The 54354-nt window shown below is 43.2% G+C and overlaps 1 protein-coding gene across 2 annotated transcripts; it reads right to left on the bottom strand.

Annotated features, from left to right (window-relative positions):
• Positions 1 to 9255: 9255 nt before the first annotated feature.
• On the bottom strand, positions 9256 to 53898 carry LPCAT4 (lysophosphatidylcholine acyltransferase 4). 2 transcript variants are annotated; one of them, XM_070727130.1, is made up of 14 exons: positions 53637 to 53898; positions 29709 to 29851; positions 29378 to 29593; positions 24960 to 25072; positions 24554 to 24614; positions 23776 to 23834; positions 22245 to 22279; positions 22093 to 22147; positions 20642 to 20724; positions 18094 to 18219; positions 16252 to 16390; positions 15604 to 15702; positions 12998 to 13157; positions 9256 to 9891 (listed from the first exon to the last, which is right to left on the bottom strand). In XM_070727130.1, exons 2-14 carry the CDS (start codon positions 29845 to 29847, stop codon positions 9734 to 9736), a joined length of 1443 nt encoding a protein of 480 aa, XP_070583231.1. In that variant the 5' UTR covers positions 29848 to 29851; positions 53637 to 53898; the 3' UTR covers positions 9256 to 9733. The 2 variants fall into 2 exon arrangements, with proteins under 2 accessions (XP_070583231.1, XP_070583230.1); XM_070727129.1 differs by having other exon boundaries at positions 29378 to 29598; positions 53637 to 53896.
• Positions 53899 to 54354: the final 456 nt, after the last annotated feature.

Below are 54354 nucleotides of genomic sequence, written 5' to 3'. Positions count from 1 at the left end.
CGATGTCGTAGTCCGGGGCTCTGTAGCAGAATAAGAAGCGAACTGTGATATTTAGGGATAAATCACAGACAATAGTTTCAGGTACCGATAAATCCTGTGCAACTTCAGTGATTTTTTGTAGAATATAGCTACTCTGCCTCCTCTGCGGGATTCACGGTCTGAGCGGAAAACATGGTAGTTTTTTGATGTGATAATGGAGTCTGTGTAGGAAGCATTTAGCCATGTTTCGCATATAAAAATTATATCGAAGTTGGAGGTGTCAAGTAGAAGGAGGAATTCAGACACCTTGCTGACTAAACTTCTAGCATTTAATAGTTTACATTTGAGATTGGTCTTGTGTTGGGGATTGGTTTTGGGGTGGTTAGAGGAAGTAAGGGGAACACTTTCCTATTCTTTGTTTGAGGTGGTAGGGATGTGCAGGTGTGCAGAAGTAAACTCTCGCTGGGACACACGTGCATGCAGGGGAGACATCCGAAGCTATGTGTGCAGCGTACTGGTAGCAGCGATAGGAGATTCACTTAATAGCCAGATTCGTTTAATTACCAAGTTTAGCAGATGATATCACTCTAATGGCAGAAAGTGGAGAGGAACTAAAGAGCATCTTGATGCGGATGAAGAAGGAAATGCAAGAGTTGGCTTGAAACTTAACATTAAGAAAATTAAACCATGGCATGGGACTCCTGCTTAATGCGGGGTTGGACTAGATGACCTACAAGATCCCCTCCAACTCTGTTTTTCTGTAAATTCTTCATTGAGCCCTCTATTTTTGGCAAATAGATGGGGAAGAAGTGGAGGGAGTGACAGATTTTACTTTCCTGGGCTCCAAGATCACCGCAGATGGGGACTGGAGTCAAGTAATTAAAAGACGCTTGCTCAGGGGAAGGAAACCTATGGCAAATCTAGACTGCATACTAAAAAGCAGAGACATCACCCTGCCAACAAAATTGTGTAGAGTCAAGGCTATGGTTTTCCCAGTTGCAATGCATAGCTGTGAAAGATGGACCATAAGGAAGGCTGAACGCCAAAGAATTGAGTTATGGTACTGGAGACGACTCCTGCAAGCCCCCTAGACTGCAAGGCGATCCAACCAGTCAGTCCTTGAGGAAATCAACCCCAACTGCTCTTTAGAAGGCCAGATCCTGAAGGTGAAATTCAAATACTTTGGCCACCTAATAAGAAGGAAGGACTCACTGGAGAAGACCCTAATCCTGGGAAAGATTGAGGGCAAAAGAAGGGGCTGCCAGAGAATGAGATTGCTGGATAGAGTCACATGAGCATAAATGAACTCCAGAGGATGGTGGAAAATAGGAAAGCCTTAAGGAACATTGTCCATGGAGTCACAATGGGTTGGACATGACTTTACAACTAACAGCAACAACAAAACATATCAACTGCAGCAATTCACTTAAAAACCGTGACAAGAGTTTTGGGGGCTAAATTCATTTTAGAAAAGTCTCACTTAACAGAAATTTTCAGTTCAATTGTGGTCATAAGTCAAGGACTATCACATTATTCTGGATTTATTAAACTAATAAAAGTTTGCAATCTCTTCTGACAGCCAATGTCTCACTTTTTGTTGTTGCTTGTTATTGTGAATGTAATTCTGTTCATAGCCAAGAATTTGATGCCTTTTGTTGACTATCCTCCAGCTGGCCTATTATGTCATTCTCTTTTCTGCTCTCTGGCAGGTGGAAGCTGTTATCCATCCACAATTTATGGTGGACTTACTATCTCCAGAGAAAACCCAAGATCCCTTGGACCTGGTAGAAGACTTAGCAGAGGAGTTAAACTTGACACCCAGTCAGGTAATACAAGGAAATGAAATTTGAAAGGGAAGGGGATTGCAATCCTGCAGTGAGGTGAGCGTGCAGAAGAGGATTGGAAGCCATGGTGTCATTTTATAGTTTAAGACATAGCATTTTTAGGCTAAAGCTGGTAAGGGTCTTTGTATGCATTTCTGAGTTTTAAGAATCATTTTAATTTAAAAAAGTAACGTGTTCATTTTTAAAGTGAAAATAATAACATGTCCATTTGTAATTAAGTACATTCAGAGATTGGATTGAAATTTTTTTGCAACTGGTTCTCTGCTTAGTTGCTAGGGTGGGCATGGCCATGGGGCGTGCCTTATGTGGGTGATTTTCACCCTCCCCAGGCTCCGGAAGCTTTCCTCAAGTCTCCCAGAGGGTGAAAATGGCCTCCCCTGGGCTCTAGAGGCCAGAAATGGCCCCATTTCCAGTAGGCCCATTTTCTACCCTCTCCAGGCTCTGTAGGCCTTTCTTGAGCCTCAAGGGGGGGGGGAGGAACGGCCTCCAGCAGGCCCATTTTTGGACTTCTGGTAGGCCCACTTTTCATCCTCCCAGAGCCTCCACACAGGCCCTACATCCAAACTGTGTATTCAAAATGTACTGCATGGAGACTCCTGGGCAGGATGGGGAGGGGAGGGATGGAGTGGGAGGGGTCAGCCAGTCCTTGCAACTACCAGTTCAGCAAACCAGATGTAAAATTAACATCTGGTTCAACAGAACCAGTCTTAAATGATCAAATCCCACCCCGGGTACAGCCTCTCCAGCTATCCATAACTACAAAATTAAAGGGGGTGGGGAATTAAATGGTAAGGAATTTGTGAAACCCAGCTGTAGCATGCCTGTCACCCAGATATTGACAGTAGACACTTGTGACTCTCCAAGTGTTAATTTGGAGGGAGGAGGTTGAATACTCAGATATTATTCCAGTAGGACCACTGCATGGGAATCACTTCTGTATCAGAGTTTGAGAGTACTTATAGATCAGTTCAGACTGGTACAGAAATTGTATCTTTTATTGAAAGTGCCTAGTCTTGTTGAAACTGATATCAATCAGAATAGAGCCAGAAGGTACCTTGTAGGTCTTCTACTCGAACCACCTGCTCAAGCAAGACACCCTGTGCAATTTCTTCTTTAAAACCTCCAGTGATGAAACACCCACAACTTCTGAAGGCAAGCTCTTCCACTGATTGTTTTGACCGTTAGGAAATTTATATACCAAGTTGTTTCTCTCCTTCATTAGTTTTGGTCTGTTGTTTCTTGTCTTGCCCTTTGGTACTTTGGAAAACAAGTTGATCCACTCTTTTTCGTGGCAGCCCCTCAAATACTGGAATAGTACTGCTATCGGGTCACCCCTGGTCCTTCTTTTCTCTAAGCTAGCATTACCAAGTTTCTGCAATACTGGGAGGAGACTAGACTGAATTGGGTTATGAAGCTGGCGGTACTTCACCTCTTCCCATTGTATTCACAGCTGCCAGCTGTGAGTCATTCCAAAATCTCGAACAAGCCACTGATGCATCCTTGGGAAGGAGCTGAGGACACCTCACCACTTCTCCTGCCTCAATCTAAGTCTTGATCAGAGAGCAATATTGCTGGGAACTCACCTACCTTCAGAAGGAACCCCCTGCTGGGGTGGCAATTTGGCTCTTCCTTCAGAACTTCCCAGAGGTGGGAGAAAAGGTGATGGACACACAGTACATGGCCTCTATGGAGGGGAGGCAGAAGCAAAGGCAGAAAGACAGCAGAAGACCAAAAGTAACACATAATCTTGGTTTCCTGTTCCCAGTTGAAGCCTCCATTCAGTTGGCAAGATCTTGAGGAAGCCAGAAGTACCTGCTGGAACTCTTTATGTAGATGGCTCTTATTGGTCACCATCTAAATGGTTATGTCCAACTGGTAACAGGAAGTGATAATTCAGTAACAAAGGGACGTTATGTATTTCCTGCCATACAGAAGATTCCACATGAAACGTCATCAAATTGGCCGGGCTTAGACCTCAGAAGACCGACCACTCCATTTATTGATAGACCTAAAGTGCAGTTGATATGATTGAAGGCCAATGTTTGTAATGATTTTCCCATAACCGCACTACACTGTGGAGCTTATGTTTTTATAGGCTCCAGTCCTTGTCTATAAAATTGAGAGGGACCTTGTAGTCCAACTCCTGCTCACGCAGGAAACCCTATACCATTTCTGACAAGTGGCTATCAGACTCTTCTTCAAAGCCTACAGTGATGAAACACCCACAGCTTCTGAAGGCAAGCTGCTGATTGTTATGTATTTTCAAGTAATTAAATCTCTTATTGATCAGTTTCCATCCATCATTCCTTGACTGGCCTTCAGGTGCTTTGAAAAATAGGTTGTCCTCTCTGTGGGAACTGTTCAAATATTGGAACACTGCTGTCATGTCACCCCTGGTCCTACTCTTCACTAGACTTGCCATATACAATTCTTGAAACAGTTCTTCATGTATTTTAGCCTCCAGACCCCAAATCATTCTTATTTATTTATTTGATTTCTATGCCGCCCTCTCCCTCTTGTTGCTCTTCTCTGCACTTTCCAGAGTCTCGACATCTTTTTTATAGTGTGGTGCAGGGGTGGTATTCACTTACCTTCCCTACCAGTCAGTGGTGGGCCACCCATCGGCTGGCACTCCCGGAATACGGCGCGAGCATGCAAGCAGTCCTGGTGCATTTGCCTGCTCGCTCCCAGCATGCGCACGCATTCCCAGTGTGCAGAAGCTAAATCTTGTGCGAGGATGCTCGCACGCAGATTTTTCCCATTTTCAGCTCTTTTTTTGCTTCCGTGCATGCTCTTGAAGGCCACGACTCGCTTGGGACCCTATCACAGCGTACGTATAGAACCAGCTGAATACCACCACAGGTGTGGTCGTGACCCAAACTAGATATTCTAGGTGTGGCCTTACGAAGGCTTTATAGAGTAGTACAGTGGTACCTCTACTTAAGAACTTAATTTGTTCCATGACCAGGTTCTTAAGTAGAAACGTTCTTAAGTAGAAGCAATTTTTCCCATAGGAATCAATGTAAAAGCAAATAATGCGTGCAAACCCATTAGGAAAGAAATAAAGCTCGGAATTTGGGTGGGAGGAGGAGGAGGAAGAAGAGGAGGACAGTCGCTGCCCAGAACGAAGGGAGCGTTTCTTTTCTTTGTGCGCTGGCTGAGGTTTATTCCCTGTCCAAGCACCCAAAGAAAGGAAAAAGCATTGTTCGCTCTGGACTGCCAAAGCCTTCTTAAGCACCACCAAAAGGCTCCTCTGGCAGCCCAGAAAAGCCTGAAATGGCTGGGATTAAAGGGGGAATGGCAGGAAACTGGATGGGCCTTCCTGCTGCTCTCAAATTTCCTGGGAAATTTTTCCAGGCTCTTAAGAAGAGGTAAAAAAATCTTGAACACCCGGTTCTTATCTAGAAAAGTTCTTAAGTAGAGGCATTCTTAAGTAGAGGTACCACTATACTAGTAATTCGTGCGATCTTGATTCACTCCCTCTGTCTCTGTCTCTCTTCAGTTAACTGAGAAGAGACTTCTGGCACTATCTGAAGAGGAAAGAGATCCTTCTGTCTATCCGACTTCCCATTCTGATTCCACTCCATCTCAATCTGAGGAAGAAGATGAGGTCAGTGGTAACGGCAAAGGAGAAGACATGTTGCAACAGGCTTTAAAAAGGTCTTCCGCAAACAAGGGCACCAGAGCCAGCCAATTCGAGTTGGCCAACTCCACCGTCAGTTCTCCACCAGCTTCCAGTAGTACACAACAAAAACTGGGAGATAGAGAGTTTCTCCCAAGGACTGTCAGAGCAAGCTTGTCTCCTCGTGAATATTGCAGTCATGACTCTCAGGAGGGGAATTTGCTACCCACCTTGAAGAATCCAGGAGAAAGAGACCGGCAGAAATCCCAGGAAAAAGATCTAATTATGAATAATAGTAATCAAACCCCGACTCAGACCCAATGGACCTTTCCAAGTGTGAAAGGAAATAGCACCCTTAGCAGTCATTTAGCATCACCAAGGGATAGCAGAGCGAGGCCAGAAATGGTAAGTCTCGTCTCTTCAAAGCAAGATATCAGCCAGGAACAAAAGAAGAGAGATCAAGTAGCATCCTCTAAGACTACAGAGAAAGGCAGCCATGGAGTCATAGAACCCGTGAAGAATGGAATTCAGATAATTTGGAATAATGTAAAACCAACCCAGGATGGTAACCAAAAAGGAGAAGTGAAAACTGTATGGGCCGCACAAGCATCTCCTTCAAACCAGGATGAACCTAATAAACAAGACAATATGATGTTAATAGGGAACCGCAAGTGGGAAAAGCATCTGAAGTTGAGTTTCAGTGGACATAGAGAATTGAATAAACAGGTGATAAAATTACCTCAAAGTCAGGAGGACGTGGGGTTTGAAAGTCCCATAAGTAAAGCAGAAGTCAACTATCAAGAAAGGAAAATGAGATCTTATCAGGACACTCTAAGAAAAGTCGGCGGTAAGGAAGTCATTCAGTTTGAACGTGATAAACAAGAGAGTTGCCAAGGAGGAGTACGCCAAGATCAATACCACATCCAAGGCCTTCAGAAATCTAATGTTAGTGCAGTTCAGTTTGAAAATGTAAACCTTTGTGGTCGAAGCATAGTAAGTCAAAGCAGACTAACACCAACTCTTTCAGGAATTGGTCACAAACTTATTAGCCAAGGGGCTAAGACTGTATCTCAGAGAAAGGCCCACACGAATGTAAAGCAAATGAAGACTGTGTCTATGAAAAGCAAAAGCCAAGCGAGGAGCCTAAGGTTTCCTGTTGATAACTTAGCCCTGCACAAACAGTCAAGTTGTGTTAGACAAGAGGGACAACTTTCAGCTGAACTAGCTGTGTTGGAAACTCATCAAGAGACTAGTTTAAAAGCAAGTGTTGAGCTGGGCAGAAAAAATATGCAGCCATTGTGTTTAGGTGGTTCTAGCGAGGGAGGGAAGCTTGAAGACCAGCTACCAGATGGCGATTCTGAACACCCACCATATGTCACGTTTTTCAGGCACAAGTCACCATCTTTGATTGTCCAGAGCAGTCTGGAGGAACTTCAGAAGTCTCAGGGACCATTCTCAGACCAGGATAAGGCCCCTTCACAGATGGAAAACAACCAATGCCTAAAACCTACTTTAGATCCTTCTGGATATATCCCTATGAGCGAGGCTGATGGAGAGAACAGTGGTCCCCATGGAGATCATACCTCTATACCCACTAGTGTGTTTCCACCACCCCTTAGCCTCAAAGGCAACAGCAGTCATGGAAACATTGAATTCAACCCTACAATTCTAAGAAGTGAATCCAAAGTCTGCTGGGAGCCAGTAACTCCAGAGAAAGAAATGAGCAACTGGAATCAGGTAGGAGGTGATGTAGTCAAGAGAGACACTGTGTTGAACGTGGTGCTTCCAGACCTCCCTGGAGGAACCGTGGAAGGTGTTCTCAAAGACGAAGAAGAGGAGGAGGAGGAGGAGGAAGAGGATGAAGAGCTGTCCACCTTTTCTTCATTACTCGCCTCCAAGCTCAACTTTTCTCCTCACAGTGACCAGTTGCTCCTCACCATGGAACAAGGGGACACACTGACCTTTTCACCCATGGATCTTGTAAAGCAAGTTAAGCCAAGGCATTGTTCCAAGGGTCAGTTATCCCAGAATGCCAGCCCCCTCGCAAACACAAACTTGGAAGTTGACTCATCTGTCCATCGTTATCACAAAAGAAAGAGCAATATCACGGGGACTCGAAGGAGCAAGCGTCTTCGCAACCAGTAACTGGTCCCCTTTTCCTAAACAGGTTACCATCAGCAATCCCAGAAAAGTCTTTTTAAAAAACAACAACCCAGCAACCCTGAACCATCATTCACCTGAGATTCCAGAATCCCATCATTGTTCAAAATAAGGCCGGTGAAAAGATTGTGTTGGCTTTTTGTATCTTTCTAAAAAGCGCTCCTTTTAAGAAGGACATCTCCCACCACCCATCCACTCCAGTTGTTCATGCTTCTCCGCAAATTAAAAACAATTTTAACTCCCCCCCCCCAATGTCTCTGCAGGAAGGAGTCAGAAGCCACCTGGTTTCTGCTAATAGTTTAACTTAGAGAGAGGGTTTTTTTTAAAAAAAAAAGGTTTTGTCCTTCCTACATCACCTCGTACCTCAACTTGGGTGAACTGTGAATGAAAGAAAATGAGAAAAATGATTCCTGACAAGTTGGGAGAATGCCCAGCTAGGCAATAATGCTGATTTTATAAACTATTACAAACATGGAGAGGTTAAAAAAGGGGAGAAGTAACACAATTGGCACAATTAAGATAAAGCCATGTTATGTTTTTATGGGACAGGGATTTTATAATTTGAGAATGAATGAAGATCTGCTTAGTATTTTTTTTTAGCACAGCTGCCTTCCCAAAAGTGTTTCTAAGTGCAGTAGCTGGGGATAAGAGGAGGAGTGGTTGGGGATGATGGGCATCGCAATTATACCCACATGGAGGACAGCTTGATGAATGAGAGCAGTTTTATAGTTTCCAGGAATGAAATGTTTGTATTGGGTTTGGGCAATTTTTTTAAAAGAAAAAAATAACAATCCTTGAATAATATGGGAACATTTCAAGAAAAAAGTGAATAACATATTTTCCAATAATCCCAAACTCTTGTCTCCTTCTTATCTATCATGGCTATATTTCAATCAAACAGATCAGGACAATAAAATCATTTTCTTACTTTTAGCACAATTAAAGCGACCAGGAAGCTGCGGGCAAAAAAAGGAAGTGTAAGGTTTCTCCCTTCCCAATAACTGAATTTTGAACAATGCCCCAGGATGTTATGCAGGTAGTCCTCGACTTACAATAGTTCATGTAGTGACCATTTGAAGTTATATGGCATGGGAAAAAATTAACGTTTTTCACAATCATGGTCTTTGCAGCATGCCCACGTGATCAAAATTCAGATGCTTAATTGACTTATATTTATGACGGTTGCAATGTACCAGGGCATGTGATTCCATTTTGCGATCTTCTGACAATCAATGTCAATGCAGAAGCCAGATTCACTTAACAATCATGTTGCTAACTTTAAAAAATGCAAAATTCACTAAGCAACAGTGTCACTTAACGTGTGCAACTAATTTAACAGCTACAGTGATTCACTTAGCAACTGTGGCAGGCAAAGTCATAAAATGGGACAAAATTCACTTAACAAATGTCTTGCTTAGCGACAGAAGTTTTTATCTCAATTGTGGTCATAGTTAAGGACTACCCGTAAATGCCATATTCTCACTGGTTAGATAGTAGGGATACCGTGCAATATTTAATTTGCTTTTGCAATCTTGAGTAAGATGAAAAATCCAGACTGCAAACAGTTGTCTCCGTATCAATGCCCTCCTTTAAAAAAAAAAAGAACGATCCAGGAACCATCTTTGTTTTAAAATGTAATACATATATATATATTTATATTTATATTTATTATAGAGATATAGATGTTTATCTTATATATAAAATAGCACTTTCTTATATTTTACAAAACAGAAAATGAAACCCCCAAAACGATGCTATCTCATTCTTCGGTTCATACTTCCTCTTGACGAAAACGAAACGAAACTCAACAGCGTAAAATAAAGGATAGGAATAAATCCTAGTCCCTTGCCCTCCCCCCCACCAGAACAAAACTCTAAAGTAAACCAAGAGAAGCCCCAATCCCCCCCAAAAAACTGCGGCTGTGATTTCCCCATTTTCGTTTGCCCTGAGATGGGGAGGGGGGAAGGGGGAAATCTCGGCCCCAGTCCGCCTAACCACCCCGACAGCAGGGAGCAAGCAAGGAACGAGCTCTGTTGTGGCCAAAGGTGTGTGGCATGGCTGTGTGTTTTGTGTGTGGGTTGTCCTCATGGTTGTTGGATACACATGGCTTAATACGCAGGGGAGGGCGTCAGTCATCCTTGCTTTTGGGAGAGATGGCAGAGACACCGTTAGCGTAAGTGGAGGCTTCGGCAGGCTTGGGGAGAGCGCAGGCTGGTGGGGGGCGCAGGTACGTGCTGAACAGACGGGCATAGTCGGGGTGATGGTGACAGAAGTCCTGGAATTGACCTGGTTACAGAAAAGAAGAAAACAAATTGGTGGTCATAATAAAAGGGATTCCAAAGACGGCATCACAGAAGATAAGTCTTTCTTGAAACAAACATGACTTCAGATCAGGGTTCCATAACTTTTGGATCACGGCCAGAACATGGAGATATGTGTGCACACACACACCACACTTGTACTGGCATCACTGTGAACACTGAATGGGTCCTAGTGTCAAAGCAAGTCCAACCTGGACACTACTGTCACCACAAGCATCACACTGGGTGCTTGCGGTTGCTTTTGTGCACGCAAATGCGTGCATAAAGGTACCTCATGCACCCCCTTCTACCCAGAAAAATGCTTTAGATGACCACAAGAATGTCCCAAAGGTGTTATTCCAAAAGGTAACTGGACATTCTTGGTAGATTTTTCCCCCTTTAAAAACATTTTGCTCTTCATCCAAAAAGCCTTTTGACCTCTGACTGACTGGTGAGAAATGAAAGGATTTATATTATTTGCAGTCATCTGGTCCTTAGCTCTCATTGAGGCCACTTGGGGCTCCATCTGTACCCACAGGATCACCTGAATCAGAGTGCAAATGGATATGGAAGATAGGAGATAAGTGGTGGTGTATACTGTTAAAAGAGGGCTGGAATAAAATGTTCCCGACTCTGCTCATCAGTCGTCGGAGATCCAGTTGCGAAGGGAATGTGAGACTCCACCCACCTACCCAAATGCCTCCATTTGGGTTCTTTTATCCTCTGCACATGCACACGTTTTGCACATGGGGAGGATGAAAAATGGCCCAACAGGCCTACCAAACTTCTGGTAGGTTCGCTGAGTCCACTTTTTGCCACCCACAAGTTCGGGAGGCTTTCCTGAAGCCTGAGGAGGGTGAAAATGCCTCTCCTCCTGTCCTTTGAAAGGCTGAAAAATCAGCTGGCCAGCACATACATGTGCACTGGTGCTGATTAGGGCAATGCTTTGTGTGCCTTCAGATATGGCTCCATGTGTACCATAATTTCACCATCACGGACCTATATGACTGAGAATCTCCAAAGTCTTATGAGCACCAGAATGCTCTGCAGTATCTATCATAAGCGGCTTACCACTGCACCATTTTTCTAAGATGTGTTTTTGACTTCCTAGCCTAGAAGGTATTCTGTGATTTTCTCTTCCAAGGACCAAGAAGGCCAAACCTTGGCTCCCCCCCCCCCCTCAAGATCAGCCCAGATCATGTATGGGTTGACCCATGCAAAGATGCCACACATCCAGCTCAGCCCCTGCTGACTTCCTAGGTAGGTTTTATAGCAATAATAGAGAAGTGGGTTTGCCATTTGCCTTTTTGTTTTTCCCAGCCTACCCTATGGCCCTGAGACATGGGAGTAGTCATCTGCCCAACAACTAGCCAGGTGTAACTTGGCCCTGCTATTTTTTCGAGATCAGCCAAATTCAATTAGTTGCTGCTGTTCCCTTAGGCCCAAAGCCAGCTGTGTTGACTTTGGGCCAGCCCTTCTCTCTCAGTCCTTTGAAGAAGGCAACAGCAAACCACTCCCAAAAATGTGAAGAAAACTGCAGGATTGTTCTGCAACCACCACCTTTTATAATATGGGACCCATATTTTAAAGTTCACCTATAGACGGTCATTTCTCTCCTTATTGGATACCTTCTTTATTGCTTCCATGATTAGAGGAACAGGCAGCCAGAGGCCGCCTTTTAAACTTTAGATCTCCTACAAGCACAAGTAGTGTGGCAACGATACTTCAGGGGTTTTTAGTGCTCTCTGAGCCTGGTTGTTTTCTTGCAGGCATTCCCTTAAACTATGTCACATCTAGTCTAGCACTGTTACCTAGTTTGGGTAAGGAAATGTTTGCCAAAAACAAGCTTAGGTAGTACCAAGGACCCCTCATTTCAACTCTGAGCTACAAAAGTTTCCTTTTATGATTCTTCAATACTTTGGGTGATTGTTGAGGGTATTGAAAGACAAAATGGACTTACTAGGCTTAATAGAGGCTAAACAAGTGCATTTCTGCCCACATTTATTTATTATTATTATTATTTATTGGATTTGTATGCCACCCCTCTCCGTAGACTCGGGGCGTCTAACAACAATAATATAAAACATCATGTAAATCCAATACTAAAACTAATACTAAAACAATTAAAAAACCCTTATTTGTGAAACCAAACATACATACAAACAAACAAACATACCATGCATAAATTGTAAAGGCCTAGGGGGAAAGAATATCACAGTTCCCCCATGCCTGACGGCAGAGGTGGGTTTTAAGGAGCTTACGAAAGGCGAGGAGGGTGGGAGCAATTCTAATCTCTGGGGAGAGTTGGTTCTAGAGGGCCGGGGCCGCCACAGAGAAGGCTCTTCCCCTGGGGCCCGCCAAACAACATTGTTTTGTTGACGGGACCCGGAGAAGGCCCACTCTATGGGACCTAACCGGTCACTGGGATTCGTGCGGCAGGAGGCGGTCCCGAAGATACCCTGGTCCGGTGCCATGAAGGGCTTTATTTCCTTCTACACTGCAACTCAGACAACTATAAATGGAAGAGTTGCTATTTAAACATGGGGACATAATCTTGGAGGTCTCCACGGCCTAGAAACTTTGGTGTGGGATGGGGCGGATTTCTATTACTGCCGCTACTGGTGCACTGCACGCACAGCTTTGGTTACTTTGTGTGCATGCGTGTGCATCCCAGCCTGTTTTGCTTTTGCATGCGCAGAAGCAAAACATTGCTGAAATTTCACATGCATGTGCATCCCCTCGTGAGATTTTGCTTCCTGTGTACATGTGCATGCAAACAAGCTAACTGAAGCTGCGCACACAGTGCAACAGCCGCTACCACTGCACCATCCTTTACCGTACCAGTAGCAAATTATGGGACACATGGCGTATAAGCCCCCCCAAATTTTCTTATCCAAATTGTGCTTCCATAACATATCAGTGGCCAGAAAATAAGAGTTTTCATCTTTCCCAACTCCCCATATCCTTTCCGTCCATCGGTTTCTTCCATGACTTGCTGTGTAGATTTTGAACAACCCTTGGAAGACCTTCGACTGTACACAGTTGGGTGTTTCCTTCCCATCCTGTCTTTTCTTGTCCATGCCCCAACTCACCAAGGTTAAGCCCATCCTGGCTGTGGCCTTCGGTGCAGAGTCGGCCATAGAGTTCAGTTCCGTCCACAACTGGAGTGCCCAGCAGGAGGCGCAAAATGGCACAGAATCCATCTTGGTGCAGACAAGAAGTTCCTGTCTTGGCCTCCACCTCTGAGAATAGCTGGTTGACAGGAAAGATGCCAATGAATGCATGACTATAAATCATATCAGCATTTCACTGTAATTCAATATAAAGATGAGTTGGACAAAGGAATGAAACTGAAACACGTTTCACAAAACCTATCCAGCTCTGATGTTCACAGCTCCACTTTCTTTAAATCTACAGTTCCTGTTGATCTTTTCTTTTGACATCCAGGTTGATGTCCACCATGTGTTCCACTCTTTAGTTTCTGTGTTTACCAATTTGCCTCCTTCCATACTTTTGACCTTCTCACTGACAAAATATTCTGGATGTCAGGCTTCACTCACCACCCAGAACTGGAATCACTCCAAGAAACTCACAAGAACCCAATAAAGATAGCCCTCAACTTACAACACAGTTCAACAACACTGAAAAGAAGCAACTTATGACCATATTTCACAAGTGCCTTGTAACATCCCAATGGCCACATGACTTAAAATTCAGATACTTGGCAACTGATTCATATTTACAATGGTTGTATTATCCTGGGATCACCTTTCACGACCTTCTGACAAGCAAGTTCAATGGGGAAGTCAAAAATTCATGTAACAACTGTGTTATTAGCTTAACAATTGCAGTGATTCACTTAACAACTATGGCCAGAAAGGTTGTAAAATGGGGCAAAATCCACTTAACAACTGTCTCGTTTAGGCATAGAAATTTTGGGCTCAATTGAGGTCCTAAATTGAGGCCTATCGCTAATTTCTGACAAATGATGTTTACAAAGCTAGCAAGCTGTGAGGAAAAATGTTTAGGGACTGCTGTGTTTGAAGAACAAACTCTATTTATAAAAACAATATTCAAATCCATTTGTATTTTTTTCCTTCCTGCCCCTCCCTTTGGCATGGAAGAGCCAGATGTAGGATGCAGGGAGGGGAATTGTAATGGAAGATTTGCCAAAAATTGTACTTCACTGACACTGTGAGAGAAAGATCTTGAATTGAGCTTAGCTCCTGAAAACTTTATTAACAGATCCGTGTAATTTTCTTAACAGCAATATGAATGGGGCTTAATATCTATGGAGATTCTCAGTCATTCAGGTCACAGTTATTCCGAAGATGTTTTTTCATCCTGGCTGGCTGGGGAATTCTGGGAGTTGAAGTCCTCACACCTTTAAGATGCAATGATTGGGAAACAGGGAGTTAGTATCTGGGTGGGGAGCACCTTACATGCCAGGGCTACCCTAGAAAGTTTTTTTTTAAATCCTGAAAAAGACAATAGCAAGCCTCATGTTCCAAAGTTGCTTTTTCAAGAGGCAACTGGACTTTCTGGTTTTTCTTTGAAGATGTTTTGCTTCTTACCCAAGAAGCATTGAAGATATTTACTTCTTATCCAAGAAGCATTGAAGACATTTTGCTTCTTACCCCAAAAATGCTGAAAATGTTTCGCTTGTCATCCAAGAAACATTGAAGACGTTTCGCTTCTTATCCAAGAGGCTCTGAAGATGTTTCGCTTCTCATCCAAAAAGTGTTGAAGACGTTTTGCTTAACCAAGAAGCTCCTTCGGTGAGAAGTGAAATGTTTTCAAAGAGAAAGCAAAAAAATCCAGTTGCCTTAGGGACATGGAAATGGCTTATTAATTATTATTATTAACTGTTGGTTGGGGTTTTTTTGAGATTAAAAAAAAACTTTCTAGGTAGCCCAGGTGACCAGGTGTCCCCATCGAAGTACTAACTCTCTGTTTTTCAATCATGGCTTCTTGAAGGTATGAGGACATCAACTCTCAGAATTCCCCAGTCAGTAGGGATCCAAGCTCTTGCTAAACATCTCACCTGGCCTTCTGCAAGCTCGTTTCCTCTGCCCCTGAAAGCTAATCAGAGCCAGTGATGAAATTCTACCGTTATGCCCCAGTTTGGGTGTACAGTGGTACCTCTACTTAAGAACTTAATTCGTTCTATGACCAGGTTCCTAAGTAGAAAAGTTTGTAAGAAGAAACAATTTTTCCCGAAGGAATCAATGTAAAAGCAAATAATGCGTGCAATAGGGGAAACCACAGGGACGGTGGAGGCCCTATTTACTCCCAGGAGATTCCAAGAGAGGCCCCACGGAGGCTTCTCCCCACCTTTTCTGTTTAAAGTTTTGGAGACTCGGGCATCTAAGTTGAAAATGGTTCTTGAGAAGAGGCAAAAAAAGTCTTGAACACCCGGTTCCTATCTAGAAAAGTTCATAAGTAGAGGCGTTTGTAGGTAGAGGTACCACTGTACCAGTAGTGGCGGCTGCTGGTGGTTTGAAGAACCGGTAACGGCAGCAGTGCGAGGCTCCACCCACCCAACTGGATGCGGTCATTTTCTTGTTTTTAAACCTCTGCACATGCACAAAGCGTGCACATGTGCAAAGGGTGAAAAAGTGTGTGCGATGGTGGCGCATGCTTGCTTCTGAACCAATAGCGAAGGTAAGTAGATTTCACCGCTGTTCAGAGCCATTACCTCAAAAGCCCGAAGTGTCAGTTGCTGTGGGTCATGTTCTTTCCGTAGAGCTTCTAGGGCTAAGGTTACTTCCCGGGCATCCATGTTTCCATTGGAATCCTGGGAATTGAAGCAGGAAGTATGAAAGAGTTGCTTAAGTGCAGACAAGGCAAAGGGCTAATGAAAAAAGAAACCACTCTAGCCTATGCACACAGTACAGATAATCCTTGACTTGCAATAGTTCATACAGCGACCGTTCGAAGTTACAACGGCAGTGAAAAAAAGTGAATTATGACTGGTTTTCACACATGATTTTTCATACTTATGACCATCACAGGGTCTCCATAGTCCTGTGATTTACAATCTGATGCTTCACAACTGCTTCCTATTTACAATGGTCGCAGTGTCCCTGAGTCATATGGTCATCTTTTGTGACCTTTTTATAAGCAAGGTCAATGGGAAAGCCAGTTTTGCTAACTGGACAACTGCAGTGATTCACAACCACAAACTAGGCAAGCCAGGTTGTAAAATGGGGCAAAAATTACTTAACCCACAGAAATTCTGTTCTCTCTTGTGGTTGTAATTCGAGGACTATTTATTTATTTTATTGGATTTGTATGCCGCCCGTCTCCGAGGAATACCTGTACCCCTCTTCCTGTTCCAGCTTACCTGCTGGAAATAGATGCAGATCTTTTCCACAGCTTTAGGACAAGATAGTCCCAGCCAATGGGCAAGCTCATTTGGTCCCACCTGTCCTGAAGTGCCAAGAGGAAGCGCATCCAAGTCGCATTTGATCCCCTCCGTCAATCTGTGGATTGAGATAATTGCAAAGATGTGAAGGACTGAGGCCTTGTCAGTCCACTTAGCAGCATCAGCCACAAGAGGCCTCTTGTTGGGTGCAAAAAACCCAGGAGCTAGGATAGTGTTGGAAAATACTACGAGTTCATTTCACGTTATCTTACATAAATTTGATCCACTAATGGTCAAGGCACATTGCCACTGGATAAAAGTCAATGGAATTCACCAGGGATGGACTGAGGTTGCTTGTGGCTACATAAGGATTCTAAAATAATGACATGTTTGACCCCCACCCCCTTTCTCACCTCAGGCTCAGCCGTCTCATTTCTTACATCAACTATACTTCTGAATAAACATGTTTGTTGAATAATATGGCCCAGAAACATTTCACTTTTTATATCTATTGTGAACAGAAAAGCATTGGGGGGGGGGGGATTTGTCAATTGTGTGATGTGACCAGAACATAGGAAAAATGTCTTGGGGAAATTTGGTGGGGGCATTATTTTCTCTCAATCCCTAAACCATTTTTGAACTCAATCTTTCTTTTGGAGGATGCGGGTTTCTCCACCTAAAGAAAGGGTCTTCCTATTCTCTTTTTTGAGAGTTACTATGGTAACAAACAATCAGAATTATATCTTAGTTAATTAGTTTATTTCCAAAATATTTTGAGGTAGGAAAGAATAAAAGCAAAACATTGCTTTTGTTAGTATAGTACAATATCCAGTGATAACAGATTTTCCAGAACACTTAAACAAACAAAAATACAAATTAGCTTCACTGGAATAGAATGAATTTGCATACTCACTGGTGAGAAAAGGGTGCGGTGGGATAGGGTGTAGAAAAAATACATTTATTTATTTTACATTTTTACACTATCCTCTCAAGGCAAATCAGCAAGCATTCCTCCATTTTAGTGGAATTGCATTTGTTTTCCCCACAGCAGTAAAGCTGAACCCTGATTTACTTAACCATTATTTTCCTCAATTATCCCTATAACTGGTTCATTGGCCACCTTGAGTGATAGACTACTAAGAAAGAAAGAAAGGAGGGAGGGAGGGAGGGAGGGAGGAAAGAAGGATAAAGAGAGAGAGAAAGAAAGAAAGAAAGAAAGAAAGAGAAAGAAAGAAAGAAAGAAAAAATACAATTGATTTTTTAGTGTGCTTCATTATATTGTGGAATATAACTGGAAATTATAAACCCACCAACCTGCACAGTCTTGGTTCTTTCCCAGGTGTCATACCACTCCTAACTGATCTGCTGCTCACAGACAGACCTTGTGCCAATGATTATGCTATGCTAGTCAATTTCTGGTCCCTAACAGCAATGGTGAAATCATACCCCTACACCCCAGTTTGGCAGTGGCAGCTACTGGTGGTTTGGAGAACCAGTAGCAACGGCAGTGCTCACCCACCCAGACATCACCATTTTCTTGTTTTTAACTCTCTGTGCGTGTGCAAAGCCTTCTGTGCATGAACAGAGGGTGAAGAAGGTTGCATGACGGTGGAGTGTGAATATGCTTCCAAACTGGTAGGGAAGTTAAGTGGATTTAACCGCTGTCTAACCCCTCCTCTATCATTAGATTTCCAAGAACAGAAACAGTACCTCATCTGCTCTTCCCTAATGCCAGGAGAGGATGACCCATAATCTATCAAAAGATGCATGTCTTGTCTTGTGGCATCCAGGCTGGATGAAGGATGAGATTATTATTATTACCTGGCCTTCTGGATAGCCTTCCCCAATTCCCAGATGCGTGGCTCCAAGGCTACTCTCAAGCGCCCTACAACAGTCACTGGAAGGTTGCCCACAAATTCACAATCTGTGGCAGGGATCCCCAGGGCTCTAGTTAAAGAAGGAAACAACATAAGGACAAGAAGAGTCTTATGGGGAAACACAGATTCATCAAGCAAGAGGAGAAATATCCATGTGCACCAAGAATCAGGCTTACAGCTGCAGTAATTCTCCCTGTCAGGTATGCTTCCGTTCAAAGCCCAGGAAAGAAAAACCCCAACTCCATTTGATAGAGATGAATACTTTTACTAGACAAGAACTGATAGCGACAAAAGGCAAGCAAGTTCTGAGGCAAAAGGCACATTACTTGCGGGACCGCCTCTTGCCGCATGAGTCCCAGTGACCGGTGAGGTCTCACAGAGTCGGCCTTCTCCAGGCCCCATCAACTAGATAATGTCGCATGGCGGGGTCTAGGAGAAGAGCCTTCTCTGGGAGCACTGGCCTTCTAGAATCAGCTCCCCCCAGAGATTCATACAGCCCCCACCCTCCTCGCCTTCCGTAAGAACTTGAAAACCCATCAATGCCACCAGGTTTGGGGCCATTGGCCTCCTGACCAAACGAATGTAGTGTATGTCTTTTGTGTCAATGACAATGACTGCTTTTAATACTATTGAGGTTTTAGATTAATTGTTTTAAATTAATTGGATTATTTATTTATTTATTTATTTATTACTTAGATTTGTATGCCGCCCCTCTCCGAAGACTCGGGGCAGCTCACAACATGTAAAAACAAATCATAAGCAATCAGGCAAATTTAAAATATTTAAATATTTAAAAAATCCCATATGCTAACAGTCACACACACAGACATACCATGCATAAATTAAACGTGCCCAGGGAGAGATGTTTCAGTTCCCCCATGCCTGACGGCAAAGGTGGGTTTTAAGGAGTTTACGGAAGGCAGGAAGAGTAGGGGCAGTTCTAATCTCCGGGGGGAATTGGTTCCAGAGGGCCGGGGCCGCCACAGAGAAGGCTCTTCCCCTGGGGCCCGCCAACCGACATTGTTTAGTTGACGGGACCCGGAGAAGGCCCACTCTGTGGGACCTAATCGGTCGCTGGGATTCGTGCGGCAGGAGGCGGTCTCGGAGATATTCTGGTCCGATGCCATGAAGGGCTTTAAAGGTCATAACCAACACTTTGAATTGTGACCGGAAATTGATCGGCAACCAATGCAGACTGCGGAGTGATGGTGAAACATGGGCATACCTAGGTAGGCCCATGACTGCTCTCGCAGCTGCATTTTGCACGATCTGAAGTTTCCGAACACTTTTCAAAGGTAGCCCCATGTAGAGAGCATTATGATGTTGCATTGTTTTTTATATGTTGTAAGCCGCCACAAATCCTCGGAGAGAGGTGGCATATAGTAAATCCAATTAAATAAATAAATAAAATAAATAAAATGCATACACAAAGAATCCCAAAACCCTCCCTCATAACCCCTCAGGGCAATTCATCCAATCCCCATGTCCCAAGTAGTCAGGTGAGTCCACCAATCCTTGAGCAGGCAATAAACATGTCCACGATGCCTGGCAGTCCATGATGAGTATTATCCTCCCTAGCATTCTAATCAAACACAAGGACAGCAACCTCCAGCATGCTTCCCCCCCTCCACCACTACCCAACCTCTTCCCTCTTGTTTCTATGACAGCCAAAGCAAGCAGGCAAAGTGGAGGCTGACACTCCCATTATACCAGGGGTGGGCTGCTGGGGTTTGCATGGATTGAGGAGAACCTCTAGCTAAGATTCTGTGCAGTTCAAAGACCCCCACAAATCCCACTCCTGCTGGCCCCGCCTAGCCCTCCTCTCCCAGGGGTCTCCAAGCTTTTTGCACTGTTTTGGAGGGAAGGGAAGGGCACATGCAGAGGCTCAGGGAGGGTGAAAAACGTGCCTACGGGAAGTTTTGGAAACAGGCCTGTTTCCAGCCTACAGAGAGCCTCTGGAGTGGCTGTTTTCACTTTCCTAGAGGCTCAAGGAAAGCCTCCAGAGCCCGGGAATGTCACACACACCCCTCTGCCATGGTGCAGGAGGCCATCTAGGCAATGCCCACCATGGCCACACCCACCCAGAAATCGGGCAGATAACCCCTTGCTAAATTTTTTTGAAGCATTGCACCTCAGTATATTTTCCAGAGAATAAATTTTGACTTCTAGTCTCTTGCTGATATCATCGGGGACTTAGCATCGTAGAGATCAGATTCAAAGCCTACCAAGATGGGGAAACCTTTGCATTGATGGGTTTTGCCATAAATGTTAATGAACTGGCCAACTTTCTAGTCTGGTCAACTTATCAAGTGCTCTGGGCTTTCTCTACTATGAATTCCGTTTTTTCCAGGCACCTTCTCAAGTCTTCTGAGCTCACTTTCAGCAGCACACAAAAACTGGATCCCAAAACCAGTCACAACATCTGCTGACTATTTCTTATCCTCCCGTTACACCCCAAATTCCCCCGTTTACAAAAAGCATCTCCAACTCACTTGGCCATCACTTTCTGGACATTGTTAGCATATAGTGCGGGGTTCACAGCCTCCTCAGGGCTGGGTTGATAAACTGGGAGAAACTGGGAAGGAAGAGAAAAATCAGAATTAAGAAAAATTTAATTTCTGAAGAACTGAGCTATAATATGCAAAAGCTGGGATTCTCAAGACAATGGCATCAACTCAGCGAAGGCCCACCATCTTTGGCACTACTGGTGCGCCCTTCACGACCGTTGTGGATGCATGCGTGCCCGGTGGTGCAAGTTCTGGTTTCTGCACATGCACAGCAAGCCAAATCTTGTGTGAAGACGCACAAGCGAGATTTCAATGATTTTTGCCGACATTTTTGTTTCCGCGCATGCGCAGAAGCAAAAAATTTGGCAAAAATCACCGAAATCTTGCTCATACAAGCATCTTCAAATGATATTTTGCTTGCTGCACATGCACAGAAGCCAAATCTCGCACAGGGGCATACATGCCTCTGTTGTAAGCCGTCCTGAGTCTTTGGAGAGGGGCGGCATATAAATGCAATAGATAAATAAATATCCTGAAAAATTGCTACTGGAACGTAGCTCCTTGCCGTTCTGTTAGCAGGCCATCAGTGCATCAACTTTAGAGAGATTGTAAGCCAATCTAATGATTAGAACCTGAGTGCTCAAATCTACATGAAATGGTAATTTTTAATAGGGCAGAAAGAAGAAATTTCCCATCCATCGTTTTTGAGAGTGGGCCCCCATTCAAAGCCAAAGTGTGATCCGATCTCCAGAAAAAAAAAGTTGAAAGAAAATTGAGCTGTTTGCCTAATCCGTTATCATACTGAACATTGTGGGTTCAGGACAAAACCTTAAAATGTTACTGTGCTCCTCAACAAATAATGCTGTCTATCATTTATCCTTTTTGTGGCTATTCAAATAGTGTGACTTAATCAACTGAAAAAGAGTCCAAGCACCTATTTGAAAACTTATTTTGGTCGGTAAGCCACTCCCAACTAGTCACATGACCTTTAAGCCAACCTCGGTCACATGATTGTCAAATCACTCCCACCTGGTCACATGGCCAGCAAACCACTCCTACCCAGTTAAATGACCATCAAGCCATGCCCAGAGTGTGGCAGTAAAAGGTTTGGCAGCCCATCACTGCCTGCAGGGTGCTCCTGGGACTCCCAAGCCCTCTGTGCACCCCGTTTTTCATAAAAATGGGTGAAAATGGGCCCTTTTTTGCAAAAAATAAAAAAGGGGGTGGTTGAGGATTTGGGAGACCTGCAGAGTCAGGACTGGGGAGGACAAAACTTTTTTTCTTACCTACCTCTTCAAAATTTTGGTGTTTCTTATAGTCCGAAAAATATGGTAATACAGTACTTTATACAAAATACAGTTCAGTGCTGTGAGGCAGAAAAGGCACCAAGGGAGTCACCCCAAGAGGAATAATGACAACCTCCCCTCTCTTCTTACCTCTACTTCTACAGTCGTGCAAGGCTGGGATGCAGTCAACCAGATGACTTTTAACCTGGAAAAAGAAATGGAAGATGACTCAGGCCTGCTCTCACTGACATGGGGAATACATATAACCAGCCACTAGTATAAAACCATTATTAGGAACTTACACTCCGGGTCCTCTCCATGCCCAAGTAGTTGAATCCTGTAAAAAAAGGGGGGGAGGGGGGAGATATTTGGTTTTATCCAACAAAGTGGCATGGTCCATAAAGGGTCACAATAATATAATGAGTCCATAATGGTCCATAATAGAGATCCATATAATCCATAAGAAGGTCCCACACCCATTTGCACTACTTTGATGATCCTGAAGACACAGGAAAAAAATCCAAGGGCTCTTTAGTTGCTTCTCTACTGCCATTTTTATAAGCACTAATAAATTAGATAGTGTGTTCTGACCCAGCTCCCCAAAAATGAGAAAATTTATTCTGAAATTAACTCAAAGATTCCTTTAATTAGGAGTGACTAATCTCTGTCTGTCCAGCTGGAAGGTGAATAGTTGTCTGCCACATCTATTAATCTCTGCCCCCTAACTTTTATCCCCAAAGCTAGGGTGGGGTGGCTAGCAGTGGTGGCTCTTCTTTCCCAAGGATCAGCCCACAGATTCCTACTGTTCTCTTCCTTTTTGTGCATCCGTGCATCAGGCACTGGATCCAGCTGTTTCTCTTCCTCATCAGCCACCTCCATACCTGGGTGCTGTTGACTCTCCATCTGAGGGCTCACTGGCAACCCAGGCTCTGCTTCTCTCTCTCTCTCTCTCTCTCTCTCTCTCTCCCTCCCTCCATCCCTCCCTCCCCACCCTCTCTCTGCCTCTCTGCCATCTACACTCCCTATTTCCCATTGGACTTCTCAGGTTGCCTTGATGCTGACCCTAACTCCCATATCTCCATCTCCTCTGATTTGATTGCTGAAGCGGCCGACAGACTTTAATACACTGATCTAACCTAATATCTATTCCAAGTCATCCAGGTCATGGATGTCCTAAAGGTGCTTTTTCATGAGGCAACTGGACTTTCTAGTCTTCAAAGAAAAACCAGAAAGTCCAGTTGCCTCTATAAAATCACCTTTCGGATTTGTAGTTTAACATTTACTTAGAAAAACAGCTTCAAAAATACAGACAAAAATACAGGCATACAGAAACAGTAAAATAAAAAATGGCGGCATCCGGACAGATGGGTGGAGCTTCGGGCTCCCTTCACGACCAGCTCTCTATGACCAACAGGCATGAGCGAACTGGGAGCATTTCACCCACCCGGTTTGATTAGAGAGATGTTGAGGCTACTTGGAGGTGTGTCTCTGTCCTTGGGGTCACTTCAGTAGTGCAAATGGGTGTAGAATATTCTTAGAATTACTGAAGGGACTGTGTTGTGTAACCGTGCTTTCTGCTGGAGGTTTTATACCCTGGGTTGAACACAAGGGCACTGCTGTTGGGGATAACCAGGACCTGGATGGCTGAGAATCTCCACAGACAAAAACAGCAGTGGTTCACTTAGTAGCTGTGGTTGTAAAATTGGGCACAACTCGTTTAACAACCATCTTGTTTAACAACAAAATTTCTGATACTAACTGCAGCTGTAAGTTGAAAACCACCTGTAATTATTACATTGCTAAGACTCTCTCCTAAAGCTTGTGGAAACTCACCACAGAGTTGGGGTAGCGAATGAGGACCGGCTGAATGGGAACACCAGATATGAAGGCACCTGAGAACATAAAGCAAACATGTTCAAGATTGACTCATCTGTCCTGAGGGCTGAAAGGGTGGTGGGGTGGCTCAGTGATTAAGAGGCTGGGTTTATTGGTTGGAAAGCTGGCAACCCAGGTTTGAAACCTGAGCACTATGTGACAGGATGAACTCCCATCCTCACTCCTGCTCCTACCTAGCTAGCAATTTGAAAGCATGCAAACACGAGTAGATAAATAGGTACCACTTCGTCAGGAAGGAAACTGCGCTCCATGACATCATACTGGTCGTGGAAATGTCTTCGGATAACACTGGCTCAATGGCCTTGAAATGGAGATGAGCATCGCCCTTTACAGTTGCCAATGACTAGCGGAGTAAAATCCACAGGGATTTTACCTTTTTTTCCATCTGAGTGCTGAAGATGAATCTAAGGTATGTATATTTTAAGGCTGAAGAGTGAGATACTCACACACCCAATCAAAACTCAGAGAGAAAGTCGTCACCCTTCCCCTGCCCAGAATGTTCAAAAGAGATTAGACTTAATTGAATTGGCTATCCTGTGGACTTTTCAAAGCAGGTAATGAAAGTCCCTAATTGGTAGCCTCTTGTGTCAATCATAAAGAGTTGTCTTTTTTGATTGGTTAGTTGAAGGCAGGGCAATCTCGGATGCTAGTTAATTGGATTGGTAAACCAATCCATTGTTTCATACCCATTAGAACAGACTTGCTGATGTCTTACCTGGTTTAAACTTCAGTAAGGCTTTTTTGTTTGAGCAGGTCCCCTCGGGATAGAAAAGCACCTGAATAAAGAGGTCACACAAATCAAGAGAGTACCTCCAAATCGTTTAATCCACATAATTCCCCTACCGGTTCATCCAGCACTGAAAATATGAGTGAGAGTGCATGCACACTCACTTCAGTCATGCGTGAGGCATTCTGTGCATGTGCTTTGCTCATGTGCACGGCTTGAAAATGTGGATAAATAGGACAGCATAGCATCGGGGTGGGTTGGTGGGTCCCCTCCACCACAGATCACTACAGTTCGCCCGAACTGGTCCAAACTGGCTGAATACCACCACTGCTTTAACCCTCCCAAATTATCAAGAGGAGCTAACTTAATGGATTGGGTCCTCAGTTTTTTTTACCTGTGGCCATTTCCCCCGGGATGTTGCTCGTTTCTTCACTTCTTCCACCACCTTCTTGCGAGAGGCCGGATCGTGGCGGGAAACCAGGATGGCCTGATTGAATCTCAGCAGAGCTGGAGAGGATGAGCACAGGTAGAAGAAAGGAACAAGTGGATGCAACACTTTGGCCTGATTCACCGAGGCAACTGGCCTGAGAAATGTTTTCCCAAAATAATATAACGTATAACAATTTGTTTAGTGACAGTTACAAAGGCACTGAAAAAGTGACTTATGACTGTTTTTCACACAAATGACCGTTGTAGCATCCCCCATGATCATGTGATCAAAATTCAGATGCTTGACAAACTGGCTCATATTTATGACAGTTGCAATGTCCGGGGGTCGTGTGATCCCCTTTTGCGATCTTCTGTAAAGCCAAGTCAGTGGCAAAGCCAGATCCATTTATTTTATTTTATTTTATTATTTTATTTTATTATTATTTTATTATTTTATTTTATTTTATTTATTTTATTTATTATTTTATTTTATTTTATTTTATTATTATTTTATTTTATTTTATTTTATTTTATTTTATTTTACAGTGATACCTTGTCTTACAAACTTAATTGGTTCCGGGATGAGGTTCTTAAGGTGAAAAGTTTGTAAGATGAAACAATGTTTCCCATAGGAATCAATGGAAAAGTGATTAATGTGTGCAAGCCCAAAATTCACCCCTTTTGCCAGCCGAAGTGCCCGTTTTTGCGCTGCTGGGATTCCCCTGAGGCTCGCCTCCCACCTCCGGACCTCTGTGTTTTTGCGATGCTGCGATTTCACTGAGGCTACCCTCGCTGGGAAACCCCACCTCCGGACTTCCGTTGCCAGTGAAGCACACGTTTTTTGCACTGCAGGGATTCCCCTGCAGCATCACAAAAAGTCCGGAGGTGGGGTTTCCCATGGAGGGGAGTCTCAGGGGAATCCCAGTAGTGCAAAAACGGGTGCTTTGCTGGCAACGGAAGTCCGGAGGCGGGGCATCCCAGCGGCGGCAGTGGGTTTGTAAGGTGAAAATAGTTTGTAAGAAGAGGCAAAAAAATCTTAAACCTCGGGTTTATATTTCGAAAAGTTTGTATGATGAGGCATTTGTAAGATGAGGTATCACTGTATTTTATTTTATTTTATTTGTTTGTTTGTTTATTTATTTATTTGGATTTGTATGCCGCCTCTCTCCGAGGACTTGGACCGTCTCACAGCATGTACAGAAAAATAAGAAACAATAATAGCAATCCAATTAATACATTAAAATCAGTCTTTAAAATTCTAATTAAAAAAACCCATCAATATCATTCATTCAACAATCAAACTAAAGCATTCATTGGTCAGGGGGGAAGATCTAAGGAACCCGAGGCCTGGCGGCAAAGATGAGTTTTTAAACTCTTCCGGAAGGCGAGGAGGGTGCGGGCAGTGTGAATCTCCGGAGGGAACTGATTCCAGAGGGCCGCCCCCCCCTCCCCACAGAGAGGCTCTTCCCCTAGGTCCCACCAGCCAACATTGGGATTCGTGCGGCAGAAGGTGGTCTCGGAAATAGTCTGGTCCTATGCCATGTAGGGCTTTATAGTAATTTAACATTACTAACTTAACAACATGCACTTGACAACTACCGTGTTTCCCCGATAGTAAGACCCCCCCGATTGTAAGACATATGGGGGGTTTCAGGGGGGTCGGCTAATATAAGCCATACCCCGAAAGTAAGACATATGTCTTACTTTCGGGGAAACACGGTACTAAAAGCGAGGGAGGCGTTGGAGCAGTTCGCGGCGCCCTGGCGGCGGTTCCCTCTGTTTTGACGGCGCTGGTCCGCTCGCTCGTCCCCGCAACCGACCCGTTTCCCCGACACGCGTCTGGAGGGGAGGAGCCGCTCTGCGCAGTTGGGCAGCCCTGCCTGCCGGAAAGGAGGCGGGCGAAGGAGGGCGCAGCTCCGGCCGCCCGCTCGGCTCGCTTCTACAACTTCGGACCAGCGCCGTCCTTCGCCTCGCATTTCCGGGTTGGCGAGCCTGGATTGTTTTTCCTGCGAGCGCTGGTCCCCGCTAAGCCTTCTGTGCCTGACTCGGTGAAGCGAGAGGGAAGAAGGAGAAGCGCAAGTGGATGCGGAGCGAAGGACGGATAAATGCCTCCCGGGCGCTCTGCATCCACTTGCGCTTCTCCTTCTTCCCTCTCGCCGAAGTTGTAGAAGCGAGCCGAGCGGGCGGCCGGAGCTGCGCCCTCCTTCGCCCGCCTCCTTTCCGGCAGGCAGGGCTGCCCAACTGCGCAGAGCGGCTCCTCCCCTCCAGACGCGTGTCAGGTTAGCGGGTCGGTTGCGGGGACGAGCGAGCGGACCAGCGCCGTCAAAGCGGAGGGAATCGCCGCCAGGGCTGCTGCCGCGCTGCCGAGCAGATCAGCTGCTGGGCAGCCGAAGAAACCTTCCCTGGGTCTTCCCGACTTCACCCTGTCAATTTGGTGAGTGGAGGCGGGAAACGGCGGGGGGGGGGGGTATGTAAGACATACCCCGAAAGTAAGACCTAGTGGGGCTTTTGGGGGTAAAAAGAAAGTAAGACACTGTCTTACTATCGGGGAAACACGGTATTAAGGATTCCCTTAATAGTTATGATGAGCAAGGTCTTAAAATGGGATAAAATTCACTTAATGGCAGAAATTTTGGACGTAAGTCAAGGATTACTGTAAGGCACTTGCTTTATGAGATCCAAAGCTGTCAAGGGAATGAATGCTTTATAAATTCATAAACTCCCACTGGATCAGTCCAAAGATTCATCTCATTTTCGCAAATGAGAGTCTTAAAATCAGTACAAGATAGTGACAGTTTTAGAGCAAGCAAATCAGGGTGACCAAAATCAAAGACACGAAAGATTTGCTATTATTTCATAGTGGCAAAGACATACAGATACAGTGGTACCTCTACTTATGAACTTAATTTGTTACGTGACCAGGTTCTTAAATAGAAACCTTTGTAAGAAGAAGCAATTTTCCCCATAAGAATCAATGTAAAAGCAAATAATGTGTGCGATTGGGGTAACCAAAGGGAGGCTGGAGGCCCTGTTTCCGCCCAGGAGATTCCTACAGAGGCCCCACAAAGGCTTCTCCCTTCCTTTTCTGGCCCTGTTTCCTCCCAGGAGATTCCTAGAGAGGCCCCACAAAAGCTTCTCCCTGCCTTTTCGGGCCCTGTTTCCTCCCAGGAGATTCCTACAGAGGCCTCACAATGGCTTCTCCCTTCCTTTTCTGGTTACAGTTTTGGAGGCTTGGGTTTGTAAATGAAAAATGGTTCTTGAGAAGAGGCAAAAAAAAGTCTTGAACACCTGGTTCTTATCTAGAAAAGTTTGTAAGTAGAGGCATTCTTAGGTAGAGGTACCACTGTATGCCAACCCTTTGTTGCCATCTAACAATCAGTTAGATGTTTGCATCCCTCATATGGAAGTAAAAATCTAAATCCGCAAAGGCTATTCTTTTAGGCATTTGATTGTGAAATCAAGCTTCACTCCAAGAGCAGGGGAGTTCTGTTGAAAGGAATGAGAAGGAACTACCTATTTTGGAAGAATAATTTAATTTAATTGATACAAAGTCTGAAGAGTTCCTTCCTTCTTCGTCTCCCTCCTTGAGCACTGATGATGTTACCTAGTTTGGGTAATGAAACATCTGCCAGAAAACAACCAAGCTCAGAGAGCACAAAGGAGCCCTCAGTTCCTTCCTACTTCATCTCACTGAAGTCCAATATTTTAAGTACTGTATATATATATATTTTCACTTCACAAAGCTGAGGCGATTGAGAAGGGATATTACTGAGGGGAAAAAGTATGCATGATGTGGATACAGGAGATTCAGGAAACAAGGAAAAGCTTTTTCACCCTCTGTCTAGAATAGTGCTGGTGAACCTATGGCATGTGTGCCACAAGTAACACATGGAGCCATATCGTATGAGCTTTGGACTAGTGCGCATGTGCGCGCCAGCCAACTGATTTTTGGGCCTTCTGGGCCCACTGGGAGTTGGAAAACAGGCTGTTTCCAGTCTCCGGAGGAGATGGGGAAGGCCTGTTTTTTGCTCTCCCCAGGCTGCAGAATCTTTCTAGGGGCCTGGGAAGGACAAAAACGCCCTTCTCCCCTCCGCCTTGAGGCACTCTGGAGGCTGGAAATGACCCGTTTGCCAACCAACTTTTCATATTTCGCTTGATAACATTGAAATATACTGTGAATCAGGAAAGACAAAGGGAAATTTTTAACATGGAGAGGATCAATCTAGGAGAAATTTCATGATAGAACAGTGGACAGCTTTCCTTCAAAATTTGAGGGTCTAAGATGCCTTTCCACACAATCTTAGCGAGAAGTTCTCCCGAACCCCTGAGGGCCCCCAGCAGCCCACCCCTGCCCCCATCCTCAGCGATGTTAAGCAGCCTTACCTCCAATGACCGGCACATGGAGATTCTCTGTGCGCGACACCACCTTGGGAAGATCACAGGGGAGCAAAATAATGGGGTCGAAGAAGGTGGAGTGAGGAGCAGCCACCAAGATGGGTGCTTCGAGCCGGGATGCCCTCTGACCTCGCACCCGGATCCGCATGAACCCAAGCAAGAAAAACATCAGGCGACTCAGCCAGTAGACCGAACCATGAGAAACTGTGCTAAAAAGGGATGAGAAAGAAGAAGGGCAAAAAAGGAGGAGGCATTAAGAAGGCCGCAGGCAAAGAATCCAAAGTAGAGCTGAAACGGATCACCCTCTCTCATTACTTACTTTCTCCATCCGGAACAAGGTTCTTGCAAGGTTTCCTCAGGCAGTCCCACCACTTGGAGCAAGGCGAAGGGCCAGATAAGGAAGAGGACCACAAAGGCCAACGCGACTCGGATTGGGGCCAGAATAACCCCCAGCACATAGAACTGCAAGGAAAAGAAATTCATTGGTAGGCATGTGGTAAGGATGCATCCCAGGGGTGGTATTCACTTACCTTCACTACCAGTTCGTAAATGTGAGCATGCGCATAGCGTTCTGTGCATAGCAGAGCCTCAATAACATCGGATGACATTACATCCAGGCAGGTGGGCTGCGCCACCCGCAAATGCCCCTACTTCTTCACCTGACTGTATAGAACCAGCTGAATACCACCAGTGGTGGGTTCCTACCATTAAGAACATAAGAAGAGCCATGCTGAATCAGGCCAAAGCCTATCGAATCCAGCATTCTGTGTCACACAGTAGCCCACCAATTGTCCATAGGGATCTTGAGCAGAAAGAGAAGATAAGACCCTCCCTTTCCCTTGACCCCCAACAAATAGTACTCAAGGGAATCCTTCCTGCCTCAACCAACATAGAGGCGGCACATGGACATCGATTTCAATAACCACCGATACACTTGGCATCCATGAATCTGTCTAAGGTTCCTACCGTTGCAGTCCAGAGAGTCATAACAGTAGGAACCTACTGATGATGCAATTTTCAGCTATTTTTTTTCCAGTATCTCCTGAGAAGGAGCTTCTCAGCTGTGCTTCAGACAAAGTATAAAGGTCAGCATTAAGACAAAGGCAAGCGGGAGGGCTTTTCCCGACATGGAAACACTGGAAAAAAATTACCAAAAATTGCATCATCGGCACTCTGGATCGCACCAGTTGCCAAGTATCTGAATTTTGATCATGAGACCACAGGGATCGTATAGTGGTTGTAAGTGTGAAAAATGTGGGGGGTTTTCAGTGCCATTGTTACTTCAAATAGTCACTAAATAAACTGCTATAAGTCAAGGATTACTGCTATAAGTCAAGGATGTCAGCCTTCACTTTGCCACTTTGCCTGTTTGGGTTGGCTGTCATCATAACAGGAGGTGGGGGACTAGGTATTTGGGTGAGGGGGCTGAGCATGCTTGTGGTTGTTCTCTTTGAGGGTAAACAGAGTGCTAGGTAGGAAAGTTCTCATCACTGTCTGCCTGGTACAGCCATGCACCATCGAGATGTTTACAGCCTGCTCAAGATCAACTGGCTTCCATGGACCAGATATGGAAGACCAAACTACCAAGACACCCACCTGATATCTTGGGACATGAGAATTAGATGAATTGTCCAGGGGGTGGAATTATAAGGGAGGGTTTTGGGATTCTTTGTACATGCATTTTACGGGCCTTTTGCCTCAGAACTTGCTTTCCTTTTGTTGTTATCACTTCTTGTCTAGTAAAAGTACTTGTCTCTATCAAATGGAGTTGAGGTTTTTCTTTCCTGGACTTTGAATGGAAGAACACCTGACATTATACAACATCGTAGGCAGTGTTCCCTCTAATTTTTGGGGGGTGGGTGGGCGGAAAAGTATAGTGTCTGAGCGGCAGTCCCTGCGGGACTGGGCAGCACAGAAATAATAAATAAATAAATAAATAAATAAATAAATAAATAAATAAATAAATAAATAAATAAATAAACAAACAAACAAACAAACAAATAAATAAAAAACCCACCCTGTTTTGCCTCAGAGAATTTCAAAATAAAATACTGTACTGTGTGTCTATAACAGTGAGCTCATAATAGGGCAACTCTATCAATATCAAAATACCACTTAAATAGTTGAGCTAGTTTCAAACTAGATTTTGATTTTCTTTCTCTCTTCCTTACTCCCATTCTTTTTCTTTCTCTTTTCCTTCCTCTCTTTTTTCTATCTGTTTCTCTCTCTTCCTCTCTTCCTCTCTCTCTCCTTCCCTCTCGGCTTCTGGGCAGGTTTGGAAAACTCTGAGTTGATGATGATTTTTAAGTGAGCGATTGCTCACTGCTTAGCTTAGAGGGAACTATGGTCGTAGGACTACCTAAGAGTTGTGGTGCCACAGTTGTTAGAATGCGCTACTGCAGACTAACTCACTGCTCACTCCAGGAGTTTGATTCTCACAAGGTTGACTCAGCTGTCCATCTTTCTGAGATAGGTAAAATGGGTCCCAGATTGTTGGGGGCAATACTCTGTAAACCACTTAGAGAGGGCTGTGAAAGCTCTGTGAAGTGGTATATAAGTCTAAGGGCAATTTCAATACTATAACTATATATCGATGTGTCTTGGAGGGGTATCTCTGCTCTAAATATTTTTATCCACAAGGGTGCACAATTAAAAAAGAAGAATTACAAACTCAGAAAAGGCAGACTCGGTAATTGAGCATTACAATAATTAAGCAAGGGCTTCCCGACCTCATATCTCATTACACATTTTGCAAATTATTGTAGGAAGAATGCTACAGAAGCCAAATAAATAAGCAAACAATTATACAAATAAAAGGAAATAATAATAATAAAAAAAATATGTCTAGAGTCATACATAAATCAGTTTGAAGTGAGACAGTGAGATTTAGTCCTGCCTTGGCATGAGAGCTAGGTGGTTGACTTTGGGTCAATCACTAGGAGACAGTGAATTCCAATCTTGCCTTGGCATGAAAGCTGGCTGGGATACTGGATCAATCACCAGGAGTCTGGAAGTTCTAGTCCTTCCTTAGACATGAAAGCTGGCTGGCTGACTTTCGACCAGTCTCTCTTTCTCTCAGCCCAATCTACCTCGCAGGGTTGTTGTTGTTTATGAGGAAAATAAGAGGAGGAAGGAATACTACTATATTCAACACCTTGAGTTACATATAAAGTAATAAAAGTGAGCTAAAACTCTAATAAGTCTATCAATCTCATTATGTCTACTTAGCCTTAAGCCCATTGCTTTAAGGGAACATCAGTTTGTACGGCTCATTTGCATCAGATGGGAAGATAGATTAACTTAGTTTCTCAGCAGTTCCCCACTGCTGTTTGTTCTTCCTTACTGACCCTTGCGAAAGCAGCTAACACGTTTTTCTGCATTGCGTTTGACAAGATTTTTACTTTGGCAACTTTGGAAATATCACTTTCTTCTTAAGGCTGAGACGTTCTCTCGGCCAAGACCTTGTGGTTAGAAGAACTGATATCCCAGCATCTTCATTTTCTCCAAGGTGACCACAACAGGCACCTATCCTGTGCAGCCTGAAGTCATCGCCCCAATGAGATATCATCATCATCATCATCATCATCATCATCATCATCATCATTATTATTTAGACTTGTATGCCAACTTTCCCCAAAGACCTGGGGCGGCTCACATAATGCAATACAAAAACAATATGTATACAAATCTAATAGTTAAAAACTATAAGCTAAAATCCCATTAATTTAAAAAACAGTCAATTTACTCAATCATACCCACACATAACATTAATGGTCAGAACAGGGGGGGCATATACTAGTTGCCCCACGCCTGGCAACATTGATGGGTCTTACGGGTCTTGCGAAAGGCGAGGAGGGTGGGAGAACTGCGAATCTCTGGAGGGAGCCGATTCCAGAGGGCCAGGGCCGCCACAGAGAAGGCTCTTCCTCTAGATCCCGCCAGACGACATCGTCTGGATGACGGGACCTGGAGAAGGACAACTCTGTGGGACATAATCGGTCGCTGGGATTTGTGCGGCAGAAGGCAGTCCCGTAAGTAATCTGGTCCGATGCCATGTAGGGCTTTATAGGTCATCACCAACACTTTGAATTGTGTCCGGAAACCAATCGGCAGCCAATGCAGTCCGCGGAGTGTTGGAGACATACTGTTACATGATGCATTTTCCGTAAATCACATTGTGACTAGTGAGGGACAGCTGGGGTGATAATCCCCTGCCATGAAGAAGGACAACTGCTCAAAAATGGGAGTTCAGCAAGCTGAGGGAAGACGGCACAAACTTGGAGGGACTGGAATTCTCTTCATTTTTGTGGATCTAACTGGGGAATTCCCTCCTCTGCACACTTGGCTGTGAAAACCAATTTAAGCTGCTATCATTGTTTCCATGTCTTTAATGCTTCCAAGTCTATCCTCCATACTAACCTGCCCAGGCTTCATGCTCTGTGGAATCCAGAGCACGACACCATGGTCTTTCGAGATTGAAGGATGCCAATGCAATGCTTCCAAATGATAAAACATAGAAACATAGAAACATAGAAGTCTGACGGCAGAAAAAGACCCCATGGTCCATCTAGTCTGCCCTTATACTATTTTCTGTATTTTATCTTAGGATGGATATATGTTTATCCCATGCATGTTTAAATTCAGTTACTGTGGATTTATCTACCACGTCTGCTGGAAGTTTGTTCCAAGGATCTACTACTCTTTCAGTAAAATAATATTTTCTCATGTTGCTTTTGATCTTTCCCCCAACTAACCTCAGATTGTGTCCCCTTGTTCTTGTGTTCACTTTCCTATTAAAAACACTTCCCTCCTGGACCTTATTTAACCCTTTAATATATTTAAATGTTTCGATCATGGTTTAGGCTTTGATGTTGATCTTTGTTGGTTAAAATGCTGGACTGGCACTTGAAAAATCCAATATCTAGATCAGTACCCAGTCTACTTCAAAGGGTTGTTATGGGGGGGACAGGCGGACAGGAGAAGCGAATGGTATGAATGATCTCTTGAGCTGCTGTACAAAACACAATACCCTCCTATAAACATAAACCCCATTCAATAAACTATTCTAGAACTAGGGTAAGAAGAAATTTTAGAAGTTGTGGGTGTTTCAAAAGTGGATGTTGTTAAGAAGAGATTGGACAATCATCCATCTGAAATGGTATAGGACAGTGATGGCTAAACTTTTTCTTCTTGCGTGCCAAAGATGAGAGTGCGGGTGCCCAAATGCCACCACACAAACTCCCCATGCATGCCACACTGCGCATATGTGCATGTCCATGCAACCCCCACCCCCAGTTAGGATGTTTTTCACCCTTAGGCTTAAAACAGCCCAATGGGCAAACCAGAAGTTCAGAAAAACTGACTTCTAGTTTGTCTGTTGAGCCATTTTGCGCCCTCTAGAGGCTTCAGGGAATCCTGCTGAAGCCTGGGGAGGGCAAGACAGCTGGCCAATGTGCACATGCACACTGGAGTTGACATAGGGCAACACCTTGCATGCCCTGAGACATGGCTCTGTGTGCCACCTTGGAATGCATGCCATAGGTTTGCCATCAAAGGTATAGGGTTTCCTGCCTGAGCAGGGGGCTGGATTAGAAGACCTCCAAGGTCCCTTCTCTTTTCTCTTCTCTTCTAAAATGATAGAGGCAGTCCTCAAATGTACGACCACAATTGAGCCCAAAAATTTATGTTGCTAAGTGAGACATTTTGCCCCATTTTACGATCTTTCTTGCCGCAGTTGTTAAGCAAATCGTTGCTCTCGTTATCGGTTGTTAAGTGAATCTGGATTCCCTATAGACTTTGCTTGTCAGAAGGATAGAAAAGGAAATCACATGACACCTAGTATATTGTGACTGTCATAAATATGAGTCAATCCAAGGATCTGGATTTTGATCACATGGCCACAGGGATGCTGTAACAGTTGTTAAATGTGAAAACAAATCAGTGCTTATGAATATGCAAAAAAAAAGCCTCCTTTTTTGTGAAAAAAGGGGAGAAACAGGCTCTTTTTTTTTTGCAAAAAACGGGGTGTTTTGCTTTCCCCTAGCCCAGTGATGGTGAACCTTTTTTTCCTTGGGTGCCAAAATAGCGTGCAAGCAGACTATCATGCATGCACGAGTGCCAATACCCATAATTCAAAGAGCCTGTTTCCCAACTTCTGGTGTGCCCAGTAGGCTCGTGTTTCGCTTTCCCCAGGTTCCAAAGTCTTTCCTGAAGCCCTCCCCTATCCCCTGGAGGTTCTCTGGAAGCCTGAAATGCCCTCCCAGAGCCTCTGTGCAAGCCAAAAATCAGCTGGCCAGCATACACATGCATGTTGCAGCTGAGCTAGGGCAACGGGTCACGTGTCAGCAGGTAAGGCTCCACATGTCACCTCTGGCACCTGTGCCATAGGTTCACCATCACTGCCCTAACCCATAGAGGCACTCTGCAGGCCTCCCAAATCCTCTGTGTGCCCCGTTTTCACATCTTATAAACTGGTGCATCTTATACTCCAAAAAATGCAGTACCTACTTTTTCAGTTCAGTTAAATTATCTTAGAAGATTTTAGCCATACAAAAAAAACAAACAAACAGATAAAAGAGGGGAGCTACACGTTGCAAATTAAAAATTAATTTGGACATGATTTAATGAGGGCTTTGGATGGCTATATGGGTAGTCCTCAACTTACAACAGTTTATTTAGTGATGACACCGAAAAAAGTGTCTTATGACTATTTCTCATGGTTATGACCTTTCCAGCATCCTCATGATGAAGGGATCAAAACTCAGATGCTTGATAACTGGTTCACATTTATTACCATTTTTGTGTCATGTGATCCCCTTTTGCAACCTTCTGACAAGCAAAGCCAATGGGGAAATTAGATTCATTTTAATAACCAGGTTACTAACTTATCAGCTGCAGTGATTCACTGAACAACCGAGACAAGAAAAATCATAAAATGTGGCCAAATTCACTTAACAAATATCTCACTTAACAACAGAAACTTTGGGCTCAACTGTGGTCGTACATCGGCAACTACTTTTATCTGTTTCACTGCTTAAGTCCGCATGACAACTGTCAGGCTAATTTGGGGTTGTAGCAAGAGCAAATCCTGTTTTGTTTTGATTTCCCACGCCAATGAGAAAGAAGTCAGCAATTTTGTCCCTTGTTTTATTGCATTGCTCCGGAATTCCTGTCTGGCAGAGAAGTAATTCCCAGTTGTAACTCCTCTTCTGGGGCTTCTTGGCATAAATACTATGTTGCAGAGCACCTTCAGCATTGAGGCCAGTAATCGTTCCTTTGGGAAACAGCCAGACTGAATAAGTCGACAGTGTGCTGTTTGCAAGAGAACTTAGAATAACTTAATGTCATTTTGATATGTACACTAATCGGCCTACATTAAAATGAAATTTCGCTGCATGCAGCTCTCAAAGGGTCACCACCACCAATATATACTACATAAACATGAGAAAATAAATAAATAAGCACAAAATTATGAATACACCCACAGGTATTCTATGGCACAGAGCACGAGTCATCAAACTACAGTCCAGGGGCCACATGCAGCCTGACAAAGCCATTAATCTGTCCCACGCAGGACCATGAGACTGCCCCGCTCACATTGCCCCTTGACCCTTTGAGTCAAGCACAGGACTTCACAAGCCCCGCAAGTTGGAACTGAAAGGTAAGGCCAACAATTGTGGCCTGCAGAATGTTTCTGGAAGTGGGGGAAGCGAAAAATGTGGTGCACAGATGCTCCTGGTGGCCAAAAAAACAGGCAAACTTCTCTGTGTCACCTCCCCTGCCTCCAGAAGATAGAGAAAGGAAGGAAGGAAGGAAGGAAGGAAGGAAGGAAGGAAGGAAGGAAGGAAAGGGGGAAGAGAGAAGAATTGCTGCAAAACTGAGTTTCCTAAAGTAGACTACTAGATTCCTAAACAACTGAAAAAATGATCTACTTAAAAGAAAAGTCAATCAAAAGAGTAATATGCAAACAAAAACAAATAAAACACCCCCCAGGAGCTCCTTGCTTTCCTTCCTTCTCTTAATTTCTTTTTTCCTTCTCTTCTTTGCATTTTATATCATTAAAAAAAATCTTAATAAGAAAAGAATTTGTTAGTCCTACTAGAAATACTTAATAACCTCTTCCCAGAGGGGAGCAACAGAAACAGACCTTAACATGGGTGCATGGGGTCTTTAACAATGTTTTGATCTCTAAGCGCATAACACTTATAAGCAATATCCTGAATAATGGAAAGTGATTTTCCTATAATCTTCTTGGCTGTCCTTACTATTCCCCGTAGGGGCTTTCTGTCTGAGGCACTGCTGTCACCAAATCAAACAGGGATGCCATTGTTAATATGCTCTCAACTGTGCCTCTGTAAAAAGCAGCCAGGATAGGAGAAAAATGTATTCTCCTCATCCAACACAGGAAATGCAGATGCTGGTTTGCACGTTTCACTAAGGAGACATGTATAGAGACCAGTTCAGTCATGGAGGTTGGCCTTCATTCATAGCAGAGGTGTGATTCAGCAGATTCTGACCAGTTCTAGAGAATTGGTAGCGAAATTTTTGATTAGTTTGGAGAATCGGTAAATATCACCTCTGACTGGCCTCACCCACATCTATTCTCTGCCTCCAAAGCCCCAGCTGATCAAGAGGAAATGGGGATTTTGGAGTATCCTTCCCCTGCCACGCCCACAAAACCGGTAGTAAAAAAAATGGAATCCCACCACTGATCCATAGGGTGGAACCCAAAAGAGGTTAGGATCCTGGATAAGACTCATTGGAAGGGTACCCATTAGGGCACACTGCCTGGAATAAATATTTGGTGTATTAAGATTTACATCTTAATCAGAAGATTTTTAAAGTGAATATGAAGATAAAACGAAAAGACTATTTTATGACTAATGAACTTGGGGACAAAAACCTTTAACTTTGATGTCATATACATTGATCCAGAAAGATTATGCACAAAAATGGAAGGACATTGTGATTCTCACAATTGACCAATGGCTGCAAAAGCTGATGAGGTTAGCAGAGATGGCTAAATTGACTGCTTTGATTAAAGAAAATAACACAATTAATTTTGTTTTTATTTGGAAACCACTTTTGGACTTTGTGCTTGAGATGGGAAAAAAATGAAACATTGATTTTAGATTTTGCTGATTACATAGGCTTGTTGTTATAGAAATGCTAACATGTATCATTATATAAAAATAAAAAGTTGAGGTTTCAGGTAATTTACCTTATTCTACTGCACCAAAGGCTAGAAATCAATGCCTTTTTTTACTTTCCCCCCTCTATCCTACACTTTTCTCTCCCCCATTTCCTCCCTCATTTTACTCTTATTTTTCTTTGTATTTCTGTATTTTATACTTCAATAAACTTTAAAAAAAATAGAAATAATAATAAAAATAGAATACAAATAGGCAGGAGTTTGCAAAACTGTGACTTGGAGAGATGGATTTCCAAACCTTTTCTCTATCCCACAAAACAGATAACTTTAGTTCAAACAAAACAGCAACCACGTTCATTTTTTGTATTTATTCATTTTTCAAATAGAATAGAATCAATAGAATGGAATGGAATGGAATGGAATAGAATAGAATTCTTTATTGGCCAAGTGTGATTGGACAAGGAATTTGTCTTTGGTGCATATGCTCTCGGTGTAAAGAAACCATGTGAAGGCATTTCATCGAGGCAGCTTTCATCGGCGCCATCTTGGGTGATCAATTGTGCGCCATTTTGATCAGATCAGGTGTGTAAAATAGCTATGGTGGATTAATTACATGCTTCTTATGAATCCCCAATGCTATTGCACAGAATCTAGCCACCTGCGCTGTAATTATAATGTTTTTGTCCTTAAACATCCACTGGAGATTGACTCTCTAAAGCAATACAAATGACCAAGTGGCGGCAAGGAATATAAATCTTTCCATTCCCCACCATCCAGTCAGAGCTGGCCAAATGTGATTGGACACACAAGGAATTTGTCTTTGGTGTATATGCTCTCAGTGTACATAAAACCCTCTAAGAGAGATTCTGCCTTATTTGGAATGGGTTTTCCACAAATCCTTTGCCAAATCTAAGAAGATGACATTAAGAGAAGAGTAAAATATCTTGACAGAGATTATAATATAAAAGTACACCAGGATTCCCTCATGCATTCAAGGTTGTCTGGGGGAAGAGCATCAGAAGGGAATTGGAAGCTAAAACATATGAAGAATGGATGCAGAGATTGGGTATGTCTAGCTTAATGAAAAGTCTGACTAGAGGTGACATGATAGCAGTGTTACAATATAAGGTTGCTACAATGAAGAGAGGAGGGTAAATCTACTCTCCAAAGTACAAGAGAGAGGGGGGGAGGGAGAGAGGGAGGGAAAGGAAGGAAGGAAGAAAGGAAGAAAGGAAGGAAGGAAGATAGAAAGAAAGAAAGAAAGAAAGAAAGAAAGAAAGAAATTTCCTGACAGTTAGAACAATTAATCACTGCCTCCAGAAGTTGTGGATGCTTCAGCACAGGAGGTTTTAAAGAAAAGATTGGACAACCATTTGTCTGAAATGGTATGGGGTCTCCTGCTTCTCCCTTCTCCTTCTGAGCAGAAGGCTGGATTAAAAGATTTCCATGGTCCCTTCCAACTCTGTTATTCTGTTAAAATTTGTAACATGGTGGACACTACATATGCCACTTTGTGGATCTGGCACACAAAGAGACACCATGGATGCTTCTGTTTGTAGATAATAACCTCTGGACCATTCTCAAACTTCAGACCCAAAAGGACAGGTCAATCCAAGAACATGGGCTGATGAGACAGCAAGAAGTTATATTTATTTAATTATACTAAAACTGCCTAGGAAAGAGACAAATCCTTGTGCCTATGTGTGTATATTATATCACCAGCAGTGTTGTCTGCAATCTTAATTAAAAAGATGAAGTTACTTAGTCGGGTAATGAAATGTCTGCAAGCAAACAACAAAGCTTAGAGCGCATCAAATATCCCTTTTAATTAAAAAGAAAAAGCTGACTCACTTATATAGAATAAGAGTTTAGTTTCATACCTGCTAAGGTATCGTTAAGATTTGGAAATATCTAAAAAGAGTTTGGACATTAAGGCAAATAGACTAAAACCATAATTTAAAGCAAGAATGTCAAACTCAAGGCCCAGGGACTGCTTAGATCTAGCCTGCCCTGAAGACTGCGAAGGACTGGCCTGTGGCGCCTCTGCAAGCAAAAATGAAGTTCATGAGGCCTCCTGAGCTCCATTTTCACTGGCAGTGGGTTGCAGGAGGCCATCACAGCAGAAAACGGAGCTTGCAAAGGCCACGGGCAGCACTCCCAAGCTTTGTTTTCACAGGCAGAGAGTTGCAGGCCATTGCAGCTAAAAATGGAGCTGGAAGCTCATTTTTTCTGGCAGAGCGTTCATGGCGCCCCAGGCGCCCCCAACACGAGTGATATCAAGATGGTCACGCCCACTCCAGTCCCCCAAGGTAAAACACAATTCTAATACAGCCCTCAGTGAAATTGAGTTTGACACCCCAGATTTAAAGGAATGCACAATGAGTAATATTACACTTCTGCAACAATACGAATCAAAAGCACAATCCCCAAAACTGAGATGTGTTTTTGACCAGAAAGGATGGTTCATTTGTTTAAAAGTATCATTTTAATGTATAAAAATATGGGACCTCCACACATGTGGCTTGCAGAATTCTTGGAATGGATCTCTAAGAAACATGGTTTAGGATAAACTGGGTGAACAACAAATCACAGTTGAGCCTTGACTTAGTACTATGTGTGAAGTTATTAACCCATAAAACATACTTACAATAGCCAAAAGTCAACTTTGACTCACTATTAGAGGTAGAATTTTTGAACATTCCTCTTATTCAACACTACATTATTTGATACTTATAATATTCACATTATTTAATTAACAGGTAAATAAGCAGACACCTAAAGCTATATAAATTGCTTGCATTCCTAAATATTGCTAAGGACACTGGACTTTAAAGAAAAAGTTCAATTTACACTTCTGTCAGTTGTCACATATACAGACAATTGTAGGATGACCTTGGTTTGTCCTGGATCTCAAAAATGGAAGTAGAGATTAGTTCCTTCCATTTTCCCTCCCCCATCCAATCACAACTGGTGATGTAATTTGATGTCATGGATCTGGTTCTGTCTGCCGGTCCCTGCACCCCACCATCTTTTTTGAGGGGGAATTTTCGGCGATTTTTTCGTTATTTAGAAGGATTCTCCTCGTCCTCTGCTTTGAAAAAGTCCTCCCGCCTGCCTCCAGTTTAACACTGATCTTCATTTCTTTGCCCAAAGCAAAGCTGAGCAGCTCCTAAGCTATGTTTCGGGCTGAAATCACCTTCTTTTTTTAAAATAGTTTTTATTGATTAAATACATTAAATACATTAAAAACAACAAAGAAAAAAATAGCAACATATTGTGAGAAAAGAAGAAACCACATAATAACAAGAGGAGCAAAGACTGACAAAACAGTTCACATAGACATAAATAACAAATTTGTCAATTATACTGTTGACTGCTACTTTGCGACTTTCCAAATTAGATACTATCAATAATTTTTACTTGTTTTTGCTATACAGTGATACCTTGTCTTACAAACTTAATTGGTTCCGGGACAAGGTTCTTAAGGTGAAAAGTTTGTAAGACAAAACAATGTTTCCCATAGGAATTAATGGAAAAGCGATTAATGCGTGCAAGCCCAAAATTCACCCCTTTTGCCAGCCGAAGCGCCCGTTTTTGCGCTGCTGGGATTCCCCTGAGGCTCCCCTCCATAGGAAACCCCATCTCTGGACTTCTGTGTTTTTGCGATGCTGCAGGGGAATCCCAGCAGGGGAATCCCAGCATCGCCAAAACAAGTGCTTCGCTGTCAACGGAAGTCCGGAGGTGGGGTTTCCCATGGAGAGGAGTCTCAGGGAAATCCCAGCAGCGCAAAAACGGGTGCTTCGCTGGCAGCGGAAGTCCGGAGGCGGGTCAACCCAGCGGCGGTGGTGGGTTTGTAAGGTGAAAATAGTTTGTAAGAAGAGGCAAAAAAATCTTAAACCCCGGGTTTGTATCTTCAAATGTTTGTATGACGAGGCGTTTATAAGATGAGGTATCACTGTATTTACATTCTGCAACTGTCAGATAGTCATCTACCAAGGGGTTTACTGTTCATTTCTTTTACTTTTTAATGTATTTATATTGTTTTAGCCCATTATACCATCAATCCCATGTATTATAAAAGTATGTTTTGTCTCTGTCTTGGGAGTTCATAGCTCATCTCAGTCAATTCCGCACACTCATGTACTATATTTATAAAGTTTCAGGTGGTTAGTATTGTATCTTTCTTCCAATGTTGAGCGTATAACATTCTGGCTGCTGTTCAAAATACGTACAATCAGATATCTGTCTTCTTTTTTGAATTTTTGCTTACAGATTCCTAGTAAAAACAGTTTCGGCTTTAAGTGGATGTTTTGTTTTGTAATTTGTTCTAAGTGTAATACAATTACACTGAAGCCACCTTCTGAACATGTGCGGAAGTGAAATTACATGAGGGGGACATGCGCGCATGGAATCTTGCAATGCGCCCTGGCAGGGAAGGTAACTGGAACCCACCCCTGCCCTGAGGATACCATAAAGGTTGTAGCTGTGAAAAATGATCGTAAATCACATCTCTCCAATGTCACTGTAGTTTTGAATGGTCACTAAATGAATGGCTGCAACTTGGGGACTAGCCGTATATAAAATCATGGTAGAAAAAAAGGAGTAACAATTATTCTTAAACCCACAAATGTCAATTCTGAGAAAGAAAAAAAAAAGGGGGGGGGGAACCCCAGCCATCCAGATTGTCGGTGCAGTCACTCAGAGTGAGTTATGAAAATCAAAAGCATAATGCTATCATTCTCAACCAGAGATCCATAACGTCTATTAAAGATTCATCAATGTCAAAAATAAAATCATGCTTGGAAAGTCTTTTGAGTGGTGAATAGATGAAATGCCTTCTCATATAACGAAGCCTTATATGGACATTTGTTGAAAGAAGGGAAGACTGAGTGGAGGATTAATGGATTTAAAAAGAGTTAAAAAGGCAGGGGGATAAAATGGCATCTGCGGGCTGAGAAGGAAGCCGGAAATCATAATTCTATGTTTTCCTTCTTTTTTATATATATTTCATTTATTTTTTCTTATTTTCCACCTTCTTTTTTCTGATTGTTTTGTTTATAACATTCTATAATTTATTGTACTGTTCCGGTTATTGTGGTAATAGGAAACCCCAGGTTGTAGACTCAACCAGGAAACTGGAAGGCCTTCCTAAAACAAGCAAAGGCTTGCTAATTCTGGATTTTGGCCACAAAAATTGTTTTATAAACCTACCAATCAGAAATCCAGATGAATTCAACAGCACTTACTCTTAGGGCACTATCGGTTCTCACGCACACATCCAGGGCGAGTGGATGGAGCCTCCTGCTGCTGCCATTACCGGTTCGTAGAACTGTACCAATACCAATTGCAACCCACCGCTGTCTTAGGGAAATAAAAATCAGATTGCACCTAAAATTTAATTCTTCAAACAGGAACATCATAGGAAAGAAGTAATGTATCTGAACAAAATAGTGTAAGTTATAACACTGAAAATAAAGACTTATGATTGTTTTTCACACTTATGACAGTTACAGCATGGTGATGTGATCAAAATTCAGGTGCTTGGCAATGGGGATATATTTATGACAACTATGCTGACCCGAAGTTGTGTTTACATGTAAACAATTGTAATCTTCCCAGTGGACGACTGACAAATACAAGCAGATCTTGACGTATGACCACAATTGAGCCCAAAACTTCTGTTGCTAGGGGAAACATTTTTAAGTGAGTTTTGCCACATTATAGGACCTTGTTTGCCGCAGATGTTAAACCAGTCACTGCACTGGTTTTTAGTAAAATGGTTGTTAAGTGAATCTGGCTTCCACATTGCCATTTCTTGTCATAAGGTCACAAAGGATGATCACATGACTCAGGTGTACTGGTAGCGTGAAGCTCTGCCAATCCACCCAGATGCCGCCATTTTCTTTTTTTAACCCTCTGTGCGGGATGGTGGCAAATTGTGTGCTTTCCAATTGGTGGGCAAGGTAAGTTGATTTCATCACTGTCCTGGACACTGTGACCATCATAAATATGAACCAGGTGTCAAGCGTATGAATTTTGATCATGTGACCATAGAGACCACAGTCAACAGTGTGAAAAATGGTCATAAGTCACTTTTTTCAATGCTGTTGTAACTTCAATCATTAAATTAATGGTTGTAAGTCAAGGACTATCTGTAAAGTCAATGGGGGGGTGCCAGAATTACTTAACGATCACACAGGATTCACTTAACAACCATAATAATAATAATAGTAAATAATAATAATAATAATAATAATAATAATAATTAATAATAATAGATTTGTATGCTGCCCTTTTTGGGTCTTATACTCCAAAAATGTCATGCCCAAAAGGTTGTAAAATGAGGCATACTCATTTACAATTGCCTCACTTAGCAAAGGTAATGTTATAGGTTGTCCACGAATTACAATTTGCTTAGTGACCTTTCAAAGTTACAACAGCACTGAAAATATGACTTATGACCCTTTCCCACACTTATGACAGTTGCAACATTTTCATGGTCATGTGATTTACATTAGGATGCTTGGCAACAGACTCATAATTATGACCACTGCAATGTCCTTTCCGACCTTCTGATGAGCAAAGTCAATGAGGGAAGCCAGATTCACTTAACAACTGCAGTCATTCACTTAATAAAAGCAGCAAGAAAAGTCATAAAATGGGGTAAAAAACCATTTCTCACTTAGCAACATACATTTTGGGTTCAATTGTGGCCATAAGTTGAGGACTACCTGTATTCTCTTTCTGTAAACCATGATTTTTATTTCCTCTGCTAGAAAAGGAATAATATGAGATTTGGGGCCCAACGAAGTAAAGATCAACCCTTTTCTGGCCACGAAGGGTGAATGCTTTTCATGACAATTCTTAAATTTCTCTAATAGGGGCAGGAATGTTAGACAGCAAGTTCCCACTGTACTTAAAAGAAAATTAAAGCCTTTTGCAACCGGATGTCTTACAAATATGTGGGTTCTATAATACACAGCCGTTAGCCAGAATAATAATAGAGACACACCTATATGACATGCTCACCTATTTAGCTAAAACTAACATCTTATTAGACAAACCAAATGTTTTAAATGTTTACTCTTTTTTTTTAAAGTCACCTGACGATACCTTTGCTTTATAATCTGAGCCATCATTTGAATCAACTCAAAGTCTCCTTCCACCTTCCAATTCCCAGCAAATTCCACAAGTCTAGATAAATTGAGAATTTAAATACCATATTATTTGGAGTATAAGACCCATCAAAGTATAAGATGCTCCTTAGTTTTGGGGGAGAAAAATAGGTGTGGGGGAGCTGCCTACTAGGTATTCATGTGGCTAGCATCCTTAGTCCGTTCATCTTCCGCATATTATTTTATCCCCTGGTTAGGGCTTAAAAAAAACTTATTTGGAGCATGCAGCAATGAAAATAGCCTGCAAAGACTGGAAAAAAACTTCAGAGAGGGTAGCCATGAAAAAAAAAGCCTGCAAGCCAGTAAGAATTAGAAAGATCGTTAACACCTCATTAGGGCTGGGGAAAAAAGCTTTGAAAAAGCTATATTCTGAGTATAAGATGCATCCAAATTTTCAGCGTCTTTTAGGGGAGAAAAAGGTGTCTTATACTCTAAAAAATATGGTATGTTCAGTACAGAAGCAATCTAACCCTGGAAGGTCTGCTTGTTGGTCATTCGATATGAGTGACACAAGTCATTCAGATGAGCTAGGCAAGAGCTGGAGATCATTTAGAAGGCAAGACAGGATTTTGTTTCACAGGGTGAGGGTGTCTCTTGTCATTCAAACTCAGTGTCCTATTTCCAATAATGGCCAACTCTGATGCTTCTTGGAAACTTTCCTGTAAGTCCCAAGCACTTCCGTGTCTACCTCATCAGAAACTTATATTCACAGATATACAATTTAAGACTTTGATTTCCAACTATTCATTTAACGACCGTTCAAAGTTACAATTTAAAAAAAGGGGGGGGGGAGTTAGGACCACTTTTCTAAGTCAATGGGGAAACCCGATGTACTTATGATTCACAATCCATGGCGAAGACCGTGTTGCTAACTTAACAACCACGATGGTTTGCTTAAAAACTGTGAGAAGACAGGTTGTAAAACACAACTGTCTTGCTTGTTAAATTTGAGCTGAATTGTATTTATTTATTTAGTTTTATTTGTGCAAGGAAACAGGCCACATGGAAAAAACGACACAAATAAATTGATATAAGGAAGCAAAACATAGCCATAAACACATAAAATGAATACATGCAAATGGATACAATAGGACAGGGACAATAGGGATGCTGGTGCACTTACGCACCCCCCCCCTTAGGGACCTCTTTAAAAATGTGTAATGTCCACGGTACACAATTTAAGGTATGGGGGTTAGAGAAAATAACAACAGGATCGTTGTGGTTACTGAGAACTACCTGCAGTGGAGTGACAAGTGTTATTTTCAGACTTGCCAAATTGTGTTATAGTTTTACAAAAGAGTGATGTTGATGATGATGATGATGGTCGTGGTGGTGGTGGTGGTGGTGATGATGATGATGATATCAGTTTCATCATGACCAACTTTTGGCAATTTTATGGGCCAGGTCTTTCCACATCATCTGATCTTGCACTACTTTACAATAAAGTATAATTATTTTATCTGATTGTATTTCCTGTCTGACCTACCCGGTAAGGCTGACACTTAACCAACATGGATAAAAGCCTACACTCCAACATACTTTTCGTGCAGACCAAACTATTAAGTTGGGAGTCCAGAAAATGCATTAATTAATTAATTCAGCAGATTAAGAAACTGAGCTGATCAGTTTCTAAGCTCTTTGTGCCACACAGAGAATCTGGGAAGTTACTGTTGATACGTGACAATACATACATCAGATCTGTGTTTTTACATTTCTACAGGTCTGTCCCAAACTGGTTGTGGTAGCCTAGACCAGTGATTTTCAACCTTATTTGAGCCACGGCACATTTTTTACATTTACAAAATCCTGGGGCCCACCACCAAACAAACTGACACAAAATGACAGTCTAAGATAGTACATATTATGCATATAGTTAATAATATCTATATACACCATCAGGATAGACATAACCAGCTGAGGCTGAGGCTTCATCTAGTGGTGGCAACATTTACCTCCAGTCCTGACCAGGGTTAGAAATCGGGACCATGGGGAGGAGTAGCAGTTTCAACTACTCGCCATGGCCACACAATGACAAGTGCACACAATGACAAGTGCAGCCGAGCGGGGACTTTCCTGGGTGTGGATGAAAGGCAGCCTGCTATTGGTTCATTGCTAGCGGTCGGGATGAATCCTAGAAGGTGATTGGTCAGTGAGCGTTTCCTGTGCCTCCACTCTTCCTGTTGCTGATAGCTGGAGGGATTGTGAGGGGAAACTTTATGTTCGGATGGACACAGCTGGCAGCGGGCTGGATAAATGGCCTTAGTGGGCCGTATCCGGCATGCAGGCCGCAGTTTGGGGACCCATGTTTAATTTCCCCACGGCACACCAGACCATGTCTCACGGCACACTAATGTGCCCTGGCACACTGGTTGAAAAACACTGGCCTAGACAACATATTATGTGCATTCCGACTGTTTTTAGAAATCTTAAATAGCCTAAAGACAAATTGCCAAATCTTGACCCAGCTAGGATTTTGCATGCCATGAATCAAATTTCACCCTGATTTATGGCATTCATACAATGGTAACATTTTGACACCAATGGACACCAGTGGTGTAATCTGTATCATTTGCCGTAATTTGACATGCTCTTTGATTTAATGGACCATCACAAAACATTGGAACTTGCTCCTCTCCCACATCCAATTGCTGCCTGTTTCTGTGAATATACAGGCAATCACTGACATAGGATCACAATTGTCTCCTTACAATTTATATTGACTGGTTCCTAAGATGATTGATTGCTTATTTCTACCCGGACTATCATTTTGTACCTTAGAATTCTTGACAAACATATCTTTTCGTTTATGTACACTGAGAGCATGTGCACCAAGACAAGTTCCTTGTGTATCCAAGCACACTTGGCTAATAAATAATTCTATTCTATTATATTCGATTCGATTCTCTATTCGATTCCACTCCACTCCATATATTCTTTTCTTTTCTTTTTTTCTTTTCTATGCAACCCAAAGTTCCTGCGCCTAAGTGAGACATCTGACTGAATTTTGATCCGTTTTACAATTTTTATTCCCATGGCTGTTAAGTGAATCACTGCAAGTGATAAATTAGTAACTTAAGTGAATTTGGCTTCCTCATTGACTTCGATTGTCAGAAGATCGCAAAAAGGGGACCCTATGACTCCGGGACGCTGGAACCGTCATAAATATAAGTCAATTTACACACACCTGAATTTTGATAACATGACTATGGGGATGTTGACTATGAGGACTATGGGGTCATAAAGTGTGAGAAATTGTCAATAAGTCACTTTTTTCAGTGATGTTGTGACTTCTAATGGTCACTAAATGGACGGTTGTAGCTCTACCCATATACTCCCCCTGTCCTAAATAGTTCAAAAAGAGGTTTATGCAGCAGCATCACACTGAATTAGGATGAGAAACACTCCAGGAATGCCAAAGACCTAGGCTAGACTAGGAAATTGTGAAAAAGAAGCTAGAAGAAGGTGTGCCCTTAATGCTGGGAAGAACTTGAGCTGATCAAAATTTTATTTCCTATAAAACTATGGAAACTTGCACTTGCTTGGCAGATGACTGGGAAATACTAGATTGATAGGCTGCAATAAGAAGTTAAAAAATAAGACATGACTATGATAGGTGCATACGGCCACAATTGAGCCCAAAATTTATGTTGCTGAGTGATACATTTGTTGAGTGTGTCTTATCCCATTTTACAACCTTTCTTGTCATTGCCATTAAGTGCATTCACATGCTGTCGATGTTAGCAACACAATTATTAAGTCAATCTAGCTTCCCTATTGATTTGACTGGTCAGAAAGTCACAAAAGGAGATCACATAACATAACACACTGGGACACTACAACTGTTGTAAATAATGAGTTAGTTCAGTAGTGGTATTCCCTTCCTTCGCTACCAGTCTGGACATGGGAGCGCATGCATGGGGCACTTCTACACATGCGCAGAACCTTCTGCGTATGCGCAGAGTGTCCATGATGACATCTGGGTCGAGCCTCCCACTGCTGCTTCTACCAGTTCGCTGGAATCGGTGTGAACTGGTAGAATATCACCACTGAGTTAGTTGCCAAGCATCTGAATTTTAAGCACCTATTCTAGTAGAGACCAATTCGCTGAAGATGGGCTCCAGCATAAATTTGAGAAGTAAGTTTAGAACAGTAAACTTCTGGTATCAGTGACTGATCCAAGTTCAATCTGGCATAATTATCCTGGGACACATACATTTGCTTTCATTCATCAGTCATCAAGTATCTGTATTTTAATCAGAGACCTGTACTCTCTGTTCATGCTGTGTTAAGTGTTGAATAAAGTTGCGATGGTTCAAAATACAATAACCTCCCCACGTCCTCTTTTATATTCTAAGGAAAATGACATTAATGAAATTAGGAGTTTGTTTATGTATATAGAGAGAAGGGATATGAGGAGAAAAGATCTTGTGTTGTATTTAAGATAAGGTGATAAGTTATTTAAACTATTTATACTTGTGATGAAGGGGGGAATTCTTTCTTTCTATGTCTATGGAAATACTCCATTATTCAGGTCATGGTTATCTGAAAAGTGCTTTTTTTTTCAAGGGGCAACTGGACTTTCTGTTTTTTTCTTTGAAGATGTTTCGCTTCTCATCCAAGAAGCCTCTTCAGCTCTGAATGAATGAGTCAGAACTGAAGAAGTCCAGTTATCTCTTTAAAAGAAAAAGCACTTTTAGGATATTTCTTTCTATATATATATATTTGCATAATAGTTTTTTATTTTCTGTTTTTCTTTCTAGTGTTTTTCTTTTCTGCACCTTCTATTTTTCATCTTTAGTTTGTGTTCGTTTTTATCTTTGGTATTGTAATCCGTAATGAAATCATTATTTTAAAAAGAGAAACATTGATGCAGAGATTGTTTGCTTCCTTATTTCCTTCTCACTCACCCTCCTACCCTGGTATGTATGTATGTGTGTACGTACACACGTATTTATTTACTTACTTATTTATTTATTTGACTTGTATGCCACCCCTCTCCGTGGACTCGGAGTAGCTCATAACACAACAATAAAAAAACAATATACAATAACATATCTAATCCAATTAATATAAATAGCTAATCTAAAAAAACAATTCTAAAAACACTTAAAACATTAAAAATCATTCTTCCAGATTCAAACCACAGACATACCATACATTCATTGGCCAGTGGCTGGAGTCTAATGTCCCCAAGCCTGGCGGCATAAATAGGTTTTCAGATTCTTGCAGAAGGCGAGGAGGGTGGGGACAGTACGAATCTCCGGGGGGAGATGATTCTAGAGGGCCGGCCCCCCCACAGAGAAGGCTCTTCACCTAGGCCCCACCAAGTGTCATCTAGTTGATGGAACTTAGAGAAGGCCAGCTCCGTGAGCCCTAACCCGATGCTGCTGGGATTCATGGCGCAGAAGGCGGTTTTTATAGGAATCCTATAAACCAACGGTCTACTTACCATCTTTCCCTACTGTTTGGAAAACACATGATTCGCCAGCATCGCACACACTTTTTCACCATCTGCACATACACAGAAGATTTTGCGCATGCTCAGAGGGTTAAAAAAAGAAAATGGCGGGTGGGTGGGTGGAGCCTCGCACTGCCACCACTACTGGTTTTCCAAACCACCAGCCGCCGCCACTACAACTGAACCAGTAGCATTTCACCCCTGCTATAAACCTAAAACTGCACTGAATTCCATTCTGTTCCATTTCATTCCGTTCTATTCTGAAGAGGTTTTGGTGATCTGTGAGCTTGGTTGCAAGCATCACAGTCTAAAATGAAAATGAAAGCACCGTTTTTGTTTTCTACAAACAATAATACAATGCACTTAATAGCATGTCTGTCTCCCTGAAGCTCTTAAAGTAAGTTTAAAAAAAAAAGTCATCAATGAAAAGAACTCATTTTTTCAGTTGGAGACAGTGCCTGCCTTTGGCTAACACAGATCGAAGCATTGAATTAATGCATTTACCTGGGTTCTTACCATCCTGCTACTCTAAAACACAAACCAATCAATCGGGCAGGGTTTTCTTTCTTTCTTTCTTTCTTCCTTTCTTTCTTTCTTTTATAACTAAGATTAGAAGCAGGCAGGTTCAGCATAGTGGTGGAAGCATAACATAGCTTTTTCAAGCAAGGCGGGACCCAAATATTCAGATGTACAGCGATAAGGATAAACATAGAAGGATGAAGCAGATTGGTAGGGAAAAGGGGAGACAATCGAGAAGCTTAAGAAAAAAGACAACACAGAATTATCTTATGGCAGGTTGGTTAAAATTACATAGAGAGAGAATTTCTATAGATCCCCAGAGGTTGGAGGCTGCTTTTCAGCCTTGGGAGTGGAAAAAAAAGCGCTCTCAACTCCATTTTGTGACCAACCAAGGGGAGAAAATAGGCGGGAGGCACATTCATGTTTAGTCTCTGCAGGGCCAAATAAAGAAACAAGGGAGGCGAACAGGAAGGGGGCAAAGGAGGGCCTCTGGAAGGAAGGGGAGTTTGGGAAGAGAGATATGCTTAATTTGTGCTCATCTATCAGGCTATCAGGCTCTGCTTGCAGAGTGGGAGAGGAATGGTGGGAGGTGTCTAACAGGAAAAAAAAACTCCTTTATATTACATTTCACAGGGCCCTGTTTTCCTAGTGCCCTACCCGCAGATTGCTGATGGAGAGGGAGGGCAGAGGGAGGGGAGGGGATCCTTAGATTTAGCCCTCTTCCTCCCCCAATCCTGTCTGAGGCCAAGGGGAAAGGTCCAAATCATGCCTTCTCCAGCCTTCTCACACAAAGGCATTCTCAAGAATCCCCCACCTCCCCAATTAGGATCCCCATATATCCTTTTCATCACTGCTTTTGTGTGTGTATGTGTGTGCATAGGGAGAGGCGTGCATAAGCCTATCATCCCTATCCTCTTATCAGTAACCATCCTATATATATAAACTATGATATATCTATGTGTATTAAATACGTAGTTGACAAATAAAAATAAACCAAATATAAAATTTGCATTTGCCTGCTGAGAAGCAACCCCCCCCCCAAATTTTTTTGGGAAGGAGTATATACAGTAATCCAACACATCTGGAAGGGTTGGGAAAGGTTGGGGGTTAGGGATTTGGGAGGGGGGAGACTGCATAATCACCCACAATGCACCGCAGCAGCATCTCTCCCCTCCTTCCAAACCTCCATCCCCTCCTGAACCTGAAAACATCCTGTTCTTCATGGTGCATGGAAGGAGGGGGGCATTGCAAGACCCCGCCCCATCCCCCACCCAAAAAATCTCATATACAGACCCCACCAGCACCAAGGAGAACTTTTCAGCTTGGCAAATTCTAGCATCTAACCAGTCAACCTCCTCTTCTGGGGACCACTTGATAGGAAGCGACTCACGCCCCCACCCATTCTCTCATCAGAGATAAACTGAAACATCCCCCCAAACCAAACCCCTCTCCTCTGCTCAGCTTTTCCGGAAGCCCCTTCAAAGAAATCTCCCCCCCCCCCAAAAAAAAAATCGTTTGGAAGAAACCCTTATCAGAACCCCGTTAATTGTGGAATTTTGGTGTGTGTGTGTGGGGGGGGATAATAAAGATTGATTCTATCTGCCCCTTTCACCTCCCGCCGCCTGCATAACAAGAGATCTCCATCTCCGAAGGTGACTCGCTGGTTGGGATCCCCACCCCCCACGCCTGAGCCCTTCGCCTCGCCCGCACTGGATCGTAGAGAGAAACCGCTCGGCTGCTGCGCAAAGCGAGATCCCAAAAGGGCGAGCGATGGAATCAGAAGCTGCAAGGAGAAGAAACGCCCTGACGTCCGCGGCCAGGCCAAACCCGATTGCGCCCTTCCCTCCCCTCCAGGGCTCCGGATAGATCGCCGATCCCAAGCCCAGCCCAGCCCGCGGCTTCCCTTACCGCCCTCTGTCCGCAGCCGGAGGACGCGGAGCTTACCTGCACTTGCTGGCGGCGGCTGAGCCGCGGCTCGTGAACGAAGGGGTTGGGGGCGGCCGCGGCCGGCTCGTCCTCCCCCCGGTTCGAGCCGCCCTCCATGGCCGGATCTCCCTCCTTCCAGCCTGGGATGCGTCCCCAAGGCCCGGAGCCCGGGGCCTGGTCGGGGAAGGGGACGAAGGATGGCGAGACGGAGGAGAGTGCGAGCGGGCGCGCTGTTGGAAGGACGCCCTGGCACCGGAGCCCGGCGGCAGCAGGGAGCCAGGATGCTATGGAGGGGGCGGGGCTCGGCGCGGTCGTCTCGGCGACGGCATGGCTGAGGGGACGGACTTTCGCTTTGGAGGGACCGGATGGAGGAGGAGGGGGGAAGGAGGTGGAGGAGAAGCGGGCTCAGCATCCCTGCGCAGCGCTCCATCCCTCCATCCACCCAGCTGTCTCTGAACCTCCCTTTCTCCACTAGGCAAAAAGTCGCTATCAGCGGGGAAGCCAGCAGCAACCATGGAAAGCTGGAGGAGGCGATGCGCTGCCCAAAACATCTGGAACACACCAAGTCGAGAAGCTTGCTTGCTTGCTTGCTTGCTTGCTTGCTTGCTTGCTTGCTTGCTTGCTTGCTTGCTTGCTTGCTTGCTTGCTTGCTTGCTTGCTTGCTTGCTTGCTTCCTTCCTTCCTTCCTTCCTTCCTTCCTTCCTTCCTTTCTTTCTTCCTGTAATCCAGAGTGTGT

The sequence above is a fragment of the Erythrolamprus reginae genome, chromosome Z, assembly GCF_031021105.1.
Source record: "Erythrolamprus reginae isolate rEryReg1 chromosome Z, rEryReg1.hap1, whole genome shotgun sequence".
Taxonomy (NCBI): domain Eukaryota; kingdom Metazoa; phylum Chordata; class Lepidosauria; order Squamata; family Dipsadidae; genus Erythrolamprus; species Erythrolamprus reginae.
The sequence above is the reverse complement of the archived record's forward strand: the minus strand, read 5'-3'. Positions and strand labels throughout refer to the sequence as shown.

What these genes read in the sequence shown, in the direction of transcription:
- LPCAT4 (XM_070727129.1), bottom strand. Translation starts at nt 53,735, where the DNA reads ATGGAGGGCGGCTCGAACCGGGGGGAGGACGAGCCGGCCGCGGCCGCC. An exon ending in GCACGACTGTAGAAGTAGAG is followed by an intron (nt 20,725 to 22,092) that starts GTAAGAAGAGAG and finishes CTTCCTTCCCAG; the next exon opens with TTTCTCCCAGTTTATCAACC. An exon ending in AAGGCTATCCAGAAGGCCAG is followed by an intron (nt 16,391 to 18,093) that starts GTAATAATAATA and finishes CTCAATCCACAG; the next exon opens with ATTGACGGAGGGGATCAAAT.